Source organism: Eptesicus fuscus, chromosome 6 (assembly GCF_027574615.1).
Source record: "Eptesicus fuscus isolate TK198812 chromosome 6, DD_ASM_mEF_20220401, whole genome shotgun sequence".
In the NCBI taxonomy this organism is placed as follows: Eukaryota; Metazoa; Chordata; class Mammalia; order Chiroptera; family Vespertilionidae; genus Eptesicus; species Eptesicus fuscus.
This window is the reverse complement of record NC_072478.1, coordinates 70,734,803-70,795,750: the sequence shown is the minus strand read 5'-3', so window position 1 is coordinate 70,795,750 and position 60,948 is coordinate 70,734,803. Positions and strand designations below refer to the sequence as shown.

The 60,948-nt window shown below is 55.4% G+C and overlaps 3 protein-coding genes across 6 annotated transcripts; 2 read left to right on the top strand and 1 right to left on the bottom strand.

The window, feature by feature from the left end:
* Positions 1-1,742: 1,742 nt before the first annotated feature.
* Positions 1,743-9,560, bottom strand: SNCB (synuclein beta). 3 transcript variants are annotated; one of them, XM_008142852.3, is made up of 5 exons: positions 9,440-9,560; positions 6,739-6,780; positions 6,404-6,522; positions 2,161-2,250; positions 1,743-1,775 (listed from the first exon to the last, which is right to left on the bottom strand). In XM_008142852.3, exons 1-5 carry the CDS (start codon positions 9,558-9,560, stop codon positions 1,743-1,745), a joined length of 405 nt encoding a protein of 134 aa, XP_008141074.1. The 3 variants fall into 3 exon arrangements, with proteins under 3 accessions (XP_008141074.1, XP_054572963.1, XP_054572962.1); XM_054716988.1 differs by lacking the exon at positions 2,161-2,250; XM_054716987.1 differs by lacking the exon at positions 6,739-6,780.
* Positions 9,561-18,819: 9,259 nt separating this feature from the next.
* EIF4E1B (eukaryotic translation initiation factor 4E family member 1B) lies at positions 18,820-21,848 on the top strand. Its single transcript, XM_054716986.1, has 7 exons — positions 18,820-18,837; positions 18,921-19,120; positions 19,404-19,499; positions 20,173-20,236; positions 20,976-21,089; positions 21,234-21,373; positions 21,734-21,848. The coding sequence occupies exons 1-7, from the start codon at positions 18,820-18,822 to the stop codon at positions 21,846-21,848; spliced, it is 747 nt and encodes a 248-aa protein (XP_054572961.1).
* Positions 21,849-23,382: 1,534 nt separating this feature from the next.
* On the top strand, positions 23,383-32,627 carry TSPAN17 (tetraspanin 17). 2 transcript variants are annotated; one of them, XM_008142866.3, is made up of 8 exons: positions 23,384-23,652; positions 26,930-26,980; positions 27,070-27,216; positions 28,025-28,195; positions 30,357-30,482; positions 31,235-31,282; positions 31,821-31,937; positions 32,036-32,627. In XM_008142866.3, exons 1-8 carry the CDS (start codon positions 23,566-23,568, stop codon positions 32,099-32,101), a joined length of 813 nt encoding a protein of 270 aa, XP_008141088.1. In that variant the 5' UTR covers positions 23,384-23,565; the 3' UTR covers positions 32,102-32,627. The 2 variants fall into 2 exon arrangements, with proteins under 2 accessions (XP_028005275.1, XP_008141088.1); XM_028149474.2 differs by lacking the exon at positions 26,930-26,980 and having other exon boundaries at positions 23,383-23,652.
* Positions 32,628-60,948: the final 28,321 nt, after the last annotated feature.

Sequence of the window (60,948 nt, the reverse complement as noted above, 5' to 3'; positions counted from 1 at the left end):
CCCTCGGGAAAGAGGCAGCGCCAACACTTGGCGTTGACTGAATTGGTCAAGCTCCTTCCAACCCAGGGGCCGGAGTCCGAAAGGATGTCCGAACAGGCAGAGAAGGGGGTGAGCTCTTACGCAGGCGAGGTTGGGGGTCCAGCGGCAAGGAAAAGCGGGGGTTCCGCCTGGGCTGGGACCCGGCTTCAGTGGGGATGAAATAAAGGAGCTCCGTGGCAAACAGAGCGGCGCATCGATGGGGGCGGGGCCTCGGCGCGGGGGCGGTGTGGGGAGCTTCTGAGCCAATGAGAGCGGCTCCTTCGTCTTGACGGAGGCGGGGCCTCTGCGCAGCAACGTGATGTCTCCGCCCCGTCTTCCCTTACCCAGGCGGTGTTGGGGTCCCTCTGAGGTCGATAACGGTCTGTTCGAGTGGGCTGGCCGGCTTCCAGATTTCTGCAGACCCTCGCCCACCTCAGCCCAGGCCGCAAACCTCGGGGCGCCTTTCCGGGAGGGGTGAAGCCCGAGCTGTGACTCCTGAGACAGCTGCCCATCTCCCGTCCCCTTGGATGGGTCTGTCTGCTTTGGGCAGGTGTGCGCAAGTGTGTGCGCGCGCAGGTGTGTGTGTGTGCGCGCGTGAACGCTCTGGGGAGGAGAGAGGTCTGTCTGCGCAGAACATCCTCTTTCAGTGCCCGCGCTGCAGGTTTCCGAGGACTTCGCGGCGCGCGTGCAACTGTGAGCGTGCACGTGTCCGCACGGGAGCGCCTGCCAGGGAGCGCACACTCCGGCTGGCGCGCACGCGTGTCCGCGCGCCCGCGCTGCGAGTGAAGCGAGGTGTGAACCCGTCCACCCTGCGCTGCGGCGGCGCGGGGTTCCCCTCCTCCCTTAACCGGCAGCAGGCGCTTTACCGCCCAGCAGGTGGCTCCAGAGGCTGCCTCCCCGCCTCCCAGCCCACGGCTGGTCCCAGCCCGGGAGAACCCCTCTCCCCAGATCATTCCACCGGAGGGTGGGAGATGGAGAAGCTGAGGTCCGAGGTTGTCAGTCTCACACCTGGGCCGAGGTTGCTGGGCCCCAAAGAAGGGAGTGGGGCAGGTTGAGACTTGGAAGTCCGTCGGCCACCCCCATCTGGCGCCCCAGCCCTGCCCGTGTGGCGCCGGCTACAGACAGATTGACTTTATTCATGGACACGTAGGGGGCGGCTGGGCCGCCCGCCCAGAACACGCTCACACAGGGGTTGGGGGACTCTCCATGCCACAATCACGACACACAACGCCCGCACTTGGACCGGACCGGCTGGGGGAGGGGTATGGCACAGCCTGACTCCTGGTTTTGGTTAAAAAAAAAAAAGGTTTTGGGGTCGATGTGGGAGTGGAGTGGGGGGTTCTGGAGGGGTCCCTCGGAGAGCCTCTGTTGGGGTAGGGTCGGGCGCCGTCGCTTTCGGATCTTGGTTTAAAAACACATAGAACATGCTACATCCGCGCAGACGCTGGACGGGATGGGGCGGGCAGGGCAACACAGGTGGGGCGGCAAGGCTCCCATTGTCCCATTGTCGTCTGCAGGCCAGGCCCTGTCCAGGCCCCAGGGTTGGATGCCGGCGGGTAGGACAGACAGATGGACAGATACTAACACAGGCTCCCAGGGGGCGCCTTGGCGTGTAGGAAGATCTCGTATTTGGGGGGAAGGGGTTGAAGGACAGCCCTGGCTCTGGGAGGTGAGGCAGGGACCAGGAAGGAATTGTGCTGCTGGTGGGGGGCCCTCCTGGCCCCTTAGGCCTCTGGCTCATACTCCTGATACTCCTCCTGCATCAGAAGGATGGGGGTGAAGTGGAGAAGAGCAAAAGAGGAAGGGGTTGGAAACCAAGTGGCCAGGCTCTGGGCCTGAGACCTCTCCCTGTTAAGGAGGAACAGTGCATCTCCCCACCTCCCCCCCCACCTCCCACCCCAGACAAGGAACTTGGGAGTTGGAAACAGCCTGTTCAGTCCTGGGCAGGGTTCCCTGGGGCCCAGTGGTACACCCCAACTGTCCTCCCTCCATGCTGACACCTCTGGGGACCTGGGTTCCAGGAAATGGGGACCTGAAGCTCTCTGGCCCAACCCTACCCTGCCAGGGACCTCCCACCCCAGCTGGGGACGGCAGCTATCCTCTGGGGTGCCCAAAGCCCCACCCAGCCCTGCTACCCCTCACCTGGGGCGAGTCCTCATAGCTCTCTCCTTCTGGCTCCATCAGGGGCTCTATCAGCGGCTCCTCAGCAGCTTCCTGGGCCACTTCCTCAGGCTGCAGGCAGAGAAGGGACAGGGCCTGTGAGGGCAGCCAGGGATGCCCCCCAAATTCCTACCTTGGGAAGCTCTTGGCTGATTAGGGGAGGGTGAGGCTTTGTTGGCAGTGCAACCAGAATTTCTAATTAAATTGCTTATTTGGAAGTGGGATGAATGCATGAGAAGTGAAATCTCTCCAAATCCTGCTGGAAGCTGGGGGTGGGGAGTGGAGCAGGGCTCCCCATATCCTTCTCCCCAGCACCTGGCAGACTCCTGCACTTCCATCACTTTCACTGAATGGGATGGGAAGATAGACACATATACAGTCACCTCTTTATCCCTACTCCCTTGCGTCAGGCTCTGTGTGGGGCATTGGGACCCCAGAGATAACCCTGGAGGCTCCTCTGGCTGGAGAGAGATGGAGGCTCACAGATGGGCTGGGTAGGGGCTCTGAGCCATTCCCCTGCCACCTTCCATCCCTCCCTCCCCCGCGGCCCTGTGTGGCCTGGTTTCTTCAGCTGTTGCTATTTTAAGATAAGCTGGAAGCAACGGCTCAGTGGTGTTGCTTGGATGTGTGAGCTAAGACTCTAGTCCCTTCCCCCTGCACCTGCTCCCCAGCCTAGTGCAGACCAGTAGGCATGCAAATGAGGGGCTGCCAGACACATGGCCAGCCACTTGCAGGTGAGCACAGTATGTGCACAAACATGGGATGGAGCTGGCTGCACACACAATAACCTGGGGTCCAACGTACGGCTGCACAAGGCCACATGGGCTGGCACACACCTGGACCCCTGGGGAACCTGTAGGGAAGAGGGCACACCACCTCCCCACTTCCACAAGTACCACTGTCCCGCCCTCCTGGGTGGGGGTAAGACTCTTGGGATCCTGAAGGGCTGACATTGAGACAGACGACTGTGCACTATAGTTGCACCAACTCCATCCAAGCAGCTTCAGCTCCTTCTAATTACCTGTCTAGGTGAGCCCCATGGGCAAACGAGTTTACAGCTCTTGACCTGACTCATTCCCTTCAGTGTCCAGATGGATATACCAAGGCCCAGGAGGTGGAGAAATGTTAGTTTAGTCACCCAGCTATAATCAGAATCCAGGAAAGAAACATGGTGTTAAAAATTCCAACTTGAGTCCTGGCCGGAGTAGCTCAGTTGGGTGGAGTGTTGTCCCATACACCAAACGGTGGAGGGTTCGATTCCCAGTCAGGGCACATAACCAAGTTTCGGGTTTGATCCCTGATCAGCACATTCAGGAGGCAATCGACTGGTATTTCTCTCTCACATCAATGTTTCTCTCTCTCTCTCTCTCTCTCTCTCTCTCTCTCTCTCTCTCTCTCTCTCTACCTGTCTCTGAAATCAATTTTTAAAAATTCCAGCTCAAGCACATTGCTTGGAAACAGAAGTCCAATAAGAGTAGAAGGACGTGTGCCTTGTGGTTTCATCATACATGGATTCTGCACAACAAACATGGAGACCAATAGTACATAGCACAGCTTCCTGCTGAGTGGAAGAAGCCAGGTACAGAAGAGCGTCTACTTTAGGATAACATTTACAGGAAGTTAAAAAACACCCAGCTGATTTGTGATGCTAGAAGGCAGGAAGCATGGACAGGGAGGCAGGGCCAGGCTGAAGGTGGGAGAGAGTAAGGCGCTGAGGGTGCAAGTGTTGAGAAGGCACCCATTCTCAGCACCATGGAAATGAGACCCCAGAATGAGTGCACCCCTTAAATTATGTGCCCCAGACACCTCCCTCATCTCACCCTCGTCTTGGCCCTGGTGGTAAGGACTGGAAGTGGGTAGAAGGTGGGCCTCCTGAAGGGCTGGTGTTCTGAGTCTTGATCTGGGTGCTGCTAACATGAGGGTGTTTCCCAGCCTGGCCACGCACTAGCTGTCTGGCATCAGGGATGTCACTTCACCGCTGATCTCAGCAGCCTCGGGTGTGAAATGAGATGGTGTCTCTGCTTTGTAGGAGTACAGGAGGCTTCCATGATACTGTATGTGAGCAGGCTGGGATGGAGAGACACTCAGGAACACGCACGCTGGGCTCGCACAGGTTTCCCCATGCTGGGTGGCCCCAGAGGGCTGTGGTTTGGATTGTAAATCTATGATCTTGAGCTTCCTTGAGTGAAGAGGCTTGAGGTGCTGGTGGGAGGTAGGCGGCCAGAGAAAGACGGTTCTGTGCAGATGCCCCTCACAAACAGCCCAGACTTGCCTCTCTCTTGCACCCCAGCCCCCGGCAGAGGACCTAGCATCAGTTGGCATCAAGTGACTCCAATGATATGGCCCTGAGCTTGTCCTCCCACCCACCTTCTCAGGGAGGCAGGCAGGCAGGCATGGGGTCTTGGGCAAGTCACTTCACTTCTTTTGAGCCTCAGTTGCTGCATCTATAACACTTCTAGAGCAGTGCCTGCCCATATAATAGGTCAACGAATGGGAGCAATCCCTGGGAATGTAATAATAAGAAATGCATGGGCAGGACTTGAAGCAGAACTTCTGAGTCAAGTCCCAGACGTCTGCTGGGGACGGAACCAACCGTGCAGGATGTCTGCAGTGCAGAGTGGGGCGGGATCTCCCACGGCCTGTGGGTACACTCCCGTGGAATGCACACCGACTTCCCAGACCAGATGCGGAGGAAGGAGCCCCCACCCCACAGAGGCAGAGTCTGCACTTGTAGGCGGGCAGACTCGCAACATCCCACAGGGGGATGAATGTCTGTGCAAACCTACGGGCCCAGAGTGCAAGACAGAGCGCACGTCCATGCACACCTGTGCTCACAGAGCCCCTGGGGGCCGACACGGGCCGCTCACATGATCGTGGGGTCACTGTGTCTTACTGAGCACTCACTGTGGGCAACCTGTCTCTTCACCAGTGCTTCTCACGATGGGCTCTCTGAACCTGCAGCATCAGGGTCACCTGGGTTCTTGTTAGAAATGCAAATTACCAGGCCCCGCCTCAGGCCTGCTGAGTCAGAAATTCCAGGGTTGGGGCCAACAGTCGGTATTTTAACTTGGCCTTCTGGTGATTCTCAGGCATGCTTACGTGTTGAGGACCTCTGATCTACATTATCTCTAATCTATATAAGAGCCCTATCGTGTTCCTCTCCCATCTTACAGTCAAAGGTTCAGGCTCAGAGACCTGATGAGACCTGCCCATGGTCACACAATCAGGAAGTTGTAGAGTTGGGATTGAGATCCAGCTCTGAGGTTCCAGAGCTCACAACGCTTATTCTACAGAGTGTCCTAACGCAGGCACCTGTCTTATGCACACACGGGTAGCCACCACCACTACCCTGGGGGGACATGCCTGCACAAACGTGTGACACACAACTCCCCCTTCCCGCTCCCCCCGGACCTCACCTGCTCGTGCCTGTCTCAGGGCCTTTGCATGAACTGCTCCTACTGCCTGACATACATTCCCCACTTGGCTTGCCTCATCCCTTGGGTGTCAGTTCAAATGTCCCCTCCTCAGAAAAGCCCTCTTAGCTAAAGCAGCCCCCACATCCCTTGACTATCTATTCTAACACCCTGTTGTCTTTTCTTCATGGCATTTATCCCTGTCTGAAATAACCTTGCTTATTGGTTGGCTTTTTTCTGTCTTCTCTCACTGCAATGTCAGCTCCATGAATGCAGGTAACTGTTCATTGCAGTAATCCCCAGAACAATTCCTCTCTGGCATAAATACTTGTTGAATGAAAAGTAATGAATGGCCCTAACCAGTTTGGCTCAGTGGATAGAGTGTTGGCCTGCGGACTCAAGGGTCCCAGGTTCGATTCCGGTCAAGGGCATGTACCTTGGTTGCAGGCACATACCCAGTAAGGAGTGTGCAGGGGGCAGCTGATGGATGTTTCTAACTCTCTATCCTTCTCCCTTCCTCTCTGTAAAAAATTCAATAAAATATACTGTATTTTTTTTAAAAAAGTAATGAATGAACAATCAATGACACTTGCAGATGTGGCCAGAAGTGGTCCAGGTCACATTTGCAAGCAGGATACATGTGCACAGCCAGATCTGAGTCATGGTCACAGGGAGCACCACGTCTATAAACCCCTAGACTCTCTAACAGGGGAGGTAAGGTGCTGGCTGGGTGGCAGGGAGCCTGGGGGCAGGTTTATGGGTACGTGTGTACATTTGTAGTCATTCATGTGTGTGGTGGAAGGACTGCTCACCTTCAGATCAGTGGGGAATTCCTCCTTCTTCATCAGGCCTGTGGCTGCCGCAATGTTCCCAGCCCCAGAGAACATAGCTCCTCCCAGATGTGATGCCTGCTCCTTGGTTTTCTCAGCCACTAGAACAGGGAGAGGGTTAGGGAAGGGGTTTGGGGGCCAAGGTGAAGGAGACATAGGTGCCCCCTCCCCTGTAGTGACCCGGGACCTGCCTTTCCCGTGGAGCACCCCCTCAACCTTAGGGGTGCCCTTTTCTACCACCCTTATCCCCACCCTCTGGAATCACGCAGCTCTCAGGCTGGGGGAGGGAAAGGGGCTATGCCGGGCCGGGCTGGTACCTGAGGTGACTCCTTGTACCACCCCTTCTCTGGTCTTGTTTCCTGCAGGAAGATAAAGGGGCACATTTAAGGGCTCTGAGCTGAGGGTCAGAGACTCTGGCAAGCACAGTGGTTGCACAATGGGCAGAGGGACCTAGTTGGCAGCGGGCATCCTGGCCCCATCACTGCCTCCTTGGGCTTCAAAATCCTACAAGTCGCCCCTCATCACTGCACTGAGCCCCCCACACCTACTTCCTTAGGACTTCCGTTCTCCCCGCTGTCTGTTCCTCACCACCCCTACCTGATGTGATACCTGCACCCTTCGGGGGGGGGGGGGCTGCTGTTTGAGCACCAGCACTGCACAAAGCACCAGTTCTTTTAGTTCTCTGCCCGGGTGGAGCAGGTGAGGGTGGGGCTGGGGGCAAACAGGCTATGTATTTGGAAGGGTGCCCCTGGTGCATGACTGCCCACATCCTACCTATGGATACTGCCATATGGCCTCCCCCCACTCCATTTCTCCTAAAGACTCTTTACCCCTAACAAGGGCACACATTCCTCCTTCTGGCCGGAGTGGAGTGTCTTAGGTGCCTGATGGATCTATGGGTGATGTGCAGATTGTGACTGACACCTAATGGCATGGCTGGGTCTTCCCAGGAGGGCAGCAACTTGGTCACAGCAAAATGTGGGGCTGCTAGGAAAGGCAAAGGGGTCTGATCTGAGGTGAGGGGAGCCCTCCAGGGAGAGACGAATCTCCTATCCTGAGGATTTGGCAACTCAGACAACAGCTGATAGACCCAGAAATGAGTGTGTGGGCGGGCTGACACCCCTGGGAGGAGGTGGGGGGCAAGTGTGGGAAGACAGGCTTCTCACACCTAAAGCCAGCAATACCCAGGGACAGGGGACAGCTGCATGTGTACCCATTTCTTCCTCCCAGAACCTTTTTTTGGCACCTGCTCTGTGCCAGGCCCCAGGCCAATCACTCACTGTCGGATGGGGTGAGAGGAGAGCAGATTTGGTGCTCAGGACCTCAAGCAGTGGGGAGTGGACCTCCAGCCTCCGGGGGGGGGGGGTATGTGATGGGGAGAGGGCATTGCCTGGGCCTTGCCAGATGGGGAGCAGGTGGATATGCAGAAGGGAGACTGGAGAGGGTCCTCTAAGCACAGGGAGCCATGCAGGCAGGGCACAGGGAGGTGTGCGTTTGGGGCCTGCAGGAAGCACATCGAGGTGGTCTGTGTGCCTGCAGAGACGGGGATGGGGATGGCGAGAAACAAAGCTGGGAACATAGAGGGAGGCAGGACCATGTCAGGCTACAGGGAGCTGAGGCTTAACAGCCTAGGACCTGGGAGTCATTGGTGGCTCCTGTGCCGGGGAAGAGGCAGAAGGGGGGCCAGAATGGGTTCCAGTAGGTGTGGGCTCAAGCCTTTTCCCCGACTCCATCACCTCTGCCCTAGCCACCCTTGCTTGGTGGCTACACTCCCTTCCAGGGGACATCCCTGGGATTTGTTCTGTCCCCAGAGGTCTCTGGGGCCTTTCCAAACTGAAATCAGATCATGCCAGTCTCTACCTTCCAATCTCTCATGACAAGTATAATGCTTTGCCCGGGTCTACAAGGGCCCCTCATGAGCCAGCTCTTGCCCTCCAATCATGCCCTTTGCTCTCTAGCCTCCGCCAACCCCCTTCGGGCTCCTTATTCTCAGGACTCAGCTCCAATGCCCCCCTCTCTGACCACCCTACCAAAGTGGCCCCCGCCCCAGCCCCTTGTCAAACCCCACTACGGTGTCACCATCAGGAGAGAAGGCGCCTTTGACTCTCTTGTCCACTGTTCCATCTCCAGGAGCCATGAAATGGCTGGCACATAGTAGGTAGTCAATAAGTATTTTCCAAATGACCACAAAGCCAAAAGCAGCCGTCTTCAGCCTGCACAGGAGACAATTCTACCCGCTGCACACAAGGAAGGCCTGAACCACAGATTGGATTCAGTGAATGCCCGTTTCTGGGCCCTGCCTCCCTTTATACAAATGATGCTGCAGGCTCCCTCTTCTTTCGCATTTAGGGTGAGAGATTTAACCCCTGGGCCTTTGTCCTGATGCCAGCTGGCAACTGCAAGGAGGGGGACCCGGAGGAGAGGTGGCCGTGGTGGAACTACAGGCACTGGGAGGCAGGGAGAGCAACTCAGGTGGCAGTGTGTGGGGAGGAGGGCTGGAGGGAGTCCCAAAAATACAGGAGGGAGGGCAGCAGGGGAGGGGTGGGGCCTTGCCGTCCAGAAAGCTTGGCTTAAACTCCAGCTTCCGATTTTATCAGCTTGTGTGACCTTGAGCAAGACAGTGAAACCTCTGGGGAGGCCAGCCCTGGTCTGTGCAATGGGCAGGGAGAATTAAATGAGGCAATAGGCGCTATGGCATTTCACACAGCCCTGGGCAGAGAGAAAGGGCTCAAAACCAGTTAACTATTAGTGCGAAGAAGAAGAAGAAAAGGAAGACTACCTGCTTTGATCACTCCCCCATCTCCGGCCTTTCAGCTGGATCCCACCCTCACCGACCCTGACTCCCCTCCCCCCTCCCGTCGGCTGTGTCCCCAGTGACCCTGCGGACCCCGCTCCATCTGCTGACTCATACTCTCCTGCCCAGACCCGCACCCCCTGGAAGTGCCCAGGCCCTCTCCCCGGCGACCCCCGGCCCCCCGCAGCCCGCAGCCCCGCCCCTCGGCCTCGCCCCTCGCCCACCGACGTAGAGGACGCCCTCCTTGGTCTTCTCCGCCGCCTCCGTGACCCCCTGCTTGGTTTTCTCCGCGGCGGCCACGACGCCCTCCTTGGCCATGGACAGGCCCTTCATGAACACGTCCATCCTGGCGGCCTAGGGTGGGCGAACACACGGCACGGGGCGCTGGCCCTGCACCCTCACCCCAGCGCTGCCCGAGGGACGCGGTGGGGGGCTCCCCGCCCTCCAGAGACCCGGGTGCGCTTCGGGCTCGGAACCCCCTCCCGCCGTCCCCGGTCCCCCGCGCGAGGCCACAGGGCAGTCCCAGCGTCCTTGAAACCCCGGGACGCGGGAGGGGCCCCCGCCTCGGTTACCCGGGAACCCGCAAGCTGCAGCCCCGCGGAACCGGAGTGCCGGGCTCTGCGCCTAACTGCACACACACATGCCACACGGCCGTGCATGCACACAGAGATACTCCCTGGACACGCTCGTGTGCACATACAGGACACCCAGGCGTCCTAACGCGCACGGACACTCCGACACGCACGGGCACACGGGCGCGGACGCACGTCTACACGGCCACCCAGGCAGTTGCAGACACTGAGCAGCAGGCACACATGCCCCGGGGTGCACGGGGACCGGCGCCCCTTCTCCGTTTTCCAGCGCCTTCCCCGTTCTCTTCCCCATTTCATCCAGCCCCTCTGCATTCCCAATCCCTTCCCCGTCCCACCTACTCCCCTCTCCACCCCAGCCCTTGCCGGGTCTCCGCTCCCAGAGCGCGGCCGCCTCACCTGGATGCGGGGCCGAGCTGGGAATGGGGCGGCTGCGGCGGGAAGACGCAGGGGCTCGGGCAGGCCGGGCTGGGGTGGGCTCGGGGCCAGTGGGGGGATCGGGCCGTGGCGAGGCGCTTAGGTCGGTCTGCAGCAGGCGGAGCGCAGGACCTGAGCCGGGCGCGGCAGTGCTCGGGCCTTGGGTGCGCCGCCTGCCACCGCTCGCGCCGAGAGCCCCACTCGCTCGCGCTCCGGCTCCGGCTCCCGCTCCGGCGCTGCGGCAGCTCTGAGCTCAGCGCGCCGCCCCCTCGGCCTGACTGACAAGGGGGCGGGGAGGGTGACATCTCCACAGAGCCCGGTGGCCTCCCAGGCAGGGCCTGGGACGTGCTGTGGGGGACCTCGGGGCGTCAGACTCGCGCCCGGTCCCCGAGAGCCCAGTCTCCTGGGGAGACAATGCAGCGTGCTAGGAGCAGGGAAGAAGCAGAACCCACTGGGAGCTCAGATGGCTTTGAACCTCGGCTGTGCTTTTAAAAATTAACTGTGGGGCCCTGGGCTACTCAGCTCTCCTTTCTGAATGTTTCCTCTTCTGCAAAATACAGATGGTTTATTCAAAGGACGTTTACTGAGCGTTTAGGCAGGCGCCAGGCTGGAGACAGTAGGAAAGGAAACCAAGGACCCTGCACTCAGGAGCTTATAACGGTGTGTGTGTGTGTGTGTGTGTGTAGAGATGGGGCACCGGACAGACAATTTAAGCAAATGTTATTTCAGCTTGTGAGAAGTGTGATGAAGGTAATAAAACGGTGTAGCGGAGTGACTAGAGGAGGGATACTTGAGACAGGGTGGCCAGTGAAGACCTCTGTGAGGAGGTGAATGGATGCACAAAGGCACCAAGGCCAAGATGGGTGAAGGCAGGATCCATAGAGAGGGGACTGCAGGTGCAAAGGTCCAGGGGCAGGACTACACTTCAGAAGAGATAAAAGGCAGTGCAGCTGGGGAGCCAGGAAGAAGGGAGAGGAGATGGACTGGATGTGTGGTTATGGTGGGGATTGTCAAAATGGTCATACAATTCCAGCCTGCACACGTGTCTTCAGTGCCACGACAGAATTATGCCCAAGAAGCTGGGATCCCAGAGCAAGGGACTCTGACAGCTTAGGGCAGTCCTGGAAAGCTGCACAGACAGAGGAGGTGACATCTAGGCTGGGCCTCAGGGGTGAGGTAAGATTTCATCTGACGGACACGGGAGGAAGAGACTGTTTGTCAGTGCATACAGCCTGGGCAGAGGCACCATGGCTAGAAACACAGGGTCTGTAAGTGACAGGTGATGAGGGGGCAGCTAGCAGCCTGTGGGGGAAGGGCGTGTTCATAGACTGCTGGTAGAGCTGCAAGTTGGTGCCTGCTTTTTGGAAGGCAATTTGGCAATGTTTACCAAAGACAGAAATGCATGCTCCTTTTGAGCCAACAGTTCCCCCTTCCAGGAATGTGTCCCTTGGGTCTCTACTTGCACAAGCACACAAAGACATTTGTGCAAGGAGAGTCACTGCAGCATGGTCTCTTGCAGCAAAAAAACTGAAAAGAACCTATATGTGTATCTGTAGAGGACTGGCTAGTTAATTGTGGTTATATCCACTTGGTGAAATGCTATGTTACCTAGAGAGGATTAGCCAGGCCTGTGTGAACTGACACAGGTGCCAAACTGTAAGGTGTGGGACAAGCCAATACATAGAAAATTATATATATATATATATATATATATATATATATATATATATATCAATCACACTATATTCATTACAAAGATACCTTATATACAAATATATACAGACATACTTATATCTGAATATACAAAGAACACATATGCAAGGACTTAAAAAATATGTTTTTATTGATTTCAGAGAGGAAGGGAGAGGGAGATAGTAACATCAATGATGAGAATCATGGATCAGCTGCCTCCTGCACACCCCACACTGGGGATCGAGCCTGTGCCCAGACCAGGAATCAAACAGTGACCTCCTGGTTCATAGGTCGATGTTCAACCACTGAGCCACGCTGGCCAGGCTGCAAGGACTTTTAATAAAACCACTGACAGTAGCTGCCCCTTCTCTCCCTGAGAGGACTCAGAGAGAGAGAGAAGCTTTTATGTTTCATCACCTTTGATCATTTTACCTTGAATAGTATTTTATTTGTATAATTTTAAGAGCTAGCACAGGGGATACCTATCATTATCATTGGCCTCTCAGCATTAAAATCACCCCCTTCCTCTGTTTGGGGAACCCCCACTTTATGAGGCAGAGCCCACCTCCTCCTTTAGGCACTCCCAATGCTTTCCCAGCCTTCCTTGCAGCCAGGACCTGCATGTGACCTCAGCCCCAGACACCCCACCCCAGACTCTGAATCTGAAGCTAGTGCCAGAGCAACGGGGAAGGAGGGAGTCTGGTGTGTGAGGACGGGTGGTGTTGGCGGTGGCAGCTCCTGCCAGGGACGACCTGCAGCAGTGACACTGCTCCGGGGAGCACCCAGCGTGACAGCCCAAGCTGCACTGTCGGTGCCCAGCCTGCGCATCAGGGAGTCTTCCTGGGCCTGCTTGGCAGTGTGGGTCGGGGCAGCATTCCAGGCTGTGTGGTCTCCAGGGAGAGTTCTCTGGCCTTCCCAGAGAGTTTCTGAGCTGTATTGGTTAGTAAACGTATCTGCTTAAATTAGCCAGGAAGTGATTTCTGTGACTCACGACTAAAAACCCTTGAATGTCTGAGTATGTGATGAGGAAGGACCCAGCAGGAGAGAGGAGAGGAGGAAGAGAGGAAGAAGACCAGATGAAAGGTGTCTGTGCTTCTGGAACTGGGAGTCACTGCAGGATTTTAAGCACAAGAGAGACCTACAGGAGATTTGCATTTTATAGAGCCAAATTAGGGTGGGTTGGAGTGGGACATGGCTAGAAGCAGCAAGATCAGGGAGGAGGAGGAGGCAGAACCCACAGGAAGGATGACAAAGCCAGTGTGTGTGTGTGTGTGTGTGTGTGTGTGTGTGTGTGTGTGTGTGTAATTTGGGTATCATTCAGGAGGTAACTTATCAGGTTCTGGGGAAGAGGGAGAGGGACCAGTCTAGGAAGATTCCCAGCTTCTGGCTTGGGCATAAGGGTGATTAATGCTGCTGCAAAATGGAACAGACATTGAGGGGGTGGAGCAGTATTGGGGGGAGTGATGAGCTTGTTTGGGGCATGCCAAATGGGCGGTGCCTGGTAGACAAACTAGAGGAGGTGTCCAGAAGACAGCAGGCTACCTGAGCCCTGAGCTCAGGCATTCACTTCAGGCTGGCTTCAGGTATAGATCTGGGCCATGGTGTACAAGGGAATTTTAACACACGGCTATCCAAAAAGGGGCGTACCTTGAACTGTAGTTTGCTGATACCCATGGTGTAAATTCTCCCACCATGATTAATTTCAAGCTTTCAATGTGATGTCACTTAATAGATAATTGGGAAGAGATATACTGTATTTTCACCATCAGATAAAATAGATTTAAAAATGATCTTAAGAGCACAGATAATAGTAAAATAATTAGAAATTTGCTTTTATTATGCTATTATATTTGTTTTATATGCTTATTATATTTGTTTTAACATAATTTATATAATTAAAAGTTTATATTATTTAATTTTTAATAATGGATTTTAAAGAATAGTTTATTGTTTTTAGATAGCGAGGGAGAGGAACAGAGAGAAACATCAATGTGAGAGCGAAGATTGGCTGCCTCCTGCACACCCCCCACCAATGTGCCCTTGACTGGGAATCCTACAACCTTTTGATGCGCAGGATGATGCTCAACCAACAAAGCCAGGGCATGGCTTTTATAAATGGCAAATAAAATTTCTGAAACTTTAATATTTGTTCTCACAAGCTGGTCCAAACTAGCCTAGTACACCACTGGATTTCTGCTTTCTATTTCCCTGAATAGGGTGATTTAAGCTATTTATCCTCTGGTTGGAGAGGAGAAGTGTAACCATTTACCCTTAAGTGTCCTTGGTTACAGAAGATAGGATTTTTCCATTTACTAAATGGCTGTAAACTGCTCAACCATTTAACTATCTATCTCAGTTTCCCTATTCCAGGGTCCTGGCTTACTGGCCTGTCTCAGAGACTTCCATCCCTGAATTTTTTTTAAAATATATATTTTATTGATTTTTTTACAGAGAGGAAGGGAGAGGGAAAGAGAGTTGGGAACATTAATCAGCTGCCTCTTGCACACCTCCAACTGGGGATGTGCCCGCAACCAAGGTACAAGCCCTTGACCGGAATCGAACCTGTGACCTTTCAGTCTGCAGGCCGATGCTCTATTCACTGAGCCAAACCGGTTAGGCCATCCCTGAAATTTTTTAGGGGTGATGAGGGAGGATGATCTGTCTTCAGTAACTGCTTCCTGCTGACAAAGGCTGTGGTACCTGCCTGGAGATGGTATGGAAGTGTCTCCATGCATGATCTAAGGGGGACAAGGGAATGCAAGGGATCCGAGGGATCCGAGACTGGTGAACAGAGAGGCTATTAGCTGATTCTTCTGAAGTAGGCATAGGCTGGATCCATGAAGCATTATCATCTTGATATGGAATTATATCCTAGAGGTGACAAATTTGACAAGAAAGTGAAAAAGCACGGCCTGAAAATGAGAAGGAGAATTATAGTTATTTAAGGCCTGAGGAGAGGTAAGAACCAGGTGATAGAGGGAGGGACCGACTTTACAGTGTTGGTGGACAGGCTTCCCTGGATGAAGGTGTGGCACCTGCCTGACACTATTTTTAATTTAAATTAGATAAAGGAAACACCTTAAGATCTTTTTCCCTGACATAAGTTTATTTTTTTCCTCTGAACCTCTTGGGCAGGATAGGGAAAGCAGTTTCAAGGTGGCAGAACTCTGGTTCCTGCAGACCCACCCTTTTAAATAATAAAGGTTTATATAAAGTGAAGTTGGTAGGTTGCTTCATACTTCATTGACTCAATTATTTAGTTCTGGGGGAAAAAAGTCAGTTCAGTTCAATTGCTAAATCTCATTTCAGGAGGCAGTGATGCAGATGGCCTCCCAAAGTGAGACCTATATTGTGTAAACAAGCACTCAGGTATTCCATAGGGGTATGACCATGAAAACAGAAGAGAAGAAACAAAGGTTAATGATCAGAGTAAATTATAAACTAGTTTCTCAGCTTGTAAGGCTGTCTGTCGAGAAGATTTTTAGATGTAAGGCTCAAAGTTTCTATTGCTGGAATGAAAGCAAACTGTTACAGTCTGAGAGATCCTCCTTATCTGCAGTTTGAACACCACCAGGTGCTCAAGTAAATTTTGTACGGTTCACCCTGCATCAGTAATTCTCAATAATCCCAAGTCAAAGGATGGGAGAAAAATGAAACATTAGTTTGGAGAGTTGCAGCCAAATATTTAAGAAAACTAGAAAAATTCAGGATTTGTAGGTGAAAAGTAAAACTTTAACTAGAGTCTAATATCCAAAACTTTAACTAGAATTTAATATCCCCCTTCCCCTGGCTTCAATAGATTCTATTAAAACACAGTACCTCCCACTCCCACCCCCGCTAAAATCACCCTCCTTTTTTTTTTTTTTTAAATCAAAGATAGTCAACTCAAGACTATTTAGTGCATTAAGACCAGTTTCAATTTGGCCTGATTATTTGCATAAACACAACAAGAATAATAATTGATCATATAGCCTTTTTAACATCTGCTTTGGTAGAGTCTCATAAGGAATCTCCAGATTGAGCTTTAGTCTTTAGCCATTTCTCCAAGGGGATTTTACCAGCTTCAAAGTCAATCTTAATTCCTTAAAGCTTTCTGGTGACATCCAGAATCTAGGCATGTCTCTCTCCCATCATGACATTCCAATCAAAGTCTTGGTTGATAAAACTACAATTGGAAACTGGCTTTACATGTCCTATTATAAGAGACCACATTCTTATTGGATTCATGCAAACAAACATATTGCTAAGAAAATAATAATATTCATTAAGAGCTGCCAACTTCTGGAGGGATTAGGTAGGGAGAAAAATATAAATTCTTCAATATTTATTATAAGGGCATACTTTACCAAATTGATAGAGGGAAAAAACAGGTTTCCTGGCCTTCTTCCAGTGCTTCCTCTGTTCAAAATTCTTTGACACTCCTTCCAGTGGATTATGTCATACTCTTCCTAAGGATTATGTCATCATCCTTGAATGTGGGCCCTGGGACCCAAATACCATGGACATGAGGCTGTGCCAATTTTTGGGCCCAGGCTTTAAGAAACTAGTAGCTTCTGCTTCCCATCTCTTGGGACTCTCACTCTGGGAAGCCGGCCAATGTGAGGAAGGGAAGCAGCCACATGGAGAGGCCACTAGAGCTGTCCTAGCAGACACCCTCAGCTGAGGTTCCAGTGGACAGCCAGCATCAACTGCCCCACTGGGAGTGAGCAGGTGATTCCAGCCCCAGCCTGTAAGCCACTCCAAATGATAATGCTTTGGAATAGAGATGAACTGTCCCTACTGAGGGCTACCCAAACTGCAGATCTGTGAGTGAAAGAAATGATTATTGTTTTAAGCCACCAAGTTTGGGTGGTTTATTGTGCAGCAACAGGTAGCTGGGACACCATGCCTCACCTGTCGAGAGCCTGTCCATCACTAAACGCCTCTGAGTCAGTCTTCTAAATACCTCTGAAATCCATGTTCTCTCCATCTTCCCTGCCACCTGGAAAACTAGGTTAGCATCCTCATAAATCTCCCCCGACTCTTGCTGCTGAGAGTGTTTTTGTGTTTCTACAGAGAACTTGTTGGAAAGCCCCTCTGATACCTGCCCAGCCCATCTGTCCCAACTTAAGCACTCAGCGATGCTCTCCACTTTCCTGGGATCAAGACTTACCATCCCTTCCTCCTTTGGGCTTCACCACACTGTTCTTTCTTCTCATCTTCCAGTACCCATGTTCCCTTTGCCCCAGAGCCTTTTGCATGCTGTTCCACCCCTGAGATGCCCTCCTCCACTACCTAGTTAACTCTCACTCATACTTTAGCTCTCGGCTCAAACATCACCTCTCCAGTGAGCTACCTCTGAGCTAGTGGTTCTCGAAATGTGGTCTGTTTAACAAGCCCTGCAGGTGAGTCTGGCCCACGCACTTGAGAACTGCTCTAAAGCCCCAGGTCAGGTGGTGGGCTTTATTTTCTCCACCTGCAATTCCTTTCCTTCAGAGGTCTGCATCTGTGATTACAAAGGTGATCTTGGGGAGATTATCTGATGTCTGGCTCCCTGGCAGATCAGAGAACAGGGGCAACCCAGTTTTTGCACTCACCACTTCCTAGCACATAACCCCATGCCTGTCACATACATTAGGGGATGGGGGCTTAATAAATATAGCCTGTCAGCCTCCAGGTGGTCATGGGCTTCCCTCGGTGTGGGTGAGGGGAAGGGACTGGTCCCCTTAGAGATCTGGGCCCCTAAAAGTGGGCAGGGGGAGGGAGAGAAACCTTAAGAAACTTGAGGCATCAGCTCCTGCAGAAAAGGGTGCTGTTGAGGAGGCTGGGAAAGGGTATTCAGAGCCAGAGCTTCCCACCCCTCCAACCCCCCTTTCCCTTTCTAGTTCCTACCCCCACTCCCAACAGGGTAGTTCTCAGGTGATTTCTATTGACCTCTGAGCCAGGCCTTCTTCTATGGGCCTTTTGTGTTTTATCATTTAATACAATAAGCTTCTGAGTTGTGTATCATTAACCTTCCCATTTTACAGATGGGGAAATGGACTCAGTGAGGTTCAGTAACTTGGCTGAGGTCAGGGTAGGGAGGACTTGAACCCCGATTGTGTGGCACACTACCCCTTGCCATCCATGCCCAGGTGGGCGATACTGGAATAGGCCAGGAGAGTGGTGGGCTGGTGGGGCCATATGCAACCTCATTTGTTCCGCCAAAGGGCAGCCTCAGCTGCAGCAGATTGTGGACCTGTGAGGTGGAGGCCCTAGTGTGGCCAGACCTTCCCACATTTTCTTCTTCTTTTTTAAAAAAATTATGTTTTTATTTTTCTTTTTTTTTTTCTTTTCTTCCCACATTGTCAAGAGAAACCAAAAATGTGGACTTTTAATACAATCTCCCGGTTTCTCAGTGATTATATTTAACATAAACTCAGATGCTTCCTGAGACCAGATGAATGTTTGCGTCAGATGGCATTGGTGGCCACTCGAGGAGGTGAATGGCAGCAGAAACAAGGGGATGCCTCAATGCATGTAGCAGGTCTCTGACCTGGCCTCGCCCCAGCCATGTCAGTCACTGCTCCTGCCATCTCGGGGACAGTCTGCTTTAAATTCAAACCCCACCCTCGGTGGGATTCGGTGTGACTAAGGGCAGCCCCCTAATATTGACCCTTACCTTCCGGTCTCAGCCGCATGATGTGGGTGGGGTTGAGCCTGCCGGGTCACACCTGTCCCACAGCCCCCAGCCTGCAGGCAGAAAGTGCTTGCTAAAGGCTGTTGATGGAAGGAATAGTGTAAGCCCTCCTCCCTCTGAGCAGCCCCATGCTGGCTCCACCCCTTCCCCTGCTCTGAGCACTCAGGGGCGGGGCGCTGATGGGTTAAAAGCTGGCAGCTGGGGGTCCCTCTTGGATGTTCTGTCGGGGAGCCCAAACTGCTTCAGCATGGCTACCAGCAGCCTTGTAAGCCCACCTGCCTGCCCCTCCTGCAGCCTGGGCAGCCAGGGCCGGAATTCACAGCCCACCCTGACTCCTTTCTCTGTCAGGTCAGAGAGGCTGAGGGCGAAGTCCTAATGTGGAAGAAGGAGGAAAAAAAGCAAGAGGAAGGAGAGGCAGCAGCAGCAGCGGGAGCATCCATGAGAGAGGAGGCTCCAAACTCTCCCTCAACTCTGCTGTCCCTGAGGGGGAAGGCCCGCAGTGCGGGCCCAGTGGAGGCCAAGCAGGAGCTGCACCTTCTGCAGAACAGGTAGGGCAGGCTCCTGCTCTGCCGTGGACAACCCCTTCCTCTCTCAGCCCCGGCTCCTCAAGGGCAAGGCCAGAGCTGGCCTACGACTTGGGCCGTGTGTTCCTTCCAGCCTTAACCCCACTGGGATTCTGGGTTAAGCGCCTCCACTTCTCCTCTGGCCCTCTGCCCCACCAGGGTAATTGACTCCAGTCACCTTGGGGGATCTGTACCCCAAATATTGTCCCCCAGTTTGTCCTTGAAAGGGTGAGACTTCCCTGCCAGCCCAGGTGCTCTCTGCTTCCAGGTGGGCCCTGTGGTTCTTCAAGAACGACCGCAGCCGGGCCTGGCAGGATAACCTGCAACTGGTCACCAGGTTTGACACAGTGGAGGACTTCTGGGCGTGAGTGTCTGACTGCCCTTTATGGAGGAGGCTGGGGCCCGGGGACTCTGAGCTCAGGATCCTTCCCAGCCCCCGGCCCTCTGGGGGGCTGCTTTCCACACAGCTCTCCCAGTCCTCCCTGGGGCCCGGCAGCATTGTTAGTGAGGGCTGGGCTTAGTGGATTCTTCAGGGGCACAGGCCTGGGGAAACCTTGGGGCTTAGGGAGAAAGCCTGCAACGTGGGAGAAAGCAAGGAGCTGACCCTGACTCTGCTGCTTCATGATTTGTGACCCTGGGCAAGTTCCCTCCCATCTCTGAGCTTGTCTCAACCTCAAGTGAGGATTAGGCTGCTTCAGAGTGTCTGTGGAGAACCAAGTGAGGGGACTGGGAAGGAGCTGTTATAAGCCTAGGGGTCGGGGGAGAAGGCCTGGCTCCAGCCAGAGGGGCATCAGCAACAAACCCGGCCCTGGGCGTGGGTGGTCAGGGGAGGCTCCAGGGAGGACGTGGGGTTGGAAGGTTAGGGTAAGGAAGGATGGAATTCCAGGCCGGAACGCCACTGTGAGCAAAGGCTTGGAGGCGGGAAGGTTGGTGAGAAGCAGGGTGGGGTCTGGTAAGAAGTTGAGGGGCTGAGGTCAGTTGGAACCAGGCCCTTAAGAAGCCTGGACTTTCAGCCTGGGGTCGGGGACTCTCTCTAGGATTTACAGTCACATCCAGCTGGCCAGTAAGCTCTCTTCAGGCTGTGACTATGCCCTGTTCAAGGTAAGCTCTGCTTCCCTGCCCCCAGGCACAGGGGGGGCGGATTCTCCCCAGTACTACTCGCACACAGGGGGCGTGGGGGTGGAGTCTGAGGACAGCCTCCCTCAGAGCCAGGAGGAGGAAATGCTGTAGAGGAGCTTGGACAAAGTGTCAGACCTGTGCTGCGCCTTGAAGGACCATTGAAGAGTCTGGAAAGTGGGGATCCAAAGAAGGAGCCCAGGTTTCTGGCCTGGTTCTTTAACTAGGAATAGGCATCAGAATTGGTCATGGGCACTGACCATCAAGGTCCAGGCTAATCCCTGGAGCTGCCGACCCAGCAGGTGTATGTGGTGGGACCCTGGCATCAGTGTTTCATGATTTCCCAGGTGACTTTGTGCCCAGCTGAGCTTGGGATGTCTGGCATGGCCCACACTGGGGTTGCCCCAGAGGCTTTGTGAATTACCCCCATTTGAACTCCTGTCTTCAGGAGCTCTGTTCAGTAAAGGAGGCAGGCACACACACACACGTGCAAGGTTATAAAAGTTGACGCACGTTAGGGCCCTCGAGCCTGGGGGAGCTCAGAGGAGGCTCTGGGGGTTGAATGGCTGGTGGTGGCACTTGCCTGAACAGAGGGGATGGAGGCATGACAGAACCTAGCCTGTGGAGACCTCCTGCGGGGCAGGGGCAGGACCCGGGGAGGTGGCTGGGCCCCCACTTCCCTTTGAACAAAGGGAGGCAGTTGATTTGCCATCTGGCCTCCCAGGATGGCATCGAGCCCATGTGGGAAGACGCCAGGAATAAGCGGGGTGGCCGCTGGCTGGTCAGCCTTGCCAAACAGCAGCGCCACACTGAGCTGGACCGCCTGTGGTTGGAGACAGTGAGTGGAGGGGCGGGTAGGGAGGGTCCCCCAAAGGAGTGGGCAGGGCTGGTATGGTACCTGTGGTGGCAGTGGTCTCAAGGATGGCGGGTGCAGTCCCTGTGCCACAGCTGGAGGTCTCATCACCTCCCCTTTTGGCCCCAGCTGCTGTGCCTCATTGGGGAGAGCTTTGAAGAGTACAGCCAGGAGGTGTGTGGGGCGGTCATCAACATCCGAGCCAAGGGGGACAAGATCGCAGTGTGGACACGGGAGGCAGAGAACCAGACGGGCGTGCTCTACATTGGGTGAGGGTGCTGGCATGGGGTGGGGATGGGCCTCTTCTAGGGGAGAAAGTGACATGGGGGTGGGGGTGGGGGGCCTTGGCCTACAAGGGAGACCTCTGGAACTCTCCCTGCCTTTTACCCCTTCTGCCTTGCCCACATGTGTTAAGGGTTTGGGGACCTAGATGTCAAACTATTTCTAGCAGGACTCTTCCTTTGCATTAGTCTTATTTTGGGTTTCCATATGACTAAAACACCCAAAATTGGAGTGTCTGTGGCTGGAACCAGGGGGGGAGCTCTGGGCAGAGGACCAGCTTATCTCCAGGACTGCTGCTGACTGCCTGTCTCATTTCCTCTCCCACTTACCCCCCATTCCCATCCCAGGCGGGTCTACAAAGAGCGCTTGGGACTCTCAACGAAGACCATCATTGGGTACCAGGCCCATGCAGACACAGCTACTAAGAGTAACATCCTGGCCAAGAACAAGTTTGTGGTGTGAGAGGGCCTAGGTCCCTCTCTCCATTCAGCCTCCCCTGAGCCTCTCACTACTGCATGTATATGTGTCCCGGCAGGACTGGGGGCGAAGGTGGAGGGCTGGTTCTCACCTGTTGGGGAGTTAATATGAACATGCTTTAACATGAGTTGGGACCCAGGCCTAGGGGCTGCTCTGTGGGTGGTGGTGGTGGAGGGCAGGCTGAGGACCCAGGGCAGTGGAAAGGAGGAATCCCTGGGTTTCCTTGTGTCACCCAGAGGTGGGGTGAGTTACGGGGGAAGGAGGGCCCAACCGAAGGTGGAAAGAGGACAGGGACAGTCTGTGACCCAGTACTGACTCTGTGCCTACCTGGAAAGGGGGCTAGCTAGGCCTCAGGGCCAAACCCTTCTGTTCTAGGGGGGAAGCTCAAGCCTACTGCCACTCGGAGAGCTGGCATTCACGGGCCTCTCCCACTGGGGATCGCTGTGCTGGGAAACCTTGGTGGATTTTCTCTCATCAGATTTGTAGGCTTGGAGCCCACCCTGGACCCCCTTCCTTCTTCGGAGTAGGCCTGTGCCCTCACTCCAGAGGCTGGAGGCTTAGAGGCAGAACCCCATCATCTCGCAGAGGGAGCTGAGGAGGGAGACAGCCCTGGGTGTTTCTCCCCCTTTCCTGTGGCCAGGGCGGTTTGGGCCTTCCCTAGCTCGGGGCGGAGCTTAAGTGAAGGTGGGTGGGCGAGGCCCCGCCCAGGAGAGGAGGAGGCCTGTCGGTCAGACCTCACCACGGTTCTGCTACTCGAGGTGGATAAACTTGATGGAGCTCAAGCTCCTTTCTGTTCCTGTTCTAAATAAATACTCCCTTTTGAGCAAAATTGGAATGATTTTTTAAAGGAGGGCTCTAACATGATGATTCAGTCCCTCCAAAACCTCGATCTGCTCCAGTCCTCCCTGGAAGGCGCTCGTGGGAGACGAACCAAGGAGCCCAATCAGGCCCACGCTGGGATGGGGAAGAGGGATAAGACTGGGGTTCCAAGCACCAAAAGGGGTTGAGCCAGGGGGTGGGGTGTATGCCCCCGGAAAAACTAAAGGGGCAGTGACCAGCCGACTCCCCACTCACAGGACCTGGGCGTGGTCTAGCCGGTGGAGGCGGGGCTACATTTCCGGTGAGGTTGGACTCCCTGTGCTAAAACGTCCAGTCGAATCTCCATCGCCATCTGCTCACCAGCGCATAGTGACTTCTCTCCAAGATGAGCTCCCACAGCAAGGCCGGGGGTTGGGGGGCGCGGGTACTGGCCCTGCGGGGTGGGGGTGACCCGCGGTTTGTGCTGCCATCATCGAACATCTCAGGAGGGGACTGAAGGGCGCCGGGGCGCTCTCCGCGGCTGAGGGCGTGAGCAGCCCAGCCCGGGGGAGAGGGGAGAGGAGAGACTGGGAGAGGGGAGAGGGGGAGGTGTCTGGAGGCGGGGCCAGGCTGAGGCGGGGCTCGGAGAGGACGGGGGCGGGGCGGAGCCAGGCTGGGGGCGGAGCCAGGCGGGGCTGAGGGTTCCCAGCGCACTCCCAGCAGGGCGGTCCCGGCGCCGGGGGCGGTCCCTGCGGGGCGGGCGGGGCCCGACGGGCGCTCGGGGTGGCCTTGGCCATGAAGCCACAGCCGCCGGGCTAGGCCCCGGGCGGCTCCAGCCTGGGCTGCCCGCGGAGGGCTGGGCCCGTCCCCGGCTCCGGTGGGCGGGCCGGCGGCGGCGCTCACCATGCCCGGCAAGCACCAGCACTTCCAGGAACCCGGGGTCGGCTGCTGCGGGAAATACTTCCTGTTTGGCTTCAACATTGTCTTCTGGGTGAGCGCGGGGTGGGCGTCGGGCCCTGCGCTGGGGGTGACGGGAGGGGGTTCAGTCTTCTACTGAGGGGAGACCACTCCCCGCCGCAGGGCTTAGGACGGTCTCCCCACTCCCAGCCGCCCGCCCACCCCCGAGAGCACCGGAGGGAACTGCGGGGAAGCCCAGATTGCAGGGGGCGGGTCCCAGCGGTGTGGGGACCGGGAGTCTTCAAGGCTGGCGGAGAAGGGGCAGTGTTTTCTTGAAGACCCCAGGGACAGCGTGGTCCGAGTGGCCCTCCCTCCTGCCCAGCTCACTTCCATACCCTGGGGTGTGGGGTGCACGCTGAGCCCCAGCTCTGATTTAGGGAAGAGTCTGCCGAGCAGGGAAGGGCAGGGTCTCTTTTCCTGCCCCCTTGGCGCTCCCCCCACCCCCCTCCCAGCACCTGGCCTGGTACCTCGCCTTCAGCTCTGGCAGAGTGGGCTGGGTCAGAGCCTCCACCCCTGCCCCTTACTGGGAGGTTTTCCGAGGAAGGGCCAATAGTCAGAGTCCTGGGGAGGATCTTCCTATTGAGTGGCTGGGAGCTGGCCCTGGGGACCAGAATTCTACATTCCAGAGCTGACCAAACCGAGGCTCCAGGGTGGGGCTGCCCCTGCCCTGAGAAGGGAGCTGCTGGTGCCCCTCCCAGGGTGACATCTGTGCCCCTGGGCCCTGCCAAGTCATCTTTCCCTTCTCCCCCATCCCGTCTCCCCAAGGCCGCTTGCCGCCTCTGCAGTCAGCTTCTGCTGCCTTGGTCAAAATGCCAGGCCCACTCAGTTTTGTGCATCAGGACTCAGTGGCACAGCCCTCTGCCCACATGCATCCATGCAGTCACCCGCATGTGGGTGTCCTTGGCTCCAGCAGTGTCAGCTCTCGCAGGGTGTGGGATATGTGCAGACCTCCCTGGAGGCCGAGCTGTGAGACTGTGGGCAAGTCCCTTCTCTCTGGGCCTCTGCTTCCCTGCCTGGGAGGGGTGATAATGAAGCCTGCCCCCAGGCTTAGGCATGTCAAATGAATTATAGCTTACTGTATTCTTATTATCATCTACATTTTACATATAAGGTAACAGGCACAGAGAGGTTAAGTCATTGAACCCAGAGACACACAGCCAGTAAGTGCAGAGCCCCAGTGACAGCCTACTGGACGGTGGCTGGAGGTGAGGCAGAGCTTTGAGCAGAGGGAGCCCTCAAATGCCAAGGGGTGGGGTGGGGGTGGCGGGGACAGACAAGAGAAACCCAGGCTTGTTCAGGGTCCTGGGGTTGGGGCAGAGTTTGAGTTTTATGTTGAGGGCAGTATGGAGCTGTGAGGGCTTCAGTGCTGGTGGTGGACGGTGATAGTTCGTTTGAGGCAGATCTGTCTGGCTGCCTTGGGGAGGGTGAGTGAGGGACAGGAGTTGGAGGAGGGGAGACTAGGGAGGAGGGCTGGGGTAAAGTTGGGGTGGCCGTGGTGGTGGGGGAACAACTCCAGGGGAAGTGATAAGGCTGGATCGGCAGGACCAGGTCACTTGGGGGAGGGGTAAAGGGAAGGTTTCAGGTTTGGGTCATGGAGGCCTAAGGGACGTGCCTCTGAAACAGGTCCAGAGATTTCTTGTTTTGTTTTAATGGAAAGCAAATCCTGGTGTTACCCTGCTCATAATCCTCCAGTGGTTTCTCTCAGAAAGCAGTCCAGGTTCCTTCCCATGGCCTTCAGCCCCTCTGCAGTCTGGCCCTGCTTCCTTCAGCTTGTCCCTTGCACAACCCAGCGGACCCAACCTCAGGTCCTTTGCCAGCCCCTCCCCCTGGGATTCTTTTCTCCTCTCTGTACCTTTTGTCATTTAAACCTCAGCGAAAATGTCACCACTTTCCCTGACTAAAGCTCGCCCCCACCACCCCCAATCACTCCCCACCGCGTCGTCCTGTTGGATTTCCTTTAAAGGGTCTGCTTAACGGAAATGACCTTGTCCACTCACTGTGGGTTTCCCCACTGGAGTCTAAACTCCACGAGGGCCGAGAGCTGTCTGTCCTATTCAGTGAGGTGTTCCCAGCATCTGGAACAGAGCCTGGGACATGGAAATATTTGCAGTACGTGTCCGGAGCTAGGGAGAGGCTTGGGTCGCAATCCTAGAGATGGCAGTGTCACGAAGGGGTGGGAAGTGAGCACGAAGAGGAAGAAGCAGAAGGCTAAGGTTGGAACTGATGGGGGGTGGGCATGGCCATGTGCAGAGGGTGGGTGAAGCAGAGGTGCCGGGAGGGAGGTTGAGAAGGGGCAGGTGGAAGAATGGCATGGAGTTAACACTGAGGGGTTCAGGAAGGAGAAAGTGGTGGTGGTAGCCTGTCTACAGGCTGTGGGTGGGTCAGGTGGGATGAGGCAGGAGAAGTGATGTTTGGTTTCACATCCCAGATCCAGTGTCGGGGAGGGAAGGAGAGACATTTCTAAAGACAGAGTACAGCAGTGGGAGGAACCTGGGGTCAGAGAGGGGAAGGCATTAAAGGTGGAGTTGACCAGCTAGGTGCTGAGGGGAAGGAGCCTGAAGAGAAAGCAGGAGTGGGGGTGGTGGAGTGGTGGTCAGGGTGGGCTCATGGCCCTGGGCTTGGGCTGGAGGTGATGGATGGTCGGGTATCTGCTCAGGGTCAGGCAGCGGCCCTGACATCCAGGTCTCTTCCCAGTAAGGAATTGAGGCAGGATGGCTGGTGGCGTTTAGAAGGCCCTGGCAGAGCTGTGGCCACCTGTTTTCCAGGATACAGCCGCTGGCCTGGGCTGGGGCCCCTCAGCTGGGTCCTGCTCTGCATCAGGATTCCTGGTCATGCAGGGGCTTTGGCTTTGAGCTCTGAGAATAGAACCTGGCAGAAAATGGCCTCTGGCAGACAGAAGTTGAAATGGTGCAAAGGTGGTGGGCTGGTGGTCACAGAGTTGCAAGGCAGCCAGAGGGCTGGACTTGGGAGGGGCAGAGGCCAGGAGCCCTGAAGCCCAGCATGGGCTGGGGCAGGAGCAGAGGCTCAGGCACTGCTGCTGATGGCCCCCTGTTCCCGTTCTGAGTTCCAGGAAGGGGCCCTGCTGTCCTTTCTGAGGCTGGGCGTGTTTAATCTTCCAGGCTGTGTGCTGTGGGGAAGAAGCACTAAGATGTGTTCTTGGGAAGATGTGAAGGACCCTGGATCCCATTTAGAGCCCTTTGCCCTCTTCCTTTCTCACCCCTTGGAGACCCTGAGTGCTGGGGGAAGAGGCTGTGTTTGGGGGAGCAGGATGCTGGTGCCCAGCTCTCAGCTCTTTGCTTCTGCTCTTGCAGGTGCTGGGAGCCCTGTTCCTGGCCATTGGCCTCTGGGCCTGGGGTGAGAAGGTGAGGAGGCGGGGTAGGGCGTGGGGCGGCTGCAGGTCAGAATGATGGGAGGATCAGTATCCCAACCTGTCTCTGCTCCCCCGACACAGGGCGTTCTCTCCAACATCTCGGCGCTGACAGATCTGGGAGGCCTTGACCCCGTGTGGCTGTTCGTAGTGGTTGGAGGCATCATGTCGGTGCTGGGTTTTGCTGGCTGCATTGGGGCCCTCCGGGAGAACACCTTCCTGCTCAAGTTTGTGAGTGCCCCACACCTAGATCCACTGGGGACCCCAACTTTCTCCCACCCACTTCTTACACATATTTTTGTGCTTAATAATGGGTAGTTTTATTATGTTATAACAATAAATATCAGATTCGTATTATCTATCTATATATAGGATCCTTTCTGTTGTAAATTACTGAAAACTAGTGGTATTTATTGGCTCACTAAGAGAAGCCCGGGGGTGTGCTGGCTGCTGGCACATTGGGGTCCAGGGACCACCACAGTGTCACTTGGCCTGGCCTCTGTTTCTTGGCTCTGTCCCTCTCGGTTAGCTCCATTCCCCATGGGGTTGAAGGATGCCCAGGATTTGTGGGTACTGGCTTCTCGCTGCCCTCACTGCCCTCCAGGAACTCCTACTGGAGGCAGAGGCTCTTCTCAACCATTCTGTCAAGTCCTTTAATTGCATCTCCTTGATTCTGATTGGCTGTGTCTGGACCAATCCCTGTGGCCTCGGGGAGGTAGCGCTCTGATTGGTGAGCTGTTGGCACATGCGCAGTCCTCTATCTGGAAAAGTGAGCCACAGTTTCTGCAGTCGAGCCACAGAAACTGAAGGTTTGTGTGAAGGGTGGTTTCCCAAAAACAAAACAAAAAAAACAAAACAAAACAAAACAGGTGGTTACGGGAGGAAGCGGAATGGATTGGTAGGTAAGGCCAGCACTGTCATCACATCATAAAACAACACAAGCATGATAGAAGGTGGGGACTCTGGGCTGTCTTGGATCCCGTGGCACCCACCAGGCCTGCGTCTCCGACCCCCACCATCTGTATGTGCCCACCCCCAGTTTTCAGTGTTCCTTGGCCTCATCTTCTTCCTGGAGCTCGCGACAGGGATCCTGGTCTTCGTCTTCAAGGACTGGATACGAGACCAGCTCAACCTCTTCATCAACAACAACGTCAAGGCCTATCGGGACGACATTGACCTCCAGAACCTCATTGACTTTGCTCAGGAATACGTGAGTCCAGCGTCCAGCACTGGCCCGCCACCGGCAGGAGGCACCTGCTGCACAGATGAGTGGGAGCAAGTTCCCTGTGTGCTGGGACCATCCCCTCGCCCCCCCAGGCCAGGCAGGCCCCAGGCAGAGATCCAGGAGTTAGTTCTCCTTTCTGAGAGGAAGCCAGCCCTTGGTGATCCCTTGTGCGTCCCCATGTGCCTGGTCCTGCAGGGAAACAGGGTTGGAGAATAGAGGCCAGAGGCTCCAAAGGCTAGGCTTATACCACGCTTAAAGCAGGAATAAAAATATAGATTCCCCTTCTAGGAAACCCTGGGCCCACAGTATCGGCTGGGGCTACATTGTTGCCACCCCTTTGCTGATACGGGGGCTCTCTGTTTGCCACTGTCCCCGACACCCTGTATTTCATTATGCCTGTCGGTCCTCTTCTCTCATTTATATTACTTCTTTGGCCTCTGAACATATTAGAGTTTGAGACTCTACACAGAAGCCCTGCCCTCGAGCTTGCACACCTACCCCTGTGAAAAAGTAGTGAGTGAACAGTTCACGAAATCCTAGACACCTCACACCTACAAGTTCCCGCCCACTCACAGTGATACCCAGCCACACCCACTTACACAGTCATACTCGTTCGGTGCTGTGCACATAGTCTGCTCCGGGATCAGAGATGAACCAGAGCTGGTGTCTGCTTTGAGGCGCTCTCAACCCAGGGCGAGGCAGACAGGTAGCCAGGCGGTTAGGATGTGGTTTGTTTGTTCATTCAGCGTGGACTTATCATGCCCTGGACATGATGTGTGCCAGGCCCTGGGCTGGGTGCTGGGGATCTGGGGTGAAAAAAGTGGGGACCTGTCCTTGGGGATGGCAGTCTGGGTGGAGAGATGGAGGATGAATAAGCAAAGCAAACAAACAAATGTGTGTGTGTGTGTGTGTGTGTGTGTGTGTGTGTGCGTATAAAATTATAAATTGTGGTAAGGGTTGAAATGGGGAAGGGTGGAGAGGGGAAGACCTCTGGGGGGGAGACCTTGGAGGAAGAGAGGGGTCAGGGATGTGGCGAGAGCGGTGCGTGTTCCCCAGCAGGAGCAGCAGGTGCTAGGCAGAAGGAGAGGGGGCAGGCGGAGGCAGGCTGTGCCCACACTTGCCATTGACTCACCTAGGGAGGCAGCCCACGACGTTCTGGGTAGGGGAGAGGGGATAGGGTGCTGGCGGCAGCATTTATGAAGTGCAACAGGAGGGTTATGGGTGTGGCAGGATTGCCCTCCTGCCCTTGTAGAAGGAGAATCTCTGGGCGAGTATGGGGGGACCTGGCATAGACATATTTAGTGGAGCCTCTCCCCACAGGGCTTGGCCCAGCACCCATTCTCGGGGTGTCCTGCAGGAAGTCTCAGTTCTTGGGCCAACATCCTTGCCCCATCCCTTCCTGTTTTTTTTTTTTTTAAGTTTAAAAAAAAAATACATTTTATTGATTTTTCACAGAGAGGAAGAGAGAGTTAGAAACATCGATGAGAGAGAAACATCGATCAGCTGCCTCCTGCACAACCCCTACTGGGGATGTGCCCGCAACAAAGGTACATGCCCTTGACCGGAATCGAACCTGGGACCTTTCAGCCCGCAGGCTGACGCTCTATCCACTGAGCCAAACCGGTTTCAGCTGTTTTGTTTTTTTAAATCCTCACTCATCTGAGGACATGGAGGAAGAGAGAGAGAGAGAGAGAGAGGAGAGAGAGAGAGAGAGAGAGAGAGAGAGAGAGAGAGAGAGAGAGAGAGAGAAACATCTATTGGTTGCTTTCCGTATGTGCCCTGACTGGGGATTGAACCGAAACGCAGGTGTGTGCCCTGAACAGGAAATGAACCGGCCACCTTTCGGTGTAAAACACGACGCTCAACCAATGGAGCCACTCCAGCCGTGCTCCCTTCCTTTTTCAGCCTCTCTTGGGTTAGGGGGACAGGCTCCCACTAGTCCCTGCTCTCACCAACGTGAGCAGGAGCCCAGAGCTGCTCTGATGACCCTGGCCTGTCTGCGGGGAGGGCGGCGGGGAGGTGCCCACCTGCCTGGCTGCCTCTACACTCCTTCCCAGCCTCGCCCTGTCTCTCTGCAGCCTGGGTCTGCCCCCAAACAGGGTGGGTCTGGCTTACCTGGGTCTTTCCCCCTCTCTTCCCCCTCTAGTGGTCTTGCTGTGGAGCCCGAGGGCCCAACGACTGGAACCTCAATATCTATTTCAACTGCACTGACTTGAACCCGAGCCGGGAGCGCTGCGGGGTGCCCTTCTCCTGCTGCGTCAGGGACCCTGCGGTGAGTGGGCCCTGATGAGGGGTGGGGCGGCGGGCATTGCTGAGTGCAGGCCCAGCCTGGGAAAAACCCACACAGGGCTAGCTCGGCCCCGCCCTGGGTGCTGTGGATGTGGGGAGGAGGTCATTTCATGTGGGCTCCCCCTACCAGGCCGGGAGCTTGTGTCCGTGGGCAGCACGGAGGCCTGCTGGAGTGGGCTGTGCCTCTTGAGCAAAACCTGTCCCTGATTCTAGTGAGATGGCAGTTGCAGGCCCCTGGGCACGGCCTGCCCCACCCAGCTCCAGGCACCCTGTGCTTCCAGTTAAATGCAGCCCAGGTTGTCTGGGGACTGGGGCTGGGTTACTCCCTCAGTCATGGGTGTGACAGAGCCCCCCCCAGGCTGCACCAGCCACCATACCCCTGGGCCACCATACTGAGGTGGCAGGGATGGGGGTTCTGATCCCTTTAAGGCTATCTTCAGAGCAGAAACTTCTCACAGGGACATCTCTGTTCACCTGGGACACTGAGGGCCAGGATTCTCCCCATTCTTGTAAAACACGAGCAGGCAGGATGCCTAAGCAGGAGAGAGCCCAAGCTGGCAGGTGCAGCTGTGCGTCCTGGCGTCGGGCAGAGGCGCACGGGCCTCAGCGAGCCTCTGGATGCGGCCGAATCCACATCCATCTGCTTCCCCTGGAAGCAAGAACCGTTGCAGTGCTGGGTGCCATGGGCCCTGGGGTGCCCCCTCACAGGTGGCTCATTGGCCTGTTTCTCCTCAGGAAGATGTTCTCAACACCCAGTGTGGCTACGACGTCCGGCTCAAACTGGTGAGATGGGCTGGGACCGGGCTGGGGCACTGGCATGGGAAGGGGCACCCATAAGCTCCTCTGAAGGGCCTCAGGGATCTGTGGGGAGGGGAGCTGAGTCCTAAGAACCACCCAGGCCTTGGTGCCCCCAAACATGGGGGCAGTAGACCCGTGGGCACGGGCACAGGTGCATTTGCTCATTCCAATCTGAGCGCCCACTGGCGCCGAGTTTTGCCCTGGACACGGGACGCATGCTCCTGAGACAGATGGAGTCCGGCTCTCACGGAGCTCCTGCTGCAGGGGAGGGAGAGACAGGAAGCTAGCTCACTGATACAGAAATGTGAACAGTAATGTGACAATTTCAGCTGAGCGCTTGGGAGAAAATAAAATAAGGTGATTGGAATGGGGCTGGGCAGTCAGAAGAGTGGGTGTCTGTGCTGAGACCCCAATGATGAGAGGAGCCAGCCACGCCAAGGCCTGTGGCAGAGCTCCAGGCAGCAGGCGTGGAGGCCTGAGGCCCGTGGGGGTGGGGACTGAGCCCACACCTGTGTGCCCCCAGGAGCTGGAGCAGCAGGGCTCCATCCACACGAAAGGCTGTGTGGGCCAGTTTGAGAAGTGGCTGCAGGACAACCTGATCATCGTGGCCGGGGTCTTCGTGGGCATCGCCCTCCTGCAGGTACAGGCATGCCCCCACTCCTTTACCCCAGGCCCCCCCCCCCCGCCCCGCCCCGCCCCGCCGACGGCCTGTCCCTCACCCACTCTCCCTCTGAACAGATCTTTGGCATCTGCCTGGCACAGAACCTCGTGAGTGACATCCAGGCAGTGAAGGCCAACTGGTGAGGCTGCCACGCTGGCCACGGCTACCCGCCTGGCCTACCCAGGGACCTGCCACCGTGCCGTGATGGGCCCAGCGGCAGGAGGCACTTCTGCTTGGACCTGAGCTCCACCTGGGGCTCGTGTGTGGGCGTGCTGTGTGCCCCCAGAGAAGCCGCATGACTCTGCCTGTTCTGGACTTGTGTGCATGGAGGGGGTGTGTGTCAGTGTGGGTGTGCACGGGGAGCTGCTGCCTCTGTGTTGTTGCATGGCAGGCTCCCCGGGGGACGAGGAAGGGCGCCGGCTGGGACACACCTCTCTGCATGGTGGCGTGGGGCGGGCGCCGGGGCCTGCTGTTGCCTGAGCTACGGCCCCACGCAGCTCGAGCTCTCTTCTCTGTTGGCTGTGACCTTGACCCGTCCGGGATCCCACTTCAGCCTCAACGTCTCAGACTCTAAAGTGAGTCCAAGAATCTCCTCTCCCTTGCTTGCCTCTCAGGATCAAACATGATGATGGCTGCAAACTACTTAAATAAACAAAACCTTGAAAACCACTGGCTTACCACCCCCCCGCCCCCAATCTGGTTCTGTCCGCTGCAGAGCCCTGGCCCAGACCCACCCTGCCCTGTTTTCTTCGGCGTGGGTCGTGTATACACTTGAGCTGAATTTTAAAACTTGGTATATTTCACATAAAAGTATGTTTCACAGACCCCGGGCTTCTCAGGAACAAGGCCATCTGGCTGCAACAGCTCTTTAGTGGCAGCGTCTCCTGGGGCAAGACGCCCCATTCTCTGAAGCCCTGCTGGACCCATTCCGCTCACTCGGCTCTGCCCTGCGGACCCTGTAGGCTGGGAGCTGCCTTCCCCACCTGTGTAGGGCTATTCCCTGCCAACACTGCTGTGGCCAAGCCTGGAGGGAAGCGCAGGGATGTGAAGCTTGGAGTTCCGGACTCTGCCTTGAAGAGGCCAGGGAAGGGGGGCTGACCCTGCTGGGGACTGAAATGGGTGCCAGTGGGCCCAGGAAGGCTGTTGAGGGGTGGATGGAGATCAGGAAGGTGTTGGGCAGGAAGTAGCTGGAAGCCCAGAGCTGGGGGTGGGGAGCCCAGATGGGGGACTCCTGGGCACACTGTCTGGAATAAAGTTCAAAATCTTCCTGGTGGCCTGTAGAGCTGCCTTATGGCCACCAGAGGGCGCACCAGTACAGCATTCTCTGCATCTGGCTTTCCTCTGGCAACCTCACCCAGTACAGTCAAGTGCCTGGGGAGTCCACCCTGCTCACTAGTGCTCTGGGGGTTCAGGGAACTGGAAAACCTCAAAAGGAGCAAACTGGGAAAGTCTGGCTGTTCTCAGTTCTGCCTCTTATCACCTCATGAAGGGGTGTGTGGAGTGACTGCCATACCCGCCCTGGGCTGCCTGGTCTTTGTGGCTAGTTCCCAGACGTCAGACTCAGCTGGCCTGAGGGCCAGGTAGGTCATATCATAGGAGAATGAAGTTAGGCCTTTGGGTAGTGAGGCCTTAGCTTGACTTCCCCATTGTTACTGAAGACGGGACACAGAGAAACATCGCTTTGTGACAAGAGAAATACATACAGGGGTGGGCAAAAGTAGGTTTACAGCTGTGAGTGCGAAAGCTTATTTTTATATTATTTATTAATTGTATTATTTTCCATAAGAACAACTGTAAACCTACTTCTGCCCACATCTGTATTTGTACAATCAAGGTGATAATGGCAACTGGCCCGAGAGACAGTAGGGTGTGGTGGGGCCTATGGCAAAGCAGATCCCCATCTCGAGTCGGTGGCTGTCATGAAGTTGCAGCTAATTGCTGTAAAGTGAGAAAGCAGGTCTAGTGTTAGTAATCTGGAGAAGCCAGAAGTCCAGATTTTTATGAAAAATATTTTGGTTTTTAAGTTCTTGGCAACTAATGAGAAAAAAAATTAACCTGTGAGCCAAACAGAAGGTGTGGGACCAGCTTTGGCCCCTGTGCCCTGCCATTCAGGGGTGCTGGGAGTCGCTGCCAAGTGAGCAGGGGTGGGCATGCCCCCGGCATCGTGTCCTGGGGTCCCTGACAGGCGCTACAATAAATTCAGCTCACAGTCTTGTGCATTTGCCTTGTGTCTTCTCATTTCAAACGCTTGCACTCTCATCCCCCTCCCAAACCTCACAACCCCTGTGTGAGGTGGAGATGGTCTTCCTGATGAAACGCCAGCTCAGAGAGGGGAGGGAGCTGCCCAGCACACAGCTGGAAGAGGCACTCGGCGCTGGCCCTTCTCCCTGGAGTTTTGCCCCAGACCCGGACTGCCTATCTGACATCGCAGGATGAAGCCTGCACACGCAGTGCCCACCGATAGCGGGCAGTAGGTGTCATTCCCCCAGCGTGAGTCGAACACCCACTAAGCGCTGGGGATGGAGGGAGCGAAGACCAGGGTCCTGGCCCTGTGCTGCGTTCTTGTGGGGGAGACACAGGAACAAGTAGGCAAGGGAGCATTCGTGTCAATAATATATGCACGGCCCTGGCTGGTTTGGCTCAGTGGATGGAGCATCAGCCTGCAGACTAAAGGGTCCGGGTTCGACTCTGTCAAGGGCACATGCCCAGGTTGCGGGCTCAATTCCCAGTAGGGGGCGTGCAGGAGGCAGCCGATCAATGATTCTCATCATTGATGTTTCTATCTCTCCCTTCCTCTCAGAAATCAATAAAAATATATTTAAAAATATATGCATGAAAAAGTAAGAGGGATGGGCTAGACAGTGACAGCTGGGGTGTCTGGAGAAGGGGCCCCTTTGAAGGGGTGGCTGGAGGAGAGGGTGCCATCTCTGAGAAGCTCCAGAAGAACAGTGTTCCAGGTTTCAGTACCAGCTGCCCCAGAGGCCCTGAAGCCGGAGTGGGCTCAGCACGAGAAAGCCTGGGGTGCTGGAGAGGTGAGAGCGGGTGGGGGGCAGAGGGCACAGACAGAGGGAGATGGTGGAAAGGCTATATGTGGAAATAGGACTGGTGAGATGGAATAAGAATGACTGGTGGGAGTGAGCATGACCCTGGCTGGGGACCCAGAGTTCTCCAAAGCTCAATTCTGCCACTGGACACCCGCCCACTCACCTACCCATTCACTCGACCACCCATCCACTCAGGTAGGCGCCGGCGGGAGGCTGAGGTCCCTGAGGCAGGTCGCCCTTGCCCTTGCCTTCCCCGGCTCACAGTCGCTTGGCAGAGGCAGGCGAGCAGCTGCTAGTGGTGCAGTGTGTACGTGGTGACGAGCACATGGTCACTGCTAGGTGGCGTAGCACGCTGGTTAGAGACAAATTCCCGCCCCCACCGCAGAACTTCGAGCAGGTCTTTTCCTCGCGCACGGAGGAGTGCTAACTCAGACGGGACTTTCCAGATGCGTGGAAAACAAGGGAGTGTGTGAGGCTGCCCCCTGCCCTTCCCGCTAGGCGGGCCCCTGGGCCCTGGGGACCAAGGTGATTTTCCCACCCTCTGTCAGGGAGGGGTGCACACTGGAGGAGACAGGTGGCCATCGTCTGGCAGCCTGGGGGTGCCCAGGAACCCGGGGCCTGCCTGGCCTGACCAGAGGAGGGGCGTCCAGCTGGGTGGGAAGGCATCCGTGACACTGGCTGCCTCAGAGGGAGGGCCAGAGGGGAGCCAGAAGGAACAGCGAGCTCGGGCTGGCGAGCCTTGGATCTGTTGATGGCCTAGGAGGGACGGCCTAGGAGGCCAGGCCAGGGTCCCTCCCAGAGGAAAGCCAGAGAGGCTCCCGCAGCGCAGGCCTTAGGGGAGCCACCAGAGGGCACTAAAGCTCAGCCCACGCAGCTGCGGGACCCCAGGGCAGGCAGGGCTGCGCGTGCAGAGGTCACTGAGGGGAGCCTCTGTGACTAAGGCCATACCACCTTTTCAGAGACCTGGTGTCCACCCTATTGCCAAATCCAGGCCTTGCCACCCTCTGCATTGTCCACTCCAGGGACAAACAGCGCTGCCCCCACGTCCCCCGCCTCGCCCAGGGCTCGGGGAGACGCGGGCCCTCCTTCGGGCCCCCACCGGTGGTGGTGTCTGCCAGACGGAGCGGGGCCTCCCTTTCCCTAGGAGGCTGAAGCACCATGCTCCACCACCGACACTTCCCTCCACCCCTTCAGCCAGACTTACGGAGCACCTACTGTGTGCCAGACACTGCCGGAGGCACTTGGGATCCAAAGGAGAATAAAAGAAGACCCACCCCACGGTGCTCACAGTCCAGACTGGGGTCAGCAGCCTTTGTCTGCAAAGGACAAAGAGGAAATATTTTAGGCGTCCGGGCCCCTCAGCTCTGCCTTTACGGCAGAAAGCCACTCTCAAGACAAATGGGCGTGGCAGTGTTCCAATAAAATTCTCTGGACACTAAAATTAGAATGCCATATAATGTTCAAGTGTCACAAAATATTATACCTCTTGGTTTTCCAACGGTTAAAAACCCCAAATCGCCCTGACCAGTGCGCTCAGTGGTTAGAGCGTTGGCCGGGGCACCCAAGGGTCACAGGTTCAATCCCTGGCCCTGGCCGGAGATCGTGGGTCTCTCTGACGTTGATGTTTCTCTCTCTCCCACTCCCTCCCTTCCACTCTCTCTAAAAATCAATGGAAAAAATATCCTTGGGTGAGGATTAACCACCACAACACAAAACAAAAATAAAAACCAAAACCAAAACCAAACAGAAAACCATCCTTAGCCCTTGAGCTACATAAAAACAGGCAGTGGGCGGGATTCACCTCTCGGACTGGGGTTGCTGGCCCCCAACCTAGGAAGGTGGACACCACCAGTGAATCTTTTTTTTTTTTTTTAGAGTTTAGTAAGCTGCTTCTAATGGCAAAGACCTACAGATGCTTTTAGCTGGTGAACTTTATCACTTAAAAGATATTTTTTTCTTTATTGATTAAGGTATTACATATGTGCCCTTACCCCCCATTGCCCCCCCACCCCCAACACCAGTGAATCTTGTGATGAGTCACTCACCCGGGAGAGAGTGTGAGCGCCATGGAGATAGCAGAGCGAGCATGGCCGGCGATGTGGGGGCGGGGCAGGCCTCGGCAGTAAATGGGGCTTTTTAAATTATGTTGAGGGCACGGGTAAAATAGGAACCCAACCCATATTAAAAATGGGAGAGACGCAGGCCCCCTCACCACCCCATCTGTTCCCCTTCCCTGCCCTCTCGGGTGTCACCATAGCTTTTGGACCTTCTCCATGTTTGTATGCATGTCATGTGCCCACCGAGGACGGGCGCTCAGTGCCGTTCTGTGTGTGTTCCGAGTGGCAGGTGACTCCCCATCTCGCCGAGACTTGCGTTTCTGCCCCCTCGTCACGTCTGGGCTGAAGCCGCTCATTAGGTGACTGCGGGCGTGTCTCTGCTTCTCCACCTCACCTGTGGGCGGCGGACAGTCAAGTCGTTCCTGCTGTGGGCTCTTTCCACCCCAGGCTCTGGTTAGAGGCAGCGCCCAGCCCTCTCTCCTGGGGTTCCGGGGGAGCAGCCACTGCTTTGCTGCGCAGAAGGAGGAGGGCTACAGGGGGGGGCGGGGGGGGGGGGCTGGCCTCAAGTTGGGGCTAATGGCAGAGGGGGCCCCTGCAGGTCCCTTCCTGGGCCTGGGGGCTTCACTTTGCTCCTCAACCTTGGCATCAGTTTGATGCCCATGCCCACCAGAGGCCTGGAACTCAGCCCATCAGAGGTGTAAAATCCACACAATTAGCCCCTGGCACTGCCAAGGCTGTTGCCACGGTGATGCCTCCTGGTCCCGTGCAGCCCCATAGGCAGATGGGGACGTGAGCACCTGCATAGAGAGGGGCGTCCGCTGTGGCCCGAGGGTCTAGCCCTTGACTGAAGGCTCCTTAGACGCCCGGAGGCCTGGATGCACCTGAACACCTGGGTCCTGCTTGTGCGGATGATCATGTCTGGGAAATAGCTCTCTAGGCCTGCCTCCTGCCCCGGCCAGACCTTCTCCAGGCCGCCCCACACGCCCCACCCCCACTCTGTGGGAGTCTCCTGGGAATTGTGACTGGAGAGAGGGGTCCTGGCAGGGGGGCCACGTGGGATCCCATAGCCCACATTTGCCTGTACATCCATGAGCCAGGCCGCGCTGGGCACGGGAGTTTAGCAGCGGCTCTGGCGGGGTTCCTGTCCTCAGGGGGTTGACGGTCAGTGGGAGGCGCTGGCAGGTGAGTCATCAGTCTGTACAAGTGATGGGTTTGTGTGAACAGGTGGTGCAGGCATGTGGTTACAAACTGCAAACTGCATGGAAGGCATGTACAAACCCCCCTCTCAGCCCTGTCTCCCCAGGCGGTGCTGTCCGGCCGCCCCTCCCGGAGATGCCCGTGCGTCCCCAGCAGCGCTCCTCCAGAAACAGCGAGCCAGAGCCCAGGCCACACTCCGCCCGGCCCCTGCACGCTCTTCTGTCTGCATTTCTCACCGGCCAGCATTCCTGGGAGATAATTGCATATCAGTATGTATAGATGCACCCAATTCTTTTCAACTAGAGCAAACCGGCAGTAACAGCAAGAACTCATACTTACCAGGTGCGGGGTGCTCCTCTAAGCACATTATTTGTTCACTGATCTACGCCCCCGAACAGCTGGGCGATGGGCGCTCCGCTTACCTCACTGGGCAGGCGAGGGGGCCTGGGATGCGGCCTGTGTGGCGGGGCCTGATCGATGCTCGTGGCCCCTGGATGTGCAGGGTGTTTCAGGCAGCGAGCACCCTTGTACTTTTATCTTTGGAGGATAAATGCTTGGAGTGGGTGGCCGGGCTAAAGGGCACGTGCATTTTAAATGCCCATAGCTATTACCAAGTTGCCCTTTGAAGAGGTCAAGTCCACTTACTGAGGTGCACCTGCCAGTCTGATAGAGGAGATACCGCTCCCCCCGTTTTCCTTTGCGTGGCTCCTATGAGAGAGGTTGGGCATCTTTCCATACAAATCAGTGCCACTTGGTGTAATCGGAACCACGCAGAGTGAGGTGCCCTGGGGCCGGGCGCCATGGCGCTGGGCGGCTTTTCTGTCTGGATGAGAGTGGAGTGGAGGCATCAGACCCTTGGGGTGTGGGGTAGACCCAGGGAGGGCATTCTCGGCAGAGGGGAGAGCAAAGGCTCAGAGGGCTGGGAGGCGGTGGGTGGGGTCTAGGCCCGAAGATGCTCCTCTTCGGTGTTACCGCTGCTCCCTGAGTCCCTGAGCCCATCAGGCTGTTTCCTCTGCTTCCAAGCACAGCTTGAGGTAAACCTGTGTTCCTGGTGGGTCTCTGCTCCCTAGGGCGGCATCTTCCAGGGTCCCCGAAGGGGGCCTGCCCCTCAGGCCTTTGGAGAGGTAGCCCCCATCACACCTCTTCGCCCCTCTGGCTCCCCTGCCCTCCCACCCATTCCTGCCACCAGCCAGGCAAGCGTACATCCTCATTAGCACGGTTCAGTGGCCAGCACTGGTAATTGATCTCCCGTTCGCCCACTGTGGACAGCAGCTAATGGGGATGAATGTGGCGGGAGGTGCCGCCGCCAAGGGATGCTCCTCCGGGGCCGGCGCGGGGCAGAGAGGTGGGTGGGCGGCGGTGATGCGCCTCGCAGGCCCGTGGTTCAGCTGGGGAGTCGGCAGCTGCCTCTGCCCACCCCCCCCCCCCGGCTGCCATTGGCTCCCACCCTGGGCCCTGGGGCAGGGCAGGTATGCAGGTGGGCAGAGGGGCTCTGGAATTCAGCTGCCCACTGGGGCAGCGGCAGGGGCCAGTCTAGGAGGTGTTCAAGGATGGCACCCCAGGAGTGTTGGGGCCCCCAGGCAAGTAAGGCAGGCAGTGTCCCCAATTAGTCCTATGTGGGGGAGCAAGGCACACATTCCAAAGCTGCATCAAGCAGCCACAGGGCTGGTCAGAAACAAGGATTCCGTCCGAGAGCCAGTCACCAAATACTTCAGCGCGTTCTGTGCTCCAGGCACTGGGTAGCTAGCTCTAAGGCAACCAAGACAGTGAAGACCGTCTTCCCCGGGTGCAGAGAGCTAGTCAGCAACTAGGAAAGTAGACACTGAAGATGGAATAAGAGGAGAAATGCTCAGGACAAAACGAACAGGGTTATGTGCTAGGGGGCGCCTGAGTGGAGGTGGTGCTTCAGGAGGGGACCTGGGAGGCCGCTCCGAGGAGGCACCATGTGAGCTGAGACCTGAACAGCCAGAGAGAAAAGCATGTCAGGAAAAGGGAACAGGCAGTGCAAAGGCCCTGAGGCGGGAATGAGCTTGGGGCGTTTGAGGAAAAAGGAAGGGGCCTGTGTGGCTGGATGGTGGCCCATAAGGAGGAGATGAACTGAGAATTCAGTGGCAGTAAAGCAAGAAGGGTCATGGTTTAGGCCAGAAGCCAAGGTCAGGGGGGTCATGGTGGACAGGACACCTTTCCTGCGGTGGTGTCGGCCATATACAAAGACAGGGAGTAAGGTCCTGCCTGGACCAGCTGGGCTGGAGGACGCCGGAGGAGCCAGGCGGGGAGACCCCCGGTCGCCGTGCCTGCAGATTTGGGAGGGGGTGTCCCAGGGGTGTCTGAGCCAGCCTCCGCCTGACTGAGAGGAGACACAGAGGACTTCCTGGCCGTCCTGGGAGAAGGCATCCGCCCCTGCTGCAGGCATGACACAGTGACGGACGTGACACACAGCTCCGGTGGGCTTCCCAGCTGCTAACATCTATTGGTGAGTGTCACAGGGTAAAGCTCAATCCGAAGGCGGGCTGGATCAGCCTGTAGGCAAGGAGGCGCGCTCTAGAATGCGAACAGGGTTTGAAACATAAAACCCACGTGTGTTTTTATGGACAATTTAAGCAATTTTCGAAGGTAATCTCAGCTCTTCTCTTGATTTTTGCCGTAAGTGTGGACTTCCTGTCAAATGCCCAAGTTATCATTCCTGCAGGGCGGAGGTGTGTCCTGGACCCACAGGGGCAGGTGTTTGCAAGCCAGGAGAGGGGGTCTCACGTGTAAGAACCGCATCAGACTCACCCCCGTTCTCTGAGGGCAGGTTCCTGCCCCCATATCCTTGCATAGTTTGTCCCCCAATGCACAATGCCACCCCCTCACTGATACTGGTCAGTTGCTTAAGAACCTACTTAAATGTTCCTTAATTCCCTCGCTGACCCTGGTCCTCCTTGCCCCCTCCTCCTAGGCTCCTGCATTCCCTTCACTATAGCTCAATGTAGTATAGCTTTTGGACTACAGATCCCAGTAAAATATGGCCTTGAAAGAGCATTTGATAAATTTCAACAACAACTTATGATTTTTAAAAAATCACAATTTCTGCCCTAGCCGGTTTGGCTCAGTGGATAGTGTCGGCCCGCGGACTGAAGGGCCGAAGGTTCGATTCGGTCAAGGGCTCGATCCCTGGCCCTGGTTGGGGTGTGTGGGAGGCAACCAATAGATGTGTTTCTCTCACATCGATGTTTCTCTCTCTCTGTCTCTCCCCCTTCCTTTCACTCTCTCTAGAAAATCAATAGAAAATATCCTTGGGTGAGGATTAACATGACAACAACAAAAAATTTTAAAAAAATCACAATTTCTTAACAATGATAAATAAAAGGGAATTTCTTTAACCTGATAACAACATAGAACAAACATTACACTGAATGTTGAAACAGTAGCAGAAGTAGGACAAGGATGCTGAGGGTCAGTGCTGCCATTGGCATTATACGGGCGCCCAGCCAATGTGAAAACACAAGATGGTAAGCACGGAGGATAAAGGTTAGAAAGAAAGAGACGGGGCAGGGACCATCCCTTTATCTTTTTCCAATTAAGCGGATGCTTCACAAACGTTGATTAAATTGAAGGACAATTCAGTGTGTCCTCAAGTTCTTGAAAGGGGTGGGGAACAGAACAGATCCTCTAGAAGCCAAAGTCTGAGAAAATTCATTGCTCTCAAGAGATTTCATGATCATGGTCCTGCCAAAAAGATCGAAGCACAATATTTCCCTAAGACCAGAACTGAATGAGCGAGCTCTTGGGATGCCAGGGAAAGACTCAGTTTTTTTAAAAAAAATATATTTTATTGATTTTTTACAGAGAGGAAGGGAGAGGGATAGAGTCAGAAACATTGATGGGAGAGAAACATCAATCAGCTGCCTCCTGCACACTCCCTACTGGGGATGTGCCCACAACCAAGGTACATGCCCTTGACCGGAATCGAACCTGGGACCCTTCAGTCCGCCAGGCCGACGCTCTATCCACTGAGCCAAACCGGTCAGGGCGAAAGACTCAGTTTTCAAAATAATTGGTGTTGGTCTAGAAACAGGGCTAAGGTGTTTAGGTCAGTGGAATCCCAGGGGCAGGAGGAGTAGACGGCCGCTGGATTCTGTACCAGGAGCAGAAAGCGTCTGGGCGGCATCTTCTAACCTGTGGGAGCTGCAGGAGTCAGAGGCCTGGGCCCCAGGAAATCTTTCTAACTCTTCCTCTTGGGACCCCTAGAGTCAGAATATCCCACTGCTTTCCATGGGGTTCTAGAATATTGAGTTTAATTTCCACTTCCCATCTATCGCCTGCGAGGTTCGGGTTCTTTTTTTTTTTTTTTAAATATATTTTATTGATTTTTTACAGAGAGGAAGGGAGAGGGATAGAGAGCTAGAAACATCGATGAGAGAGAAACATCGACCAGCTGCCTCCTGCACACTCCCCACTGGGGATGTGCCCGCAACCAAGGTACATGCCCTTGACCGGAATCAAACCTGAGACCTTTCAGTCTGCAGGCCGACGCTCTGTCCACTGAGCCAAACCGGTTTCGGCTGAGGTTCGGGTTCTTGATGGGTCTATGACCTGCCCAGGAAAAGTAGCTCTGGCTCAAGGCAACTGGTCTGCCTGGCCCCCATCTCTTCCTTCAACTTCTGGAAATGGCACCTGGGTTTACTTTTGGGGAGAAATCCTGCCCATCCCTGGTCCATGTTCCTCAAGTGGAAACAGGACCCAGGCCTGAGCAGTCAGCATGTTCCATCCCCTTGGCCGTGGAGAATTGGGCAAAGGATGGCGGCTGCTGAGTCTCTGCTGAAAGAGAAAAGCTCCCTCTCCTGGGAGACCTTCCTGCCCACAGTCCCAGAGTGGAGGTGACACGAAGAAATCGGGTCAGGAGAGGGGGACCAACCTTAGCCTGGTGACCACACTTGAGCCCTTGATCTAGTCCTGTCTGCTGCAGAGCTTTCCTGCTCTTTCCAAGGACAGGAGCAAATACCCCTCCCCCCCCCCCTTTTTGTCTAATCTTGTTCAAGTTGGGTTTCTTTTATCTACAACCAGAAGAGTTCTGACTGACACAGTGGGAATGAGTATGTCTGGGTGGGAGAAGCTGAAGATCCGGGTCATACATGCTGTCTCAGGGGGCTGGGGCTGGGGAGCAAATAGCTTCCGAACGAAGCCCACGTAAGCACGCTTGCCTCTTCCTTTGTCCTTGACGACCCTCCCAAGGGGGCTGCCCAAGATCCCAAGGAGAAAGCCAGACGATCAGACATCACGCTAAGTTGTTTTTGTAACGTCAAGTTCATTGAGGTGTAATTTACAAACAATAAACTGTTCCCATTTTAAGTGTATATTTCCATAAGTCTTACAAGTTTATTCCCCTGCATAACCCCCACTGCAATCAAGATAGGGAACCATTCCCTCACCCAGAAGGTAGCTTGGGGTCCTTCCTCGCCGACCCCTGCCCCCACCCCCCACCTGTGATGCTTCCTGTCACTGCGAGTTAGATTTTTTCCCACGTCTGTGAACTTATTTACCGGCTAAAATTTCCTGTAGCCCCCAAATCAACCCTCACGGTGCCTTCGTGGACAGGGGTGGACGTGGGCAGAGCGGTGAGACATTTGGATGCCTGATGCACACGCTTCCAGCGGAGGGGGAACGAGGCCACGCTCCGCCTTCCTGGTCAGCGCTCACACGGCACACGTGTCCTCTCTGCCGTCCAGTCAGTGCCATGGCTTTCACACTTTTGTGGAGTTTTCTGTGTGTTTTTTTGTTGTGGTTTTGCTGTTTCGATTGGCCCTCGGGTGTGGTGTGGAAGTGCTCTCTAGTGTTTCTTAGAACGAGAAGGCCGTGCTGTGCCTCAGGGAGGTCATACGACGGTTAGATGAACTTCGTTCAGACACGACCTGCAGTGCTGCTGGCCCTGAGTTCAATGTTAATGAACCAACGGTGCGTATGACACAGCGTGTCTTAAACAGAAACACACACAGCACAGTGACGTGCTGGCCAGCTGATGACCACGCTGTGGCCAGGGGCTCTCAGACGCCCGCCGCCCTCCTCAGGAGCAGCGCTCACGGCTCGCAGCTTCACGTCTGCAGGGACTTTGCAGAGCAGCGGCCACCGCGGGAGCGCGAGGCCCCTGTGGAAGCCGCACAGGCAGCCCCTGAGGCCGGCTCTGCCACGCGGCATCACGCTTTTGAGATTCACCCACGTCGGGGGGTGTATCATGTGTCCGTCCCTTTGACTGCAGAGCCGTGTCCGTCGTGTGGGCACACCCGTGCCTTTCCCCGTTCCAGTGGGTGGTGTCCAGTGTTTGGCGACTGAGAAGAAAGCTGCTAGGAACTTCCGTATACAAGTCTTTATGTGGACATATGTTTTTATTTCCTTCCAAGTATTTTCATAGGAGCAAACATGTAGGTTAAATCCTCACCAGTGCCAGGCGAAGCAGCGTTCTTTTCCATAAGGAGATGGGGCGCAGGGCAGTGGTGGCCGGCCCGGGGTCCCGCGGCTCCCGGCTCCCGCCCCGTGCGCTGCCTCTTCCCTGGCGGGTCCCAGCCAGGCCCGGCCCAGTGCCCGGGGCGGGGAAGGACCTGGGCGCTGTCACCGTCTCCCCGGGCCTCGGGCTCCCCAGCTGCGTGGAGTGCGGTTACAGTCCCCTCCGAGGAGCCCTGGGGTCTCCAAGCCTGAGAGCCCAGCCCTGCTGCAGGCCTGAGCAATGGGACCAGGCCCAAGGGAGGCTGAGCTGGGCTGGAGCCAGGGCCTGGCTCGTCAGCTTGTGGGGCCTGCGCTGCCCGCATCCACGCCCCGTGCTGGAGGTAACAAGTTTTTCTCTTCGGGCTCCTCCTCCTCCATCAGCTGCAGCCGCCTGGGGACTGTCTACCAAGGCCTGATTCTGGCGAAAGGCGGATCCCAGGTCCATCTCTGGTCCCATGGCTTTGAGCCCAAGTAGAGGGTGGCCTGACACAAGGCTGAGGAGTGGCCGGAGCAGGCTCTGAGCAGCTCCTGCCTGGACGTTCCGCCTGCTGTTAACTCGGGGGGCTGCCCGACAGCCTTCCAGCGCACCCCGGAGCTTTCTGCTGCTCTCAGCCAGTTACCCCTGCGCCAAGCTCACTGTTCCCCTGCCTGCGGCTGGGGGCCTCAGCTCGCCGGTCTCTCAGGAGACTCGTCCTGTGGACTGTCCTTGGCATGCGGAAACCAGGAGAGGGAGAGCCTGGGGTTTAGGAGCAGCCGGAGCAGAGGAAGAGACTCAGGCTTAGGGAGAGAAGACTCAGGTTTGGGTCCTGGCTTGTCGCTCGCCCTCTGGGGCTCACCTTCCTGGTCTGTGAAATGGGCACCCGTCGTCCCGTTTCATTCACTGTCTCCTGTGGGCAGGTGCCCTCCCTGTGCTGGGGAGACGGGTGGAGGAGCCAGCGCGATGGGCCTGCCCTGTTGGGAGAGGGTCAGACAGTGAGATGTCACCGTTGGGCAAGATGACAGAGCAAGTCCCACTGCCTTGGCGGCCAACGAGGGGCATTGTCCAGACCGTGGTCAGTCCTGTGCCAGAAACGGCCCTTGGCGGCCGTAAGCAAGGGGCGTTTACGGGGAGGAAAGGGCAGAAACCAGGACAGCACTGGGGGTGTAAGCAGGGAGACCTCAACGCAAAGTCTCTTCAGGGGGTGGTCGTCAGGTTGGAAAATTCTGCTGAAGAGTCAGAACCACGGAGAGGAGCCCGCCCGGCGTCACCAGCTGAGTCAGTGCCCGCCCCCCTCCCTCCGGCACACGGTCTCACGATGGACAGCCCCCGGGACGGCCTGTGCTGCTGGGGTGAGGCCTCGGTGCTGTGCCCTCAAAAAGTGGGGAAAAGCAGGGAAGGAAAAGGCCATAGGTGCTTCCTGTTGTCCATCAGGGACTCACAGAAGGCCCCGCAGATCGACAGGAAACCGAACTGTGAGCACAGAAGGCTCAGAAGCAGGGGTGGGGGTGGGGGGGAGGGCGCTACCCTGCACCCCAGGAGTGGCTGCCCTTGGGAAGGGCTTCCCGCCTGTCCTTTCGCTGACGCAGCACGGGAACCCAGGCGGGGCTCCAGGTGCGTGCGGTGCATGCAGGCGCAACGAGTGAGACTCCGCACCGCGCTGCGGCTCCGAGGCTGCTGCCAAGTCCTCCCCCGAGGCTCCTGCCTTCCGGGATTCACGGTCAGGTAGTGGAGAGGGGCGTGCCCTGTTCCAGAGACCGCGCCAGACACGGGTCGCAGCCCTGTCGCTGAGGCATGTGGCCAGTGCCATGGGGAGGCCCAGGTAGGGGTCAGCCCAGACAGGAGGTGGGGCTTTCGGCTGAGGAGGGGTGCGAGGCTGTGGCAGAGAGGGGGGGCATTCAGGGGGGAGGGCTGGCCTTTGATTTGGGGACACTGCCTCTTTCCCGGGGCCTTGCAGGGAGCTGGGTGCTGGTAGGCAGGCACAGAACTGTCTGGTGGGTCAGCTGGGGTGGGGGTGGCCAGGCAGGGACCGGAGGGAAGGGGTGGGAGGAGAGGGAACCCTGGGAGCGGGGAGAGGTGAGGAGATGGGGGCTGCAGGCCCCTGCCAGCTGCGGAGGACACCCCAAGGTTACCTTGGCCTGTGGCTCTGGGCGGAAGCGGCTGCCAGCGATGACAACAGCGAACCAGCAGCCTCTCTGAGTTTTATTATCATTCAAATGAGGACGTGGAGAGGTATTTCATTTGATTGGTAGAATAATAGGAGCCATTTATCTACCTTCTCTCAACCTTTCATATCTGTTTCACTATTTTATGGGATCACATACATCATAGTAAAGGCAAAAATGTGTTGTTTTTTTTTTACTCCTGACTTGGGGCTGGGGGTGCAGCAGGGATGGGAAGGAGGCGCTCAGAGTGGCTGGCAGGCGCCGAAGGAAATGAAATCGAAAAAGACTATTATTGGTGACAGACAGTCACATCGGAGGGAATAAGGAACTCCCCAGCGAGGCCTGGATGAGGAGTTTTAAATGGAAGATCTAACAGCTCCAGCTCTGGGGCCTGCGGAGAGAGGGGCTGAATGAAGGCCTGAGGGGCGGGGAGAGAGGAGGGGGTAGGGGAGCAAGGCTGGCACTGGGGGGCACGTGGCCCAGCTGTTGGAATTCTTTGCCTTTCTTCAGTTATGATAAATTACACGTCATACAAGGATCTGTTCTCCTTTTGAAAAAATTAGAACATTCCAGGTGACGCCCCCTGTGACCACAAGCCCCAACGCCACCCCTTCTTCCCCTTCCCCAGAGGTAACTGCTATTACCATTTTTTCTCCTTGATTTTACAAATATATAAATAGACCTTAAGAGAGGCACTTTTTAAAAAAAATCCTCAGCCAAGATATGTGTTTTTATTTTTATTGATTTTAGAGAGAGAGGAAGAGAGAGAAACATCGATGGGTTGCTTTCGCTACGTACCCCAACTGTGGCTTGACCCTGCAGCTTAGGAATGTGCCCTGACCAGGAATGGAACCCAGACCTTTTGGTGTACAGGACGATGCTCCAACCAGCGGAGCCACTCAGCCAGGGCAAAAGAGGCATTCTTCAGCCCTAGCTGGTTTGGCTCAGTGGATAGAGTGTCGGCCTGCAGACTAAAGGGTCCTGGGTTCGATTCCGGCCAAGGGCACATGCGCGGGTTGTGGGCTCAATCCCCAGTAGGGGGTGTGCAAGAGGCAGCCAATCAATGATTCTCTCTCATCATTGATGTTTCTCTCTCTCTCTCTCTCTCTCTCCCTTCCCCTTCCTTTCTGAAATCAATAAAAAAATATTTTTTAAAAAGGGGCCTTCTTTAGTGGATTTCTCTTTTCTTTCTTAAACAGTATCACCCGGCTCCTTGCTTTTTGCACTCAATGTGCACACACTCGGTGCGCGCAGATCTGCGTGGGTCTCCATCCTTCGGGAAACTGCCGAGTAGTTCTCCCTCCCAGCACAAGCCAGTGTGTTAGCCACCCATGTCCCTGAGGAGCAATTGGGTGGCTTCCAGCTTTTCACAATTAGAAGCCATGCTGCAAGGATCCCTGGCCTCTTCCTGGGCACCAGGCCAGATTCCCGAGGGCAGGTGAGCAGTGACCTTCTGGCGGGGAGGGGTGTGCATTTTCAGCTGGGACTTTACAAAGGCATAAACACAGGAACCTGGGAGGTGCGGCCCGGTGGCAGCTCCTCCAGCCCTGGCGTCAGCCCCTGGGCCTCGCTCACCAACTACTGGCCTGTGCTCTCCATTCGAGTCCTCTTGGTTTCTGTGCGGCAGGCTGAGCCGTTTATCGGGCCTCTGCTACGAGTTCCCACCAGGCTTTTGGATGCCTGGATGGACCGTCCCAGTGGGAGGGACCTGCCTCTGCCGCCATCCCCCAGCGCCCAGGTGTGGCTCAGCCCAGGGTCCTCAGGAACCGTTTGTCTCCCTGGGTGTGGCTTCACCCCAGCCAGCCCGGGGCAGGGGATCCTGAGGTCGTTCCAGTGCGGGCTGGTGCTGCCTGCAGTGCCCTCCCTGCCTGTCACACTCCCACCACCCCAGCAACCAGACCGGGCCGAGGGGTGCAGGCCCGGCAGAGACGCAGAGAGAAAGAAAAGGTGTTAAAACGTAGCCTTTTAGCTTCCAAAGGCCCAGGTTCCTTCACAAACAGCAAATCTGGGACACTCCCGGCCCCGTACGGTGTTTTGCCCTCACCACAGAGGCGTATGGGGAGTGAGAGCAGTGAGCTGGGCCTGCTGGGCTCTGCTGTGTGTTGGGGGGACTGGGGCGGGGGGTGGGGGGGCAGGTCCCAGGCTGGGGCTGGGGAGGATTATCCCTCGGGGGAGTAGGGCATCTGATTGAGGGGATACCTGGCTGAGTGAGGCTCCCAGGTACCCTGAGCCCTGATGCAGTGTGGTGACAGCAGACAGGAGGTGAGAGTGGCTTGAAGCGAGGGCCCTAGACAGCGGGGTGAGCCTCCAGCCCCAGAGCAGGGGGAGCAGCCAGGTTCCCCGGGGGGAGTGTGGCCCCGAGGGGCCTCCCGGTTGTGACGAGGGAAGAGCACCACCACACGGTCTTGGCCTTCTCAGCAGGACCAGATGGGGACACAGACACCTCGCTGGCTGCCAGCGCCGAAGGGAGATGGCAGCCAAGAGCCAGACAGCCCGTGTATGTCTCGGGGGTGCCCGCCGGGTTGACAAGGACCTGTGACCCACCTGCCACCATGTTCTGGCACCACCGATACTCGCTAGAATCCAGGGACAAGGAGGTGGGGGAGGGGGACCCTGAACCAACTGGGTTGACCCTAATTGCTGAGCTAACCAAGACTCATTTTCTGCTGCCGGCGGAAAACGGGGATTTTAAATAAAGAGGAGGAATTGTGCACCTGACACCTGTATAATTTTATTGACCAGTGTCACCCCAGTGCGTTCAATGGAAAGGGGAGAGAGGAGATAGAGGGGAGTCCTGGCAGCAGGAAGATACAGTGTGGTTTTGGCACATCGGGATAGTGTCTGACTATTCGTACCCACAACCCATGGCTTAATTCAGGACAGTGACTGGGCTGCCCTGGGGTCACGAAGGCAGCATGGCAGGCTCTCCCTGCCCCCCGCCCCCCGGGGAGCCTGCCGATGAATGCTGGCTGGACCTGGACGTGCCCTCCCCACTCTCTCTCCCCAGGACCCATCCATCGGCCGCAGCAGGTGCTGGGGGAAGGGGCCGAGTGAGAGGTGAGCAGAGGGATCTGTTTGGTGAGACACCGACAGGAGCCGATGAGGAGGAGGGAGGCAGGAGGGGAAGGGAGCCGAGGACCAGACAGTCAGGGGGGAGGCCTGGAGGGGGCTGTGGGGGCGGAGGGAGGCGTCCTTGGAGAGACACCACGGGGCGAGGACTCAGCAGACTTGGCAGCTTCGGGACCCTGGGCCAGTCCCTCAGCCCTCTGAGCCGTTCGGTCCGCCCCCAGAGGGTGGGCACATCTCACTGGGAACTTCCGTTTCTGACTCGGGCGGGGCTGGCCCTGGCCTCTGGCTTCAGCGGTGGGTAGGTGACCCAGGCCGGGCCCACAGGCTACCCCCGGCTCCGTCGTGGGCTTTCCCCGGGCGGTGAGAGTGGGTGTGGAGCGGTGAGCCGCTGGGCAGCTCTGTGGAGGGGGGTCTGTCTGAGAAGGACTTTACCGCAGGGGAAAGCAGAGCGGAGAGCTGGAAGGAGTGGGTCCGTCTCAGGCAGTCAGGCTGCCACCACAGAACACCGTGGACTGGGTGGCTCCAACAACAGACGGTTATTGTTTGTTTGTTGAATTTTTTTGTTACATAAACAAATCCATTGGTACAGGCTGGCCATGTTTCAGACTGTGGCGCTTCCCCTGGTCTGTCGGTCCTCAGTCTCCTGGCGGCAGGCTGTACTGTGAGGGCGGAAGCGGTGTGGGTCCCAGCCTCTCTGTCCTGCCCCCTGAAAGGGATTCTTACAGCTGCTCCTGGGGCCTGCTGGGTGGGGTCTCTGTGGGCCCCGCTGCTCCCCAGGCCTCACCTCGAAAGGTCTCACCTCCAAGGTGAGGGAGGCACAGTCCTGACGCCTGGGACCCCAAATTCCTCTCTTCCACCCCACTCCAGGGCCCTCCCTAGCAGGGAAAGGGGTGGGGGGACTTGGGGGAGTCTCCCCATTTTGCTTTGACCAGACACTGCCCGGATTTGTTGCCTTAGGCCAGTGGTCGGCAAACGGCGGCTCGTGAGCCACATGCGGCTCTTTGGCCCCTTGAGTGTTCTAACGCCACTTCTTCAAAATAGACTCGCCCAGGCCGAAAACTGACTTCTGCGCCTGGGCCACCAAGTTTCAATCGCACTGTATGTGCGCGCCCGCACGTGGTATTTTGTGGAAGAGCCATACTCAAGGGGCCAAAGAGCCGCATGTGGCCGTGGTTTGCTGACCACTGCCTTAGGCCACCCTGGACTCCGTGGGGTCCTCAGAGAATGGGGGGAAGAGGAGAAGCAGGGGAAGCAGGTGGTGAAAGGAAGAAGCTGCTGGCACCTCCACTTCTCAGGATGAACCGTCAGGGGGGCGAATCTGAGGGGTTCTGGGTGCCCAGCCTGTGTGAGCAAGGCTGGTCCAAGGTGGGGGGTGCTGAGGGGGTGAGGGCCGAGCAGCGGCTTCCTCTTGCTTTGAGAAGCGCAGGCCGAGCTAGATCCCTGGTGTCCACAGATGGAGGCTGCACTGCAGCTCGGCTCCAGGCCCAAGCTCCGGGGATGGTCAGGGAAGACCCACCCGGTGCCGCCTCTGCAGCCCGCCCGCCTGCCCGCCCACCCCTTTTCACTTCGCTGACTCCTCATCAGATTTTCCATCTCAGCCTCCAGCCTCCAGCCCCCACCTCCGGGCCCAGCAACGCTTAATTTCCCTCTCTCGGCCGCAATTTATTATTTAAGTCCACAGAGCGGCCAGGGTGAAGCAGGCTGCCTGGGGGACCGCTGCAATGGAGAAAAGAGACCGGCCTTGGTGGGGTCTCCTAGGGCGACAGGAGGAGACAGGCTGGGGGTGGGGTGGGCAGTCCTGGGGGTCCAGTGCCCAGGGAGGCAGCTGAGCTGAGCCCGAGGCCCGGGGGTGAGCCCGTTGCCAGCTCAGGCTGTCCGGGAAGGCCTCACCACCCAGGCGGCTCCTTGAGGGTGGGGACATGGTAGCAGGCCCTTCTGCCCCAGCTTCCAAGAGGGTTTGCGTTGCCAAGACCGAGCTGCAGGCAGCCCCCAGGCTGGCGGGGTTTTGTGGCTCCCAGGACGAGGGATATAAAGGAAACCAGAGCTGCATTTAACATCCAGAGATTTCACATCAACACCTGGGTTTCTAGCTTCTGAAAAACTAACTGGCCGTCAACACTGAGCTGCCTTCGCCAAGGCACGCGTGGCTGCAGCACCATTTGAAAGGGGCCTGTGGTGGCATTAGCCAGAGCCCTGCCTGCCTCTTCCCTCACCGAGGGGCCTGTGTGACCCTGGGGCCTCTGGGGTGGGGACCCTTGCTAACATGAGGCACAGCAGAGGCCAGAAAGTCGAGCCCCGTCCTCCCCCCTCGGCTGTTCTGTGGGGTACTGGAGGACAAGGACTCTTCCTCTCTCTGCATCTCTGTACATTACGCATTGCAATGCCCAGCCCGGCGCCTGGCACCTGAAGGTGCTGAACAAATGCCCTTGCGATGAGCAGCTGGATGAATGAGTGAAGGGATGGTGACGCAGGGGCAGGGTTATGAGGCTGAATGCCGTTTGAAAAGATGAGTCTGAATTGCAGGCCAAAGACGCAGAGGGACATAGGCTAGGGCCCCGAGGAGTCCAGGATGCATGGGATGGGGTGGGGGTGAGTGTGGGAAGGTCACCTGGGTGGGGAGGTCACCCAGGCTGGCCCAAAGGCCACGTGGAGGAGCTGGGATTTATCATCTAATCACCTGAACTTAAAAAACCTGGAGTCTGGGACCCCCACTCCACACCCACTGAGTCAGACTCTTCGAGGGACGGGGGCGGCAATCTGTGTTTCTAAAATGTGCCCCCAGGTAGGGGACATGTATAGGCCTGGGACTCAGGCTGTGTGGCTGGGAAGTGGCCATTTGTGCCACGGGTCTGCTGCTGTGTCCACCCCCTTCCTGCCTCCACACCACCTGGGGCTGGGTGTCCCTCCAAAGCCACCTGTCACCCTTCTGAGTGTTGGTCAGGCCCTGTGCGTCCATCGTAGCCACTCACCATGTTTTAAGGAAGGAAGGAAAAGTATGAAGTGACTGTGTTTGCTTTGCCTAAGCAAAGTCCATTTATAAAGTGCAGCACTTGTTTAAGAGGGAGAAACAGTTATTGACAAAATATAAGAAAATAAATTAAAGCAGCAGTTCTTTAAAAGGACCCTGTCCAATCATTTGATATTTTCCCCCTTCTTCCCTCAAAGGCCAGAATGACATAATCAATCTTGTTGTTCTTTAGTCTGTATCGTTACAGTGTTTTCTTAAGTAGAGGGAAAAAGAGGAAGAGAGGAAGGAAGGAAAAAAGGAAGGAAGGAGAGAAGGAAGAAAGGAAGGAAGGAAGGGAGGAAGGAAGGGAGGGAGGGAGGGAGGAAGGAAGGGAGGAAATCAATGGAAGGAGTGAGATGTCGCCTGCAGCACCATCACCTCCTGCCCTACCACGGGTCTCACTCCGTTCTCTGTCTCCCCTGCCCCAGCCCTTCTTGTCCTGTTGGCAGCCCAGCCACCCTGCCCCAGCCTAACCCTCCACATGGCACCAGCGTGCTTGGTCAGCTCCTGCCAATTCCATGACCCACAGGTTTCTGGCCCTGGTCAGGATTCGTAAGGGAGGCAACCAATCAATGTTTCTCTGTCACATTGATGTTTCTCTCCCTCCCTTCCTCTCTCCCCTCTCTTTTCCTCTATCTCTAAAATCAATAAAAATATACTTTAGTCTGGCCAGTGTGGCTCAGGGGTTGAGCGTCGACCTATGAACCAGGAGGTCACTGTTCAATTCCTGGTCAGGGCACATGCCTGGGTTACGGGCTTGACCCCAGTAGGGGGCGTGCAGGAGGCAGCCAATCAGTAATTCTCATCATTGATGTTTCCCCCTCTCTCTCTCCCTCCCTCTCTCTCTCTCTCTCTCTTCCTTTCTCTCTGAAATCAATATATATATATTAGAAGCCCGATGCATGAAGATTCGTGCAAGAATGGGTCTTCCTTCCCCTGGCTGCCAGCACTGCCTTCGCTCCGGCTGGAGCCGCCTTTCCACCTTCCCACGCTGCCCAGAGCCCTGGAGCGACTGGGGCGGTGCAGAACACCTGCGATGTTGCAAGCATCCTGCCCTGGCCACTCAGCACCTGTGTATGCAAATTAACCCGCCATCTTTGTTTGGTTAATTTGCATACACACTCCTGATTGGCTGGTGGGTGTCGTGAAGGTACAGTCAATTTGCATCTTTCTCTTTTATTAGTGTGTGTGTGTGTGTGTGTGTGTGTGTGTGTGTGTGTGTATATATATATATGCTTTAAAAATAAGTAAATAAAATGTCTTGGGGAAGAAAAAGTAACACCAGATCCGTGGTAAGTTTAATATTTTTTCCCACGCCAGTATTCCCTGGGCTGATTTCAGTGCAGCCTGAAACTCTGAAGTGGGTGTTGCCATCTATGCAGACAGCTCCAGGAAAAGCCCTCTCATTCTGGCTTGAAGACCAAGAAAAGGGTCACCCATTGCTTCAAGTCTCCTGTTTGTCTTCTGTTTTCTTTCCCCTCTTTTCCATTCTCTTGTACCCCAGCCCCAAAGCAATCATGTGTTGGAGGCAGCAGCAGCAGCAGCAGGAGCATCATGGGCGGCAGGAGCCTGCAACTCTGAAGGAGGGAACCTTCCTCTCCGGTGGGAGGAGCCATGGTCCACGAGGGTGGGCAAGCCCCTCTCTCAGCTGCTGGGGCTCAACACAAGCACTTACAGGAGGAACACAGCGAGGAGAAGGAAATACACCTCCAGCTTTCTGGCCTGAGAACTGGAAAAGGGAACCTCAGGGGACTGGAAAGTCCAGGAAAGATCACAGGGGAAGGAGGGAAAGCACCCCTTAAAGTTGTTTGTGAAATCCTGAGCTCACCCCAAACTGTACAAGGTTTGACCCTGAACAGTGTACAGAAACCTGAGAACTGGAAGGAGAAGACCATTGTCCAAATCCCAGATTGGCCATGAGCTGGTGCATTAATGGGACAGATCCAAATAGCGCTTCGAAAACTTTGAAAATGAACTGACATTTGAACCACAGCCTACAGGAGGTTGGTGGGAACCCAACTGGGTCAATTGCCTGCTGAAAGAAAAATAGCAAAATTGCACTAGACAGAAAGAACCAGAAAAATCTCAACTCACTTGGGAAAAGACAGTCAACAGATGCCAATGCTGAGATGACTTTGCTGAGATAGCGAAGATTTTACACCAGTTATTATAAAAGTGGTCCAATAGAAAAAAGGCAAACGCTCTTGAAATGAATAGAAAGATCGAAAGTCTCAGCACAGAAATAGAAGATATCAAGAAGAACTAAATGAAAATTTAGAAGTAAAAAATACAATAACTGAAATAATAAACACTGGATGAGCTCAAGAGCAGAATGGAGATGATAGAAGAAATAGGCAGTGAATTTGAAGATAGACAAAGAGAAGTTATCTAATCTGAGTAACAGAGAAGAAAAAGAGTGGAAAAATAAATGAACAGAGTCTCAGGGAATTGTGGGACATTTGCAAAAGGCCTTAGAGTCGTGGAAATAGAAGAAAAAGAGTGGGGTCTAGAAAAACATATTTAAAGAAATAATGGTAAAGTTTTCCAAATTTGGTGAAAAACCAGAAACATACAGATTTAAGAAGCACAGTAAATCCAAAACAAGATAAATACAAATAAATCTATGCCTAGACACACCATAATTTTTAAAAATATATTTTTTATTGATTTCAAAGAGGAAGGGAGTGGCAGAGAGAGAGAGATCGAAATATCAATGATGAGAGAGAATCATTGACTGGCTGCCTCCTGCAAGTCCCACACAGGAGATTGAGCCTGCAACCTGGGCATGTGCCCTGCCCGACTGGGACTCAAATAGTGACCTCCTGTTTCATAGATCGACACTCAACCACTGAGCCACGCCAGCTGGCAACACATCATAATTAAACTTCTGAAAACTAAAGACAAAGAAAAGAATCTTAAAGGCAACCAGAGAAAAATAGCATATTACTTATAGGGGAACAATGATTCAAATGACTGTGGGTTTCTCATCAGAAACCACAAAGGCCAGAAGGAAGCGAAACAACATTTTAAAATGCTGAAAAAAAAAAGAACTCCCAATCGAAACTGAGGATTTTTCTGTTTGTTTAATCCTCACCTGAGGATATTTTTTTCATTGATTTTTAGAGAGAGGGGAATGGAAGGTGGGGAGGGGAGAGAGAGAGAGAGAGAGAGAGAGAGAGAGAGAGAGAGAGAGAGAGAAACAGCAATGTGAATGAGACACATCGATTAGTTGCCTCCCGTGCGCCCTGACCCTGTAGGTGCCCTTGAACAGGAATCGAACCCGAGACCCTTCGATGCACAGGTTGATGCTCTCTTAGAAACACGGGCCAATGCGACAACTCAGAATTTTTAAGAGGAATATCCTTTAGGAATGAAGGTAAAATAAAGACATTCTCAGATGGCTGGTGTGGCTCCGTTGGTTGGGCATTGTCCCATGCACCAAAAGATTGCTGGTTTGATTCCCCATCAGGGCACAAACCTGGGTAGTGGGCTCGATCCCTGGTAGGGGGCATGCAGGAGGCAGCTGATCGATGTTACACTCTCGCATTGATGTTTCTTCTCTCTCTCCCTTCCTCTTTCTCTAAAAATCAACTTAAAAAACAACAACTGGGCAGCCCTAACCAGTTTGGCTCAGTGGACAGAGCGTCGGCCTGGGGACTGAAGGGTCCCAAGTTCGATTCCAGTCTAAGGGCATATGCCTTGGTTGCGGGCTCGATCCCCACTGGAGGCTTGCGGGAGGCAGTGGATCAATGATTCTCTCTCATCATTGATGTTTCTATGAGAGGTTGGCCAGCAGGGGAGGGACTGCGGCAGGGCTCCAGGGTGTGTCCAGTCAGTCTTGCTCAGTCCTGGATGGGCGGACCCCAGCAGCAAGCTAACCTACCGGTTAGAGCGTCTGCCCCCTGGTGGTCAGTGTACATCATAGCGAGCAGTTGAGCGGCCTTAGCATATCATTAGCATACTATGCTTTGATTGGTAGATCGGCCTACTGGGGATGTGCCTGCAAGCAAAGTACATGCCCTTGATCTGAGTCGAACCTGGGACCCTTCAGTCTGCAGGCTGATTCTCTATCCACTGAGCCAAACCGTTAGGGTAATAGAATACAATTTTGCAATAAAAAGGAACAAACTATAGTTGACTCTTGCAGAGCATAAGGGTTAGGGGTGCCAACCCTCCACGCAGTCCAAAATCTGCATAATGTAGTTGTCCTTCGATATCTGCAGGGGATCATCATGAATGCTCAAGTCCTCTGTATAACATGGTGCAGAGCAATGCATACAGTCAGCCCTCCACCTCTGCAGACACCCAACGTCAGACTGAAAACTATACAGGAATTTATTGAAAAAACAAAACAAAAAAACACCCACATATAGGTGGACCCATGCAGTTCAAGCCCATGGTGTTCAAGGGTCAGCTGTATCGATGCATGCAACAACTTGAATGAAATTCAGAGGCATTGCACTGAATGAAAGAAGCAGTCTTAAAAGGTGATTCCATTTATGTGACATTCTCAAAAGAACAAAACTCTAAAAAGAACAAAATAAAAACAAGAAAAACAGAAAACATCAAACCAAAGTTGTAGTGATAGAGAGCGGGTCAGTGGTGGTCAGGGGCTCGGGGTGTGGGAAGTGTGTGACTATCACGGGACAACACGCGGGAGTTTCATGGGGGTGACAGAACACTTCTGTGTCCTGATTGTGATGGCTGCACAAACCTACACGTGTTAACATTCATAAGCTATACACATACATGCAAACATAATTTGGTTGTATTTTTAAAATAAGTGAAACAAAAATGCTGTGAGGAGAAAATTCCTGGAGTTCATCCCTGCTGAGTCTCCAGTAAGTGATTCAGTGCATCGAAATGAGGTGAGGTTTACGTTCGTTAGGTTCCTACAAACAAAACCAGCTTCCACAAGGACATTTCACCGTCATCATTACCTTTTCCGAGAGACCTTCGCCGCCCCGCTCCCCTCTCTAAGTAATGCCCCTGTATTAGTTTCCCACGGTGGCTGGAACACACGAGCACACATTAGAGGTTTGGAACAACCCACTTTCCTCACCGTACAGTTCTTGAGGTTGGAAGTCTAACCTGGGCTAAAACCAAGGGGCCAGCAGGACGGACTGGGAGACCCTGCAGGAGAGCCGTGTCCTTGCCTTTTCCAGCTTCCGGAGGCTGCCCCCATTCCCCCAGCCTCACAGTCCCTCCCTCCCTCCTTAAAGCCAGCCATGCCGGGCCCAGCCGCTCTTGTGCTGCTATGTCCCTGCCTCCTTCTCCACTTCTGAGAACCCTGGTGAGGAGCCCGCAGAAACGCCCGGATACTCTCCCCAGCTCAAGGCCAGCCGACTAGCAACCTTCAGTGACACCAACTGCCTGGAATGAGGTCAAACTTCCCAAGTGAAGGCTTCAGCCCTCCAAGGACTGCCCTCACTTCAGATGCCAGCTGCCAGGTCAGGTGTCCCCCGGCCACCCTCACGTCTGACCAGCTGGCTACCAAGTCGGGGGGGGGGGTCTCACTCCTGCTGAGGTTCCATAATTTGCTAGAATGACTCATAGAACTGAGGAAAGCACTGTGCTTAGGATAACAAAAGGATACAAATGGGAACCAGACCCCGGGAGAGACGCAAAGGACAAGGGCGTGGAGGGCCCATGGAGTGAGGCCGCGTGACCCTCCCCCCCCCAGCATGGGAATGTGTGAGAATACATCGAGTACTGCCAACCAGGGATGCTCCCTGGAGCTTTGGTGTCCAGAGCTTCATCGGGTTTCCTTATGCAGGCATGATAGATCGGATTGATCGAATGGCTGGCCATGGCCTTGACTTCAATGCGCAGGGTCTCTCTCCTCCCAGAGGTCAGAGCTCCAACTCTCTGATCACATGGCTGCTCTTTCTGGCAGGACTAACCCGCACCCCGAGTCACTTCATTAGCGTAAACTCTCCAGTGTAATCTAAGAGGCCACCACGAATCACAAGGATACTCCTACCACTGTAGAAATTCCAAGGACCTAGAGGTTACCTCCCAAGAACCAGAGATAGGAGCCAGCCACCCCTTCCTTACACACCACCTTCAGCCCATCTGTAACCTGCACGCCCCTTTGGCACACACCCCAACTTATTCACTGGTTCTGAACATCTTCGGGCAGGGGTGAGGGTGGAGGGGTGGGGAGTGGCATTATTCCGCCTACCACAGCCTCCCAGTCGCTCTCTTAACACATTGCCTTGTTTTGCTTTCATCACCTACCCCTCCATAAAACGCTCTGATTTGTTTTGTTTATTGTCTGTCTCCCTCTCTGCTAAGAGGGCAGGCCCCTGGCACATGCCTAGTCCAGAAAGGGAAGAGTCAGTTGAACTGGTCTTCGAAGGATGAGCAGAGTAGTGCAGGGGTAGCAGAGGCTCTGGTCAGAGAGCAGCATGTGCAAAGGGACAGAGGAGGGAAGGGCAGTGGGGTAGGGGGCCCTGAGTGGGTGGCTGTGGCTGGAGCGCTGGGTGTGCTGTGGGAAGGAGGGAGATGTCGGCATACAGAAAGGGCAGCTGCAGCACAACTGCGTGTGCTGGCTGAAGACCAGATGGCCCTTCTGGTATCTGCTCTGGTGCCTTTGCTCTCAGATGCCAGGAGGGAAGCACATGGTGTGGCAAATAAGGCAGGGACCCTGGGATCGGACAGACACAGGCTCAAGTCCTAGTTCTGCTGTTTAGAGCTGTGGCCACGAGCAAGTCTGGTGACCCCTCGGTGTCAGTCACTGAGTCAGGCTCACTCAACGCTCCTGTCCACCACTCCTCTCCTTTGCCGTCCTCTGTCTCAGAGCACAGAATGTTCAGCTTCCCAATGTCTCTTGCAGCAAATGACACAGATCCGGCCCATGGGCCGGAATTGGAATCCTAGTGAGGGGTGTCCTGGGAATGGAAAAGGCCCCAGAAAAAGGAAAACCCACTCAGCGGAGTCATAGCTTTGCCTTATCCTCTCCGTCCTTATCCTCTCATCCGGTTGGGAATGCCACCGGATGTCAGAAGTGAGGGGCAACTAAGAGTCACTGCCTAAGCAAAACTGGGCAGAAGACAGGAGGTTCCTCAGCTCATGAGGACATCACTGAGCAACTGGACCTCTAGTTATTAGTTGGGTTTTCTGTTACTTGTAGTCAAACAGTCTTTATTTTGTTAAGTACGTTTTTATTGATTTTGAGAGAGAGGAAGAGAGAGGAAAAGAGAGAAATATTGATGTGAGAGAGAAACGTCGATCGGTTGCCTACCATGTGCACCCCAACTGGGGATCGAACCCGCAACCTGGGTATGTGCCCCGACCGGGAATCAAACCTGCAACCTTTTGGTGCATGGGACAGTGCTCAACCCACTGAGCTACACTGGCCAGGGCAAACACAGTCTTAATTAATATACCCTCCAAACCTCAGTTTCCTCTACTGTTAACCGGCGTGAATAATATTTGTCAATATTCATTACACTCATGTTGTGTGCCAAGAACTCCTCTCGTGCTGGTGGCAAAGCAGTGAAAAAGAGGTAAGTTCCCCATTCTTTTTGCATTCACAGTTTGGTGGGAAAGACAATGAACCTACACACAAGAACACAGGGTGGGGCAAAAGTAGGTTTACTCTTGTGAATATTTGGAACAGAGTTTATTCTTATATTATTATTATTTATTGATTGTTGTATTTTTTTCCCATATGAACAACTGTGAACCTACTTTTGCCCCACCCTGTGTATCCGAGAGGGAACAGTGCTACGAAGAAAAGGCGACGTGACGGAGAGACGGGTGTGAACGTGACATGGGGTTCTCTTGAGGGACCCTGTGAGGAAGGGACCCTTGAGCTGAGGCCTGAATGGGAAGGTAATGAATGACAGGATAGAGTGTGGGGAACAGTGTTTCAGGCAGAGGGAAGAGCAGGGGCAAAGGCCTTGAGGCAGGCCAGGCTTGGCAAGTGGGCAGAGCAGGAAGATGGCAGTGAGTGAGGAGGAGAAAAGATGGAGGGGATTCCAGAGCGGTGGGCGAGGGTCAGAGGACGC

Excerpts from the sequence above, each read along its gene's own strand:
- SNCB (XM_008142852.3), bottom strand. The coding sequence starts at position 9,560 with ATGGACGTGTTCATGAAGGGCCTGTCCATGGCCAAGGAGGGCGTCGTG. Across the intron at positions 6,781-9,439 it reads GGAGGGCGTCCTCTACGTCG|GAAACAAGACCAGAGAAGGG; the intron begins GTGGGCGAGGGG and ends ATCTTCCTGCAG. Across the intron at positions 6,523-6,738 it reads GGTACAAGGAGTCACCTCAG|TGGCTGAGAAAACCAAGGAG; the intron begins GTACCAGCCCGG and ends TCCCTGTTCTAG.
- EIF4E1B (XM_054716986.1), top strand. Across the intron at positions 21,090-21,233 it reads ACCGCCTGTGGTTGGAGACA|CTGCTGTGCCTCATTGGGGA; the intron begins GTGAGTGGAGGG and ends TTTTGGCCCCAG. Across the intron at positions 21,374-21,733 it reads ACGGGCGTGCTCTACATTGG|GCGGGTCTACAAAGAGCGCT; the intron begins GTGAGGGTGCTG and ends TTCCCATCCCAG.
- TSPAN17 (XM_008142866.3), top strand. The coding sequence starts at position 23,566 with ATGCCCGGCAAGCACCAGCACTTCCAGGAACCCGGGGTCGGCTGCTGC. Across the intron at positions 28,196-30,356 it reads TTGACTTTGCTCAGGAATAC|TGGTCTTGCTGTGGAGCCCG; the intron begins GTGAGTCCAGCG and ends TTCCCCCTCTAG. Across the intron at positions 30,483-31,234 it reads GCTGCGTCAGGGACCCTGCG|GAAGATGTTCTCAACACCCA; the intron begins GTGAGTGGGCCC and ends GTTTCTCCTCAG.